Source organism: Brachyistius frenatus, unplaced genomic scaffold, assembly GCF_029030835.1.
Source record: "Brachyistius frenatus isolate BFR_SWC_R1_liver_20210118 unplaced genomic scaffold, ASM2903083v1 Contig_481, whole genome shotgun sequence".
Taxonomy (NCBI): domain Eukaryota; kingdom Metazoa; phylum Chordata; class Actinopteri; family Embiotocidae; genus Brachyistius; species Brachyistius frenatus.
Window position 1 is genome coordinate 6,521 of NW_027211080.1, and position 71,288 is coordinate 77,808.

The 71,288-nt window shown below is 40.8% G+C and overlaps 4 protein-coding genes across 6 annotated transcripts in view; 1 reads left to right on the forward strand and 3 right to left on the reverse strand.

Annotated features, from left to right (window-relative positions):
* Window positions 1-1,370: 1,370 nt before the first annotated feature.
* stac (SH3 and cysteine rich domain) lies at window positions 1,371-32,785 on the reverse strand. 2 transcript variants are annotated; one of them, XM_069687695.1, is made up of 12 exons: window positions 32,287-32,785; window positions 31,107-31,139; window positions 29,205-29,538; window positions 22,219-22,352; window positions 17,763-17,844; window positions 17,465-17,571; window positions 16,625-16,706; window positions 15,797-15,864; window positions 11,960-12,051; window positions 7,430-7,481; window positions 5,032-5,169; window positions 1,371-2,894 (listed from the first exon to the last, which is right to left on the reverse strand). In XM_069687695.1, the coding sequence occupies exons 1-12, from the start codon at window positions 32,398-32,400 to the stop codon at window positions 2,796-2,798; spliced, it is 1,335 nt and encodes a 444-aa protein (XP_069543796.1). In that variant the 5' UTR covers window positions 32,401-32,785; the 3' UTR covers window positions 1,371-2,795. The 2 variants fall into 2 exon arrangements, with proteins under 2 accessions (XP_069543796.1, XP_069543797.1); XM_069687696.1 differs by lacking the exon at window positions 31,107-31,139.
* Window positions 32,786-46,158: 13,373 nt separating this feature from the next.
* mtfr1l (mitochondrial fission regulator 1-like) lies at window positions 46,159-52,035 on the reverse strand. Its single transcript, XM_069687691.1, has 8 exons — window positions 51,949-52,035; window positions 50,881-50,958; window positions 50,596-50,703; window positions 50,407-50,516; window positions 49,741-49,952; window positions 48,882-49,251; window positions 48,615-48,776; window positions 46,159-47,775 (listed from the first exon to the last, which is right to left on the reverse strand). Exons 2-7 carry the CDS (start codon window positions 50,893-50,895, stop codon window positions 48,659-48,661), a joined length of 933 nt encoding a protein of 310 aa, XP_069543792.1. The 5' UTR covers window positions 50,896-50,958; window positions 51,949-52,035; the 3' UTR covers window positions 46,159-47,775; window positions 48,615-48,658.
* Window positions 52,036-53,130: 1,095 nt separating this feature from the next.
* Window positions 53,131-66,153, forward strand: LOC138614317 (nuclear receptor coactivator 7). Of its 2 annotated transcripts, none has more exons than XM_069687685.1 (16): window positions 53,131-53,256; window positions 54,053-54,282; window positions 55,732-55,928; window positions 56,169-56,248; window positions 57,570-57,716; window positions 58,166-58,333; window positions 59,604-59,735; window positions 59,867-60,051; window positions 60,149-60,531; window positions 61,386-61,551; window positions 62,689-62,905; window positions 63,152-63,268; window positions 64,205-64,357; window positions 64,474-64,569; window positions 64,903-64,976; window positions 65,106-66,153. In XM_069687685.1, exons 2-16 carry the CDS (start codon window positions 54,182-54,184, stop codon window positions 65,239-65,241), a joined length of 2,352 nt encoding a protein of 783 aa, XP_069543786.1. In that variant the 5' UTR covers window positions 53,131-53,256; window positions 54,053-54,181; the 3' UTR covers window positions 65,242-66,153. The 2 variants fall into 2 exon arrangements, with proteins under 2 accessions (XP_069543786.1, XP_069543787.1); XM_069687686.1 differs by having other exon boundaries at window positions 58,169-58,333.
* Window positions 66,154-66,209: 56 nt separating this feature from the next.
* selenon (selenoprotein N) overlaps window positions 66,210-71,288 on the reverse strand; it is a 7,197-nt gene continuing 2,118 nt past the window's right edge. The window contains exons 5-12 of the mRNA XM_069687687.1: window positions 71,195-71,288; window positions 70,791-70,928; window positions 70,636-70,717; window positions 69,762-69,950; window positions 69,553-69,658; window positions 68,317-68,429; window positions 68,094-68,195; window positions 66,210-67,730 (exon numbers count right to left, since the gene is read on the reverse strand). The exon at window positions 71,195-71,288 is cut by the window's right edge and continues 31 nt beyond it. Of these exons, the coding sequence (XP_069543788.1) occupies window positions 67,563-67,730; window positions 68,094-68,195; window positions 68,317-68,429; window positions 69,553-69,658; window positions 69,762-69,950; window positions 70,636-70,717; window positions 70,791-70,928; window positions 71,195-71,288 (992 nt within the window). The 3' untranslated portion in view covers window positions 66,210-67,562. The remainder of the gene's footprint in view (window positions 67,731-68,093; window positions 68,196-68,316; window positions 68,430-69,552; window positions 69,659-69,761; window positions 69,951-70,635; window positions 70,718-70,790; window positions 70,929-71,194) is intronic.

Here is a 71,288-nt window from a genome sequence, read left to right on the forward strand (position 1 = left end):
TGACGCTGTTTGATTGTTGGTTGAAGACCAGCTAAAGCCCGTATCAATTCACTGACAGAAATAAACACCATACTCCTGCAAACTATAAGTGTTAACTCTTCCAACGAACACCCTAATTTAGTATAAAGTGGGCTTTACACCACATGTAGAAGTGCTAAAGGTGTGACAAGAGATTGGACAACTTCACATCCCAGTTGTGTCATCCTAATGGTGTGAAATCAAAAAAACTCATGACCCCCCCACTAATATAGAAAATGACACTTAGACCGCACAGAAGTCAGCTAACCTTTCCGTTTAAGACATCATGACACTATATTTACCGCTCACAGTTTGAGTTTACACTCTTTCACGTGCACAACAGGCATGTAAAAAAATAACAGTGCTACAAGTATTTTGTTTGTTCTTAATAGGGTAGATGCCACATTAGCAAAGTGAAATAACAAGGTGAAGAGAAGGAGGTAGAAAAAACTTGAATATTGTTTTTATAAATACATATGTAGTGTGTATCACACTGCATGTTCCTCTTAACTGTTTACACCCTACAGGTGCACCGGGAATGATCATGTTTCTCAACTACTGATTAAAATATCTGATTCTTTCGCAGCTTAATTTTCCACCACATTCATCAGTTACGTCAGTTATCTGTTGTTCACTAGTTCAGTGGCTGTTGCACTGCACCATTACAGAATCAGAGGATTTGTCACTACATGTTGCTATTACTTTAAGGAATCAACAGGGGGTGCTAGACTCAAGCAATGAAGACCTGCTGGCGCCCTGCATAAGTGATATGAAACTATATGACACAATGATGCTGTTCAGTTGTGAGTGAATTGCTTCCTAGTACTTATTACTCATGTTGGTTCTGAAAGCTTTTCTTTGAGCTTGCTTTGTTTTCTGGTTTTTGGATCTTTTGTTTTTGTAACTGATCCAGCGATCAGTTATAAAAGCTCCTCATTTGTTTCAACCTCCTGCCTCTGATTCTGAGCATATGTTACCTTCTCCTTGTTAAACCGTTACTGACATCAACGGAAATACTCACTTTGGAGTTTGGACCTTTTTGAAAACATTAGGAAACGGTCATTGCGTGCAATTTGATGAGTATTTCATTTTGTGAGCATGATTTTATAATTGGAAATGTAACAGCGAACGCATTAAGCTAAAACTCAACAAAGAATCTCGTGGCGTTGTCCGATACTTGGTCAAAACGTTTGCAGGTTGTAATGCCTTTACACAGAATTTTTGATCGTTAAAAAGGTTTTGGATTTTATATTTAAAGTTATTGTGAAAAATAAAACTTTACAGGCATCTATGTGCATTATGGGAAAAGTAACTTTTCTTTTGTGTGAGGAAATGCTGCAGAAACACCACAAAAATCCAACATAATACAGTTTTGATTATTGTGGTAAAGAAGGAATTTTAATCTTGTAAGTACATTATGTACAATAAAGCGTTCTTGGACATTCAATAAAGCCAAGTTTCAGTGCAGAACAACCTTTGACAGATCTACTATATCTACTACGATGTAACACCTTGCCATAAATGCATTTACTCCTGTTCAGAACAGTCTGTGCTGAGAAAGAACAGAACCACAAGTGATCATTTGCAGTGAACACGCTAACTAGAAATGAATCATTTCCCTTCTATGTTCACAGGTCATTCCCAGCAGATAGAAAAAAAATGTGATCATGAAATCATTAAAAGACAAACAGCCTCTCTTCTGTTATATTGAAGCTTTACTGTAAAAAAAAAAAAAAAGAAGATCAAATTAAAGCAAGTAATTAAATGAATGAAGGAACAAATCTCTTTAAGCCTTGGAAGATAAATCTAGCAGAGTCTGCAGCCTGGAGGTAATACAAAATATTAAATTTGGTGAATAAGACGTCAAATTTCTAGACATGAGTTGTGACTGCGTCGATAACAACCTGCCGTGTATTTAACATCATCATTAAGTAAAAGACAGAACCTGGGCAGTGTGAGGACGATCGTTCTGGAAGACCACTGAGGAGTTACGTATAAAGCCTTTGATTGTGTCACACTCCTCTGAAAAAAATCCCTCACACTTTACTGTTTCTTACCTGCTACAAGAGAAACATATGGAAAGCTTTTTTTTTAAACTTTACACAAGTTATATATAAAGTTGTTGGTTTTATTATTTTTACGGATTTTCAGGGCTAATTGGAGGCTTAAATGTTATTATTTCATTGTGTATGTTGTTTGGTCTAATCCATTCCAGGGATTTTGCCGTCCAACATAATCATTACCGAGCTAGCTTTAATTACTTAGTATCAGCTCAACATTTTCTTGGAACATAATATAAAAGCATGAGGAAAACATAAGAAACTAAACTATTTTATTTCATGTATGTACTGAAACCTTGAAACAGAATTATTCTAGCAAGCGTTTGTTTCCTTTTATCAGGCTCAAACAGTCGGTCGGTAGCCCCACTTTCAAAAAATAAACAGCTTGTGGCTGAAAAAAGATAAAGGGGAGAGTAAAAAAAAACCAACACACATATACTCTATAAATTAAATCCAGTGACACAGTGATCTCCTGTCTCCTTGTCGTCTCAGTGTCTCTTTCTCTTTGTGCTGAGAAGGAGACTCTGACCTGCAACAAAGTGGTCCTCGGTGACAAAGCCAGCACCACTCGTACAAGTTCAAACCCCAGTTTCTGCCGAGGGGAGCTCCCTCACTTGTAATTGTTTCCCCCTCCTCTGACCTCCAGGGGGCCCACTGCTGCCTCCCCCTTCCACCTCTCTCTTTCTGTCTCTGTCTTCATTTCTCAGAACGTTTGTCTCAGATGATTTCCAAAACGTCACAGGGCACGAAGCCTCTCTTCTTTCCACTCTCCACTCTGATGAAGCCGTTGTGTTCTTCCTCACTGCTCACACAGATCTGAGATCCAGAAGAGAAATGTTACTTCAACGATTATAAATAGAAAATCCAGAAATCTCACAAAATCGAACGCGACAAAAATACTGTTTTATCATGTGTGTTGGCAAAAAGGCAAAAGCTATTCTACAGAGAGACCCCTGCATTGTAGACTTTAAGATGGTTTGTTTGTGCAGAGACCCAACATGTAATTTATGGGACGCATAAATTACATGTTATAAATACGAACACATACCGAGTTTACCATTAGAAGACATGATGTTGCCTTGACTGAAATAAATATGGCCAAATGTTTGTGAACACATTCTTTTGCGGACTTCTGGAGTCTGGAGCTGTATTTCATGGTTATAGGTCCCTAAGCCTCAATGTATGATACTTTACATTGGCTGCCAGTCAGTTTTTTTAGACTGACCTTTTACTACTACGTAACAGCAGTGCATTCGATTTAAAAATTTGAATTACATTTTTATCATTGTTTCCACTGACTGTATCAATATACAGTATTACCAACAGCAGTGTAGGTTTCACTCAATTTCACTCACAGACCCTCATAACGACTCAGAACACGCTTTGTTTGCATGCTTGCCCTGAACTCTCCACAACGTCTTCCCCTGTGTTTGCGCGATGGGAAAAGAGAGTCAGCGGGTCACTCTCTCATCTTGTGTTTTGCGGCTTCAACTCCACTGGGGGTTGCTTACTTTAAGTCTCCTCAGAGTCCCAACGTGCCCTGGAAAGCATTGTGGGAAAATAAAGGGGGCCTGATCTAAGTGAAGCCATTATGCGAAAATGCTAATTTAATGGTAACTCATAAGAAGAACCCTCCGACTGCCAACTACAGTTGCTTTTCAGTGAATAAGTGTGTGCGAGGGAACAGTCGCTGGAGGTAAGAGCTGACGTGGGAGCTGCAGGAGGGTGATAAGATGACTGAAGTGCTGCTGGGTAAGGTGAATCTGATGTGCTCTAATGGCTGGGGTGTGATCATGAATCAGAATCAGGTGTAATATAGAAATGTGAATGTCCGCGATAACGGTCATTGCTCCGGATGATGTTCTCTGAATCAACCTGTGAATGTTTGGGCGGACTCCTTATACTTAAGGTGAAATTCATGCGGTCTATTTTTCTGGCCGCAAAGACACACAATTAACCCGAACGGCAATCATAGCGCTACTTTTCTCGAGAAGACCTTTCAGCTTGACTTTCAGGCAATTTTAATTTCATTCAGCAGGTTTTTATTCACCACCATGCTGTAGTGTTCTTGTCCTTTCAAATAAACATTCCTCTAAAGTGAAGCCACAGTTGACCGCTGACAGCGGTGCACTAAAAGTCCAACATATTTGACATCCAATCCAAAACTGACCTGAAAAAAACCTTAACCTGACTTACATAAATCAATTTTCCAAAAGAGAGACTGACCAAAAGAGACCCCATAATTACATCCAATACATCAGCAGCAGCAGCATGAAGCAATTAACAAGCAGCTGTTGTTCAATAATGTTAAATTACATTTCTGTTTTGATGACTGTGATGTAGCACTTGTTTAATTGAGTCTGATTGAATCCACTCTGATATGAATCATATTGACACACATCCCTGAGATCTGTGGCAATACAACCCCCCTCCCCACCCCCCGCCCACACCCCCACCCGACCTGATTAGTAAATTATAATTTGGACCCAGCCTCACTGCAGTCATGGTTGGTTCTCATGGTGGTTGACAATGCATCTCCTGAAAGGAACGGGTATTTAACAGCAAATAAATGTCATCTATATTCATAATTTATCAAGATTATCTTCTTTTTTTTTTGTACAAACAAAAGAAAATGAGTTAACCATAATTATTAAAAGATGCTATAATCACACATTAAACATACATTTTACACCGTATCTATTTACTGGGTGTCCTTCTGTTGCGTCTTTTTGTTGAGTGTCTCCATAGCGGAAGGACATGCTCACACACCCTCTGCCAAAAGGCCCAAAATACCCACAGCAACACAACAGCTGTTGCAGATGTGGACACTGACAACCCATAACAACCTAAAACAATTCAGGATACAAGGTTTTCATTGAATAGTAGCAGAAACTGTAGAATAAATGTCACTCATCATCATCAGTCTCATTATAGAGGATAAATTGGACAGTACCTGTCCCTCCTTCAGGGTGATCTGGCCTTGCTCCTTGCAGCCGATGAAGGTCCTGTTACACCTGAACACTTGGTCCCCGGCCCGCAGCTGATGAGCAAAGGCTGCTGGGAAGAAACCGATCCTGTCCTCAATTACCCCCTGAAAAAAATTAAATAATCATTACATATGAAAACAGCCGACACATGGAAGGGCAGGACGTAAGAGGATTACAAGCGCAGTGTTTTCATAAATGATTAGATCAAAGCCTTGAAAAAACAACAGGTGGACATACATCTGTATGATTAAAATAATTCAATGATATACAGTGTATGCCTGGTGCTAATGTACAGTGGTGTGAAAAAGTGTTTGCCCCCTTCCTGATTTCCAATTGTTTTGCATGTCTGTCACACTTAAATGTTTCAGATCATCAAACAAATTTAAATATTAGTCAAAGATAACACAAGTAAACACAAAATGCAGTTTTTAAATAAAGGTTTTTATTATTAAGGGAGAAAAAAGAATCCAAACCCACATGGCCCTGTGTGAAAAAGTGTTTGCCCCCTCCTGTTAGAACATAACTTAACTGTGGTTTATCACACCTGAGTTCAATTTCTCCAGCCACACCCAGGCCTGATTACTGCCACACCTGTTTTCAATCAAGAAATCACTTCAATAGGACCTGCCTGACAAAGTGAAGTAGACCAAAAGGTCCTCAAAAGCTAGACATCATGCCGAGATCCAAAGAAATTCAGGAACAAATGAGAAAGAAAGTAATTGAGATCTATCAGTCTGGAAAAGGTTATAAAGCCATTTCTAAAGCTTTGGGACTCCAGAGAACCACAGTGAGAGCCATTATCCACAAATGGAGAAAACATGGAACAGTGGTGAACCTTCCCAGGAGTGGCCGGCTGACCAAAATTACCCCAAGAGTGCAGCGACGACTCATCCGAGAGGTCACAAAAGACCCCACGACAACATCCAGAGAACTGCAGGCCTCACTTGCCTCAGTTAAGGTCAGTGTTCATAACTCCACCATAAGAAAGAGACTGGGCAAAAATGGCCTGCATGGCAGAGTTCCAAGACGAAAACCACCGCTGAGCAAAAAGAACATTAAGGCTCGTCTCATTTTTGCCAGAAAACATCTTGATGATCCCCAAGACTTTTGGGAAAATACTCTGTGGACTGACGAGACAGAAGTTGAACTTTTTGGAAGGTGTGTGTCCCGTTACATCTGGCGTAAAAGTAACACCGTATTTCAGAAAAAGAACATCACACCAACAGTAAAATATGGTGATGTGGTAGTGTGATGGTCTGGGGCTGTTTTGCTGCTTCAGGACCTGGAAGACTTGCTGTGATAAATGGAACCATGAATTCTACCGTCTACCAACAAATCCTGAAGGAGAATGTCCGGCCATCTGTTCGTGACCTCAAGCTGAAGCCAACTTGGGTTCTGCAGCAGGACAATGATCCAAAACACACCAGAAAGTCCACCTCTGAATGGCTGAAGAAAAACAAAATGAAGACTTTGGAGTGGCCTAGTCAAAGTCCTGAGCTGAATCCTATTGAGATGCTGTGGCATGACTTTAAAAAGGCGGTTTGTGCTAGAAAACCCTCCAATGTGGCTGAATTACAACAACTCTGTAAAGATGAGTCGGCCAACATTCCTCCACAGCTGGAAAAGACTCATTGCAAGTTATCGCAAACGCTTGATTGCAGTTGTTGCTGCTAACGGTGGCCCAACCAGTTATTAGGTTTAGGGGGCAAACACTTTTTCACACAGGGCCATGTGGGTTTGGATTTTCTCTTCTCCCTTAATAATAAAAACCTTCATTTAAAAACTGTATTTTGTGTTTACTTGTTATCTTTGACTAATATTTAAATTTGTTTGATGATCTGAAACATTTAAGTGTGACAAACATGCAAAAAAATAAGAAATCAGGAAGGGGGCTAACACTTTTTCACACCACTGTATGAGTTCACACAGAGCACATATACGCTGCATGCAGGTGTTACATCCGGTGCTAATCTTTGTCTCTTGACTTATTTATCTGTCGTTCAAAGACCGAACAGGCCAGATGTCTCCGTGTATCTACAGCCTGCAGAGAACAACAGCGTTAAAGTGCGTGATGAGTTTCTTCATGGTCTGGTGGCAACAGGCTGTCTGTGCAGTCATGTTTTGGCCCTTTTGTCTCCCTAATTTATCTGTCATGCATTTGTGTCCTGACTTGTTTCCTCGCTCCTATAATTTACAGCTTAACTTCCTGTGATTTATGATATAATTTTCTTTTAAGGGCACTTTTTTTGGGGGGGGGGGGGTACAGGGATTATGCAAATTTATAGAAAAACCAACAACTTGAAAACTGGAAAGTTTATTATGCTCACAAAACATGAACAAAAATCGGTTCGGTTTCATATCTACCTTCCACCAGTCATCATTGGAGTCATCAGCCAATAGGATTCTGTCTCCCGCTCTGCAATAGATAAAAACATAAAACTGTGTAAAAAAAATATGAAAACAAAGTAAAAATTTTTTTTTTTTTTCTCTTCAATCACCATGGTCGGACAAAACAAGTGAGAGGCCATGATGCAATATAGATAAGATAACCGGACCTGCTTAGCCTTGCCTACCAGTTTACCAGCTGTGTTAATGAATTGTTAAAACAGCAGTACATCAAATGTATTTAAATGGAGTCAACAAAATACTTTGACCTCCCTTTTATTCCTATGTTGGCTTATATGAATGGTAAAGAGGCTGTTTCTTACAACAGAAATGGAGCCCACATCTTGGAGGCTGCCATGCTGACTGCTTGCTTCCCAAATTGCTTCCCAAAACTGTCAAAATTCTCGCCCGCCCGAACGAACAATCAGTTTTAAATGACACGTGATACAAGCTAATCCTGTTTGCGGTAATTCCCCCTTATCCAGGAAATGCATGAATCATTGTATCACAGCACCACGTGTGACATAATTACGAACATCTGCTCCGAGCCGTCAGCTACATTTGACCAATAAAAATCAAAAGGATCAGCACAGTTGAGCCAAATGTTGGTTTACGTAATTTCCCCCTTTTTGTTTTTTTCCTTTTGTGGTTAGTTACAAGACTGGCTGGCCTTTGACTGGTAATAATCAAGCTGTTTATTGTGGGTGAGAAAAGCAAAGCACCTGACACTATAAAATCTTGTACGCTGATGAGAACAAAGATAAATGTTCCAGTAAGAGGAAGAGGAAGTTTACTGAGTGAGCTCCAAACAAATACCGTCTTAAAATGAAAGTCATTACAAAAAGGTGAGCTGTGAAAGTGAGAAAAGGATTGGTAAAAATCACTGAAAATTAAAATGATAAAAAAGAGAAGTGGGGTTATCTGAATCTGTTACTTTAAAAATGCAGAACTCATCATCATTATAATCACCACGCAGTCAAAGGTAATCATGTAATCAGAGCATGTGGTGGCAACCGAAACTAATCCCAAACCTGATTTTCTCACTAAAATGAAAATTGAAGCATTTGATGAAGTTTTTTTTAAAAATATTTTTGTCTTATTTTGGCGTCATGTGTTTGTGTTTGATGTATTGATTACAGTCTGCAGTGAGCCGGAGGGTTTCACAAGAGAAGACACTTGAAAAAAAAAAAGTATCAGTGGACAGGGAGTCCTGGAGAATCGATGATTTTCATATGAAGTTTGACGATTTAAGTTTTTCACAACCACATACAGAGGAAGGATCCCTGAGTCTGTGTGTGTGTGTGTGTGTGTGTGTGTGTGTGTGTGTGTGTGTGTGTGTGTGTGTGTGTGTGTGTGTGTGTGTGTGTGTGTGGAGGGGGGGGGGGGGAGACAAGATCACTCTCTCATCCTTAAATCCTCTGAGGATTTCCGCAAGAACCAGAAACAAATGGGCACTTAGGTTGAAGGACTGTTCGTGATGAATGCTCTCTCTTTCCTGAGGGCCTCTTTCAAACTGTTACAAATGATGCCCCATCAATTATGGTGAAGCAGGCAATAAAATCTGTACTCTAGGTTTCAGAATGTAAAAAATCCTCAGATAACAAGACAGAGTAGACATGCAGGGGGCCATGTCTACTTTAAATTACCGTTTCAATATATGTGCATTAAAATCACTGTCAGCTGACAGTCAAATACCTAACATATCCCCCCCCACACCCTCCCACACACGCACACATTTTTTTATTTATTTCTGTAAATCAAGAATATAATTTAGCAAAATTATTGATTTGAGTTTGCACATATGCCTGTTTAAAGGGCAAATGAAAGCAGCGCTGGCCCCAGACCAATCAGTGTCACATCTTGTGATTTCAATTAGTAATTAGTTAATTAAAATTAAAAGCGATTGGGGCGTGGCCAGAAATACAACATGCTTTAACCCCCCCCCCCCGTCCCCCCTCCATAGTCCGTGTTTATTGACTGTATGTGTATCAGCCACAAGGCAGCGCTCAGACTCTTTTACTTTGTATTTTAACTTAACACTAGGAGTGGACTTTTTTTTAATAATTTTTTTGTGCCAATTACAACGTGCTGTTTGTGATCACCTACATTTGGTCAAATATCTGACTGGCTCTATAACAGTTATAGTGTGAAGGACTAACGGAGCGGGAGAAAATGAGACTCATACAGCAGTCTGACAATCATCAACTGCTATGTTTACATAGTGGAGCAAAATAGAACAGTTCTCCCGTCATCAGGATCAGCTGGTCTTATTCCTGTATTGCTCATGGTGTCAGATCAGTGTGTTGGTCTTTATGTTTTACATGATGTCAATACTATATGAAAGTGGGTGCTCAAAACATTTAATACAATATTTCTTCATCTCACCCTAGCCCGAAACACTTAGTGGTTAGCGACACTATTACCCACAGTCCAGATTTCCATCACCTGGGCTAATTTTTTTTTTTTTTTTTGCAACAAGTAGATTATTAAAAAAAAAAAAGTATCAATAAAATATGTCATACTTTATTGGGTAAAAAAAGATGGATTTGAATTCATATAAATAAATATGCCTCCAGACCAGCAAAGTCAAATCAAAAGAAAGCAAATAATAGCACAATGAGTTGAATAGTTAGATATTTTTAGCCACAGAAAAAGCAAGAGCAACTCAAGCACAGCTAGTTGAAGCAGCTGTAAACTAGTTAACTCTGAAAGTAACTTTTAGATTATTTTATTTTTTTAAATGGGCATGGCCTCCCCACCCCTCCCACCCCCGGCTGCTGATCACCAGCTGATTGCCTGCACACCTGTTGTCCATCTACTCGTCAAGCTTCACTGCTTCTACCAAGCTCCTGAATCCGCTGATTGTTGTTTACCCTGCGTGGTAGAATTGTTTTCTTAGCTAATCCCACACCCGCAACGCCTCCCAGCCCAACCTCAGCTCATTCACGCGCTCGTTCACACCTATGGGCAATTTATAGAATCACCAATTGACCTGACGTGCGTGTCTTTGGACGGTGGGAGGAAGCTGGAGTACCCGGAGAGAACCCACACAGGCACAGGTAGGACATGCAAACTCCCCGGCTGAGGTTCGAACCCAGAACCTTCTTGCTGGAAGTCCTGACCTACTTTTATTCATATTTGTGTTCTTTTAATTCAGTCAAATTTGAAATGAAGAGATTTTACTTTTTGTAGTTTACTATCAGTGCTCCAAAAAAAAAAAACTTCTTCCACCATCGGTGACTAATAATTTTACCTTTTCACTGTAAGTGTAACAAGACATTTTGAACAGCTTTAAAGTAGCAGGTTTCTGCTCTGTGATTCAGACTCCATTTGTCTTCGGTCCATCTTCTAAATCATGCAGGTATCTATTTCCGTGCTGGCCAGAAAAAAGCATCTCATCATTTTAACCAAAATAAATGAAATCAGTATTAGCTTTCAATAATAGCATATCCCATCATAGCTACTGACACACTCTAAGAGCCTAATGGGAGCTGTAAATGGAATTTTTAAAGATCCTCCATCTCTTTCAGGATAAATCAAAGACATGTGACCCACTGATATTAATAGACAATCACAGCAGTCACACGGGTGCCATTAACGAGGCCACTCCAGAGAAATAAATCTATGAGGGACAACACCTAAAAAGCAGACACTAATGAGTTTGTTTAAATCTATTCTTGTATATTTCAACCCGTTCTGCTCTGAATAAAGTGATTACATGAGATAAAAGAGAGAAAAAACAAAGATGCATTAATTAGAGATTACTTGATTTCCTGGTACGAAAAAGTAAATGACTACTCTTGAACAGCACTAACACCGCTTGATAAGATATTTAATTGCAGTGCACTGTTTTTTAAGACGGAAATTGTATTTTTTCATTATTATTGTCATTGAAAAATGCATCAGGACAAGCAGCAAGAGTCCATAACACACAGCGGCTCTGTTTTCATCTTAGCTGCTGTGTGTGCATGGCAGGCCTGTGCAGTAATCAAGAAATTATGATTATAGTGTTAATTAAAAATAAGGGAATACAGCCCGTGCTCTGTGGCTGTGCAATTGAAAGAGTCAAACTACTGATTTAAGATGCACAAAGTAGTTCTCTGAATAATTAAGACTAATGATCATAATCAAAAAGTGTATTTGCATTATTGAGAAGCTGGAACAGATTGTTTGGTTCGAAGATTTTTTTTTCCTGGCAGGTGACCTCTGGTGTATGAATTAATAACGGCTGCATTCACTCAGTCATTCAGAAGATTAAAATCAAATTTCACCAGTGAAGTTGAACCGTGCTCATGAGAATGCGAAATTTCAGTGTGCGAGCCTCGGCCAGCTTTGTTTGCCATTTTGGACAACAGAAAAACAGGTCAAAAGAAGCGACTGCGGGCACGTCTGAGTCGATCAGTCAGTCCCTGGACAGGTGTGTGTGTGTGTGTGTGTGTGTGTGTGTGTGTGTGTGTGTGTGTGTGTGTGTGTGTGTGTGTGTGTGTGTGTGTGTGTGTGTGTGCCAACCTCATTTCCAGGTCGTGGCTCTCTTGGGCGGCGAAGCTATACAAGGCCACGTACGTGTTGAGGACATCTTTCTCTAGCTGGCTCTGCTCCAACTACACAACAAATAAACAAACAAACACACACACACACAGAAAAAACCATAAGCTTGCATGCAAACAAATGCAACACTATATTTTCTATTGTCTCTTTTTGCAGTCGCATCTTAAAATAGTCTTTTGGCTTTCACATTATCAGGAGAAGCCCTTGTTTACAACACGCTGATAGAACGAGGAGCTGCTTAAGTTCTTCTGCAATCTGTTTCTTTTGATCCTGCGTCAACATGAGTGGGAGAAGCAGGATCAGGTTTTCATGAAGTTAAAACAGGACAGTACTGTGGGTGGCGAGGAAGTTCTCGGAGAAGTGTTAGCACAATTAGCGGGCCGACGTGGCGCCATTCTGCCGCTCTTCGCACCTGCTCAGAAAAGCGGTGGGTGCATTTTCCTGTTTCACCAGCTAATACCTTGAGCCCCCATTATGCCTGCTGTGTCCCTGAAATCCATCCATGTGATAACTCGTCCTCTTCCTGCATGGCAACAGGAGGGAACCTTGCGTTAAAAGATATGACGGCGGCTGTTTTTGTGGGAGACTTTTCCATCTTTGGGGCGCGGTATAGTAATGAAGAGAAGCGATTGTGGTCCTCTGTGGCTCCCTGAACGTCACCCATGTGGACTGGAAATGTGTGCTGATGGATGAGTGGAGTTAACTGCAGCTATGAGGCAAACTGCCTCTGTGGCCTCGGGGGAGTGGGAGGGGTGGGGAGGGAAGGGTGGGGGAACAACAACAACATCAAGCAGTGGTGATCCATTACAGCCAGAGTTGCTCACTGGCCTTGGGAGGCTTTTGATGCTGCGACAGCCTGGAACGGTGGATGACAAGAACCAGGCTGGCCAAGATAACAAACTCCTTTTTACCGAGTTATCAAACAAAGAGAACTCTCCCTGCATTCCAGTATCCACACTACCATACTATTTAGTATGCCAAAAAAAGATTTGGTATGTCCCAATACTTGGTACGTCAGACAGAAGATGCCAAAAGTACCAGGACGTCCTACTACATCCGGTTGTATTTTTGCAGTATGCAGGCCAGCATGCTACTCGAGCTGTTGTGACCCCCAATCTTTTGCGCAGTGGAAGATGCGTCACATCATCGACTGACCCACCGAGGCAGTTGGTGGCGCTGATGGTCCGCCCGCAAAAGGAAGAGGAGTAGGAAGCAGAAGAGGCATTAAAAGGAAGCCTACTCATTCTAAATCGCAAAGTGGGTCAAAGTTCAAGACCCATTTTTATGATGACGTAGTATGTCCCAATTGTACACATACTACATGCAACAGTAGATACTTTTTAAGGGTGCGCTCGCCTCACCCACACCTGAGCTTCATTCAGCCATCAGTGTTGGGCTGGTGCTGCTGTAGTTTAGCTTCATGCCACTGGTGAGACTCTTTGTGGCTGACTAGTTAGTAGAAGTGCTTGTGTTCAACTCTCCTGTTTTGTGGCTATGGGGAACTCAGTGGTGTCTTTTTCTTGTGGGGCAATTGAGTTTTTTCTTTTCTAGTAACGGTGGGGTTTTTTTTTGTTGTTGTTTATTTTGGCCTTTGAGACCCAGACATTTATATTTGCTTCCATTTCTCCACTTTTAGTTTTGTTGCTGTGAAACACCAACTGCAACCTTCTCTTAGCGTTGTGGGCTCATTTGCTGCAAAGTTGTCAGGTCAATTTGTTTAGTTTCCCCCTTGAAGTTAAATTGAGAGTAACATGCTGGGTCCTATGTTGCATGACCATGTTTCTGCAGAAGCCCAGAAGGGACAGACCGAACCCTGGCTCTAAAGAGGGCCTTTCATGAGTGTCATGACCACCAAAGACTCTCCTTCACGTTTGCAAACACAGGCTGAGGTTATGGGTATTCAACTGTTGCAATCTGCTGCTCACCACTAGCTGCAACTAAATTCTACTCTAAAACTGCTCCTTTTAAAACAGCTGATCTCAGCTGGAAAAAAAAAAAAACAGTAATAAAAAAACCAAAACAAACAATGAGCTGAAAGGGCTCCACAGATCTGGGGATAACTTTGTGTTTTCACAATACACATATTAATTTCAGTCACTATAAATATATAAATATTGATCAGTGTAGCTTTAAGAGACCATTTTCTTTCCAAGAAAATCATTTCGTGATGGGAAGTGATCCATTTCATGTCCCCAGCAGAAGCAAAGTTTGTTTTGAAAGAACACAATCCACCGCAAAGTAATGGAAAAATAAAAGAGTGCCACCTCACAAAATCAAAACTTTCCAAGAAGAAACCAATGTATGAACCAGGCTATTTTACCGTCAATTGATCTCCAGAGAGTTTAACACTAAACCTGAAAAGTGTGAACAGATGGCAATCCTGTGTGTGCGTGTTCCCATTTGTGCGTATGAGTCCCTCTCATCTTAATTTGGAGGCTCCTTCTCTGGTGAAGAAGCAGTTTTCTCTGCTCATTACCCTGCAGAGCCTCCATCTGTCTGTCTGCCAGCCTCAGCTAATGGACCTGTCGGCTGACAGACAAACAGCCCGCTGCCAGCTGTGCTCGGTCCAGCCTGATAACACTGCTCAACGCACTTCAACTCTCTTCCCTGAAATGGATGACTGGACTGCTAGATTGTTTTGGAGTACATGTGCGTGTTCGCCTTGTATGGTTATTTGTTTATTTTTGTGTTTGTCTCAAGTATCTGTGGTCTTTTTCCATTGTTGACAACGGAGATAAACATGTTAAACGATAAAAGTAAACGGGCAAGATGGCTGCACATAGGAAAATAAAGAACAGTGATACCGAGAGCACCACAAAACCCATCATGGAAGGAGGAGATGGAGAGGAAGGGAACAGTTTTGAAATCTGGCCATGAAATATTCATTGTTGCTCCGCGGGGGGTGATAAGATATTCACAGAGGTTTAACCTTTTTCTTTCTCTGGCATGAATTTTGCACCATCAGCACTGCATCTGCACTGTAGAGGATAAATACAGCAGCTCGGACCCAAGAGCTGCTGAGCCAAACGCGAAGATCAAGACTTGCCCATATCAGTGCAGGCCTGTGGTGTCAGTTCAGGTTTGATTTGTTACATCAGGAAGAAGAAAAAGACAGTTTTCTCCCCAAAGTCCTGGGGAATTCAGTGGCAACGACGGGGATGGGGTGGGGTCAGAGTGCTTAATGGACGCAGAACAGGCTGGCTGGGTATCAGTTCTCAGATGAACTGTGCAGAGTTCAGGCGCTGGTCAGAGAACAAAGTTGGTTCTCAGAAGTTTTGGAAATAATGCGTGTGACAGTAAGACTGAGCTGCAGAATAACTAAAACTGCAAAGGGGGAAAAGAAGGAAACTAAAAAGCGCTGACTTGTGAAACTGCTGAAAATACAGCTGAAACTTGCAGTTCCTCTAAAATAGTGCATTTAATTTACTTCCTGTGCCTCCCTATAATTACCAGTTTATCACTTTGCTGCTAAAATGTTTGTTTTTTTATTTACAAAAGTGGCAGCAATTATCTGTAGAGGTGAAAATGTTTGTGTTTTAGGCTGAATTGAAGACTCGCATTTTGTCTGAGGAACAAAAGAATTGTGACTTTCTCTACAAGTTTTGGATCAACTATTGTTTGCCAAATATATTTCACTGACATTTGATTTTTGTCCAACGGGGGTTTTTTTTGGCAGCATGGTTGCCTTAAAAATCTATTCAAGTACATGTGGGAAGCAAAAACACACAAGGTAAAAATTGAAACACAATGCTGCAAATACACACACAAAAAGTTTTGCATAATGAATTAGTTTCTCACCGGCAAGTCGTCAGGTTTTCTCTCTGGCTGGTGGTAAAGCTCGGTCCCGTTCTCGATGACTGTGAAGACTGAGAAAACAAACCGTCTGAATGAATCTAAAGTCATGTTTTTGGAGCCCTTTTTGTTCTCTGTGGAAAGATCATAAAGTTCAGTAGTTTAATTAAAAGATGTCTTTTCTTCAGTGGAAAACATTGGCCTGATGGTGGCACGAGATCAAAAGTGTCATCATCATTATGACTCTTCTTCTGGGTAGTACATACTGTATCAATACATAGTTTTTATTCAACATAGCTGTCTTTTTCCCCCCATTCACCCAAGAACTATCTGGAGCAGTTTCAAGGCCAGCACATGGCACGGGCTAAAAATTTAATTTTTTTTTTTTTTTTTTTTTTAATTTTTTGTAGGGTCAGCTTCTTTTGTCTGAAGGGAATCGTTTAGTGATTTCTAATGGACTTCGGTGTGTTCCACTATTTTCCTTGTTGTTCTGCCTTCACTGTTCGGAGTGTAAAGGGTCAGTACCGTGCCCTTTTACCATGGAGACTTTTGTACAACTGAAAACCGCAGTCACCGCTTCATCAAGAGCTACACACAATTCAGGTCAGGAAGAAAGAGGTGCTCAAATGTTTCTTTTTGTCCAGTGTCCATCGCAGAGTCAGTAACATAGTAAAGAGTTCAGCTTAGTGGAAAACTGGGTATCTTTGATGGGGAATTCGATGCTGCAAACTTCTCTGACTCTTTTGTGGGTAGAGCATCAGCAATGTGTTGTTCCCCTGTGTCACTACATGGCTTTAATCCAGATGCACACAGTGTACTGCAGTGGATACTCACCGTCATCGCTGTGTTTTCGTGACAGCTCCTGCCTACTGCTATGAGCCACAACTTCCTCTGGAACCTTGTCCAAGTCACTGGTCTGTGGAGATTTAGATAGACCGGATGGAAATGATTGGATAGAAAAACGTGGATGTAGATAAACGAATAAAGAAATAGACGGGTAGACAAATACTAGATGGACAAGTCCATTTTCTTTGCACAAAAATAGCTAAAAATCCACCTCCTTTCACAGACTAACCAGCTATCTGGAAATCTAGAGTGCAGTAAACATGCTGTTTCATTGGTTGCATTTGGAAACTATTATCAGAACCCCTGTTGAGATCACATTGTCTCTGCAAACCTCCACTGACAAACACACCCACTCACTAACAGCTGCACAGGACAGGATGGCCCAAACCCAGCCGCTCTTAGATGTCCTCATACATACAAAGGCCCCTATCCACACTGCACAAACAGTTTAGCTTATATTAGGAGATTTTCTCTGAGTGCTACACATGCAGACGGGAAGGAGGCTGAAGCACGACAGCTCTACAATCACACTAGTTCATCTTCAGAGCTGTAACATGAGCAGTTACTCGGACATCTCCAATGATGACTGCCTGGACCAGACTACCTTTATTGGTAGTGTTTACAGCCCTGCAGAGGCAGTATCTATTAAGACCATCAGTTTCATAATGTCTGAGGGGCAATGGGACAAAATACAAGGTAGAAAACCTGAACTGAGGTCCTTATGTGTCTGCGTGTGGTTTGACAATGAGGAGACATGAAACACAAAATGGGACAAATAAAAAAAAATGCAACACGTTTCTGCATTCGAATTTAAACAGCGACTCTTACCGAGTTTCTGTGTGGAGACTCGGAGCCGCTGGCCCTCTTGGCCTTTTGTGCCAGTGAGGTCCCAAACCTCAGGGCTTCATACACGGGGTCCACCTTATTGCCACAGGCTTCAGAAAAGAACAATACCAAGCATTTAAAAAAAATTTTTTAAAAAGCTCGCAACAAATAAATGTTAAGCTTTTATCATAGTCATGTATGCACGTCTTGTAAAACGGCTCAAGTGGAAAAGTGGGCCAAGAGGACTGGACTTAAGGTTTTGCTTGAGACTGCAATCATTTCGGATATGTAAGCTACTCACCAATGGGCATGACTTCTTTGATGCAGCCATACTGTTCCTGGATCAGTAATGGAGAACTGTAGTATCGCCGAAAGCCTTTTGGCTGAAAAGGGAGAGAGGGGGGAGGGTGAGGGGAGAGAGAGGCCACAGACATTAGAGGCAAATCGATATGCAGCGGCGCAGGCAGAGCAGGACCCCGACACCAAAGCACTGCACATAACTCTACGAATCTGGAGAACAGATGACCTCAGAGATAAAGTGATCAGATGAAGTTACGTCACACCAGATGTCAGGCTGTTAGGACAGATCAGTACATCCCGGCAAAACAAAGTTATTCTGTACCAGGCGGAAAAATATAGAATAAAGTTTATACAGAATGGGAGTCACAAGTGCCAAAAGAAATTGGGGCAATAAAAAAACAATAACTATTTTAAGTTGTTAATCATACAAAAGATAAACTAATCAACAACTCGTGTAATATCTGTGTTTTATGTAACATTTTATGTAATATTATGCATTAGGTTTTAAGTTAGGAAGTTAAGAAAAAAAAAAAAATTTGCTTGGTCTGTTACCACTGCACCCCGATCCCGGCTAAGTGGAAGAAAATGGATGGAAATAGATAGATGGTTTTAAGAGACTAATGATTTAATATTGGATACAACACAAACTTGCTGTGTATCACCTTTAAAAGCTATTAGTTAATACATTATCCCTTCACTACTATCATTAGTGAATTAATCGTTATAAATGGTACAATAACTTGGGTTGCAAAGAGCATGGCTGTAAAGGCTTCTGAGAAAACAAAAACTGAGCTTTGCACATTCTGCCAATAATGTACTACTATGTTGTGGATATAATGTAAACATGGCAACACAGAACTGAATGCACCTATCTGAGCTGAGTGTCTCATTTGTTTGAGGGTGGGTGAGAAATGTATTTATAGAAACATCGATAAGTTGTTTCATGCTCGTGTGTGTCTCAACAATAAGACCGAGATGTTACAAGATCATTTTGCCATGAATAGTGGTTTTCTGCATCTGCAATGCATTTTAGCAACCTGCGAGAGGAAAATAAAACTACAAAGCTATTCAAGTGCGAATAAAACGTTTTTTTTTCCTACAACGAACAAAATGATTCGATCCAGGACAGAAGAGAAACATGTTGACGACATCCATCACACAACATAACTATAGAGTAACTAACTATCAGTTGCACCCATTTTTACCCTCGGCACATTATTCCCTGAATGAAAAAATATTGATGTTTACAGTTTTAAATTGAGCATGACCAACATAAATGAATAGCTGATTTATTACAGAGCTGAAATCCCAACCTGCATGGGCAGAAACTGATCTAATACAACACTGACTCTGACTGAAGTAGTTCACCAACCAACTAGAAAAACTTTGTCTCAAAGTTCCTATCTTAATTTGTCTGCCTGTCGTGTGCTCCTCCGATCTCCAAAGGCCCTCAAACATTCAGCATTTATATATCTATTACCGCCTCCCATCAAATCAATAGTTCCCCATCAGGTCTGAATCCTTAGTACACAGAAGATTGAAACTCTCCTTGATCCCTGGAGACATTGTCATCTGCAGTAATGATTAATGTATGTCATTTATTTCCTGTAAACATCCACATACTGTTCAGATGCTGTTTTTGACAAGATTAATATTCCTTGATTAAAGCAATCTGTTCTTAACTGGATGTGTGTCTCAGGTCTGGAGACCTACTCTACTACTGCCTCCCCCCCCCCCCACACACACATTGTTTACATTTCATGTATGTAAGTCGCGGGTGGTCAAATCTGCATCGCTAATCAGTCCTGATTAATTCTTTTGTTCGACCCTTCTCATGATGAGACGGCTGAAATAAGCAACCCATTTCAACCAGTGAGATGTGTCAGATGGGGCAAACTAATTAGAGGAAAGGTTGAAAGAACCCACTTGTTGGAGCCCACCTGCTTCTTGTGGCTACAAATAAAAGACACGACTCACTATCGCTGTCAGTGACTTCATTTACTACACTGATGGTGTGACAGCAGTATTTGCAGGCAGTTTGGCTTTTGGGACATGGCAAAATTCTGAAATAACTTTTCTTATTTGTCTTTTAAACCTATACAAATATGATGTTGTTTTAAAATGTTTTCATGCAGGATGTTTAGTGCACACACTATAACTCCAAACTGCAGTGTGTGTTTGACTCCATTGGAGTAACAATAGTTCACTTAAAACTATTCCTTTTCCTATCAAAAAAAAAAAAACGGTAATATCAACTGATTGTCAACAACATTGGAAATCACAGATTTGAGCTTCCTGCTGGTGTCCAGCTGAGCTGAAGTAAAACGTTCAAGTGAAGCACTATTATGTAACCAAATATGTGCACTACAAAGCCCTACATGTTTAATATAACTTTTTTTTTTTTTTTTTTTTTTTTAAAGTCATTATTGTTGTTTCATTTAAGTTCAGAAACCATGAAAATACACTGGTTTCATGCTTAAAAAGACTCAAACATGAGGTAACTTGCTGTCTTTCTGAGGGTTTCTCAAGCCAAGAGAAACAAGCATGGCAGCAGAAGTGTCCAAGTTTAGAGTTGGTTGAATTTAGAGCTGTACTCCACTGGGGAAACTTCCCTTTTTATGCTTGACCTCTCAACCTCATTTTCCACTCCTGAGAGCCGGTCATATCTTCAAGCTTCATCCTCCTGGCATCCAGTGGAAAGACGTCACAGAGGAAAAGGAGAAAGACGGCCTATCCTGTTGCTTCCACATTTCCAGACAAGCTTCACTCAACTTATTCCATATTTCTTTTATGAATTCCTGCCAAATTTCCTCAATGCAGGTGTCGCCACATACTGCGAAAGAAAAATCATGCATTATGACCTCACAGTGCTACAGTCTCTCTTTGTTTTCAGTGTGGGACGTGCACACATGACTAAAGAGTCCCACTTCAGTCCTTTTCTGCCAGTTTGCTGGACTCCTGTGGAAATGAAAATGCTTCTTGGCAGTGGCTTTTGCTAGTGTGGCCGAACCCTCCCCAATAAAAACACCCAGACCACCGTGGTGGAGGTCGGTCCACAGATGATGAGGGGTAATAACGCTTGTGAATCACACTCTAGCCTCCGATCGCAGTTGTTATCACCTAAAAATGAGGACAGAGTCCAAGGAAGTGTGTTTCATGGAGATATACAGTCACAACAACATTGGTTGAGCTCTTAGTCTCTGGTCATTACCTCTGATCTGGGAAGTAATAACACTAAAATGCTGACTTATTGACCATATCAACCATCAGACAAGCACCACTGCTCAATAAGGCAGTTTTTTTTTTTAAATCGGCCAATCAGCTATAGTTTTGACTCTTTTTTTTTTTGCCTCCGTTATGGCTCTCATTTAGAGCGCATAAGCAGAGAAACTGCTCCATATGAAACATCAGAGGTGCTGACATTAAAGTAACTCATGGATTTTTTTTTAAAAATTTTTTTGCAGAAAATGAGTCTCAAATGCGTTTCACTCCTGGCTTTTCTCAAACTAAAGAAAACACGATTGAGACGAGAGGTCAAAATCTTGTCTGAACCTTTTTAAAGGAAGCATGTTTCAAACAAAATAGTTTGTGCAAAGTGCTCCCTGCCACATCTAAAGGCAGAAGTGAAGATGGGCTGAAAAACCTGTTGTTATAAAGACAGATGAGACCTGATGGGGTTTCACATTTTCTCGCTGTCTCTATTCTGGCTTTGCACAATTTTGAAAAGAGGTTCAAATCCTACCTGTCGCTTTGTGAAGTTTTCGTGCTTACACAATGCCTGATGCCTCGAGAGCAAGGCTGGTATCAATAGAATATGTCAGAGACATAATGTTTTTCACAGTGTAATTATCACCAATAAGTATCGCCAACTTTCCCGCTTTTGTGACACTGAAAACTTTTCACAATCTTACTACCTCTATTGAGGCTGTAATTTATCTCATTTATTCACAATGTGATAATTAATCTACACCCTGTAACTCTACAAAAGACCAAGCCCTGAATGTAAGCTGTCAAACGCCTAATAAAACTGCCACACGTGACTTCTTCAGTAGGGGTCATAAAGTTACCTCGGGGCGAACATATTTGTATGTAATGATTTATGCCGACGGCAGCGCGGGCAGAACTTGACGGAGGTGAGGAGGTCAGCATCAGAGCTGCTTTACTATTATCTAACACAGACACAGTGATGATATAACGATGATGAGGACGATGACGAGGACGGACGGTAATCACAGATGTACCGGCACACTCACACATAGAGTGTGAATTCTGAATAAGCACATTCTGGTGGGAAACGCTCAGACAGCCAACTCTGATGTCTGTTTTGGTTGCTATCATAAGGACATCAGTAATCGTACTCCTGAGGCTCAGATTCTCCCAAACTGTTTACAACGAAGTGAGGAGTCTGTCTATATCGTGTTCTGGTGCCTTGTGTTGTGCCGTGTCATGTGTCTTACCAGTTTTCCCATGCAGCGCTGCTGCCCAACTCCGTTCTCGCATTTGTGGTGGAGGCTCATCTTGCAGGCTTTGCAGCGGAGGCCGTGCTTCGCAGTGTTGCCTGCCAGGAACACCACGTGCTTGGCTGTTGTACCTGATACGCACACACACACACACACACACACGCGCGGAGAAAAAGAGACAACAGGTTCAAGTCCGACATGTCAGGAATCTGGAAACAAATGATGTTCCTGAGTGAACAGCAAATTACACACAAGAAAGCAGAGGAAATGGAAAATATTGTTCATTTATGCATTGTCTCTACACGCCTATTCCAAGCCAGAGTTTCTGGAGCGCTTCCCAGCACGCACTGGGAAAAAAAACTGTGAAATGACATGTGGAACATTTTAACAGGGACAAAATTTACCAACTCCAAGTCATGATGTTCACTTCTGCAAAACAGTTTTGACCAAACCGAGCCAGTGCTATCTCTTACTTTAACAATCCAAAGTGCTGCCTGTGTGCGGTTCGCTCTCACTTGTTAATACATGACTCACAGGTGATGAAATAAATGAAGATGAATCGGCCTTCTCTGGGCCAAAGTTATGCAACATTGCAAGTGCAATCATTTAGCATGTGTGCATTTTGTGCATAGAGGTGTGTGAATGAGCAACAAATTAATAACCACTAAGACAGAGGAGAGAGAAAAACAAGAACGATAACCTTGTTTAGGATGAAGTCGAGACACCGTAACGAGAAAAGTGTCAGATAATGTGCAGCAATAACGGACTGTTTCACTGCAGCTCAGTATTTAATAAAGATCACCGCGCTGTGTGTTTGGAAGAGATAAAGAAAGACAACAAAAGTTCCGAGATGAACAGACAGGTACGCATTGTGCAGTAGTAAGTGGGTAATACTGGCATGTTTTGGGAGTTAAAGGGGGGAATATTAGAGATGATTTTAATTTAGTAAATGTGTGCTTGATAACCGAGAAGGAAGATTTAACACGACTCAATCTCACCTTATGGTAAAAAAGTCAGCTTCCTTAACTTCCTCAACTAAAAGATTTACAAGATCCTGATATTACTGTCTGGACCTCTGCAGTGTCACAGACTATATTCCTGCTGAGGGCAAGAAAAAGTCAGTTTGGCTGAGGAAAATATTACATTTCATTTCATAAACCCCGATATTCACCCGTAGGGTCAGAGTCTAAATTCCCCTGAGGGATCTTATCGTCCCCCAATCTCTGCTCCATTGAGATTGTGTGAGATGTGAGGTGGCCGAAGCCTTGATGTCAAATATTACCGCTCTACGTATTCTGCAATAAATATAATAATCAGTCTCGCTGTAATTGCTGATGGAGCTAAATTTGAATTCTTAAAATAACATCTTGCCGTTACTCACTTTTGAGCAATCTGGTGATAAAATGCCAAATGTAATAAAATGTGAAAGTTCAGTCAAGTGAACATGGAAAGGAGACAAATTATCTCTAAACCATTGTGAGTTATACTTGGCATGACAAAAAACAGCACACCCGAGCGCCATTCCACATTAACAAGAGAGGGAAATGTTATCATGTCTCCGTGCTGTTATTAGTTATAGTCTGGCCACTATGCACCTCCGGCTCTTTACTGATTAATCAATAAGCACGTGCCCTGCTCAGGCCCACACTCCCCGTGTGCGCGTATGAAAATATGGACATGCAAAGGAACCATCAATCTACTTGGAAAGCAGAGAGGACATAAGATGATTCATCCAATCCGAGTTTTGTCTCTGAAAAATTGTCAGTGTGTGTGTAGTTTTAGTTTATTGCGGAGGTCTACGGTGACAAGCCAACGATTTCAGTCCAGATTATCATCATAAATGCAGCATGTTCAGCTTGATGAGCAGGTTGACGAGGGTCAGCGGGCAGATGTAATCCTGCACTGTTAAATGTGAAACCAAGCAGAACACCTGATCCCCGAACAAGACAGGAAATAGAAGATGGTGTTTACTTCAGGTACAAAGCCCCTCATGTCTAGTTTACTTAGCCAACAAGGGGAAGAAAAAAATAAAAAAATCTCTGCTGGCTCTTCTCGTGCTGTAACGTAAACTGGTGTCAAGGCTATGTGGGTCTGGGCAGCAGTGACGGGATCTTGAAACTCATTTATGGGTGGAAAACTGGATCTGTAGTCCCCATTTAAAGCGGTTGTGTTGCTTGGCTGGAGCTGCGGGGAGTTAGCCATGCTGAGACGGAAACGGCGAGAAAGGTGATCCCGGCCTGATCACCGCCACAACAATGGCAGCAGTGGAGCACGACCTGCGCCGATGTTTAGGTCACTCTGAATCAGATCACTTGATTCTGTTGCTTAATGAGCACTTTGAGTTTCATTCCCCCCTTCAGGTCAGAAAACTGTGGTTAGACTAATTGTGCATCTCTGCGGATGCACTGGGACAGGAAGCAATTGAAGCTCTTGTCAAGCTGTTGCTGATCAGCTTGTTTTGAGCCGACTCATTCCAACATTGGGAATAATGTTAATTTAGAAGGAAACAATTAAACAACTGTGTTTCAGCAGGCACATATAAGAAGCAGACATTGTCATACTCCTTTGATAACGGTTGGGTAATAATTTTTGAGTGTGTGTGTGTTGAGGTGCTTTTTCCTGGAGGGCATAAAAGCATTACAGCCGTTACAGCTGTGCTGCTCTCTTGTGTATTTGCTCCTCCGCCAATAAAGCCTGTTATTCACTTGCATTGAAGGACAAGACTCCTGCCAGATTTTCTATACTGTCTTCATCTCGCCTCTTATTTTTCCCACAGTCTTTCTCCTTCCATTTCCTCCTCCGTCCTCCCCTACGGTATCTCTCACGCTCACTCGCTCCATACAATAGCCATACATTGATCCATTAAGCTGGCGTTCTTAATTCACGCCTCCGGGTTTCCTGAGCAAATAACCTTTATTGTGACAACAACCCCTCCACCTCCTCTTCATCTTAAGCTCCTCCAAAACACTCACCTAAGTAGCTTCCTTTTGTGTACTTGCAGAGGTTTGTTAATTTCTCCCACAGCCTTTTTAACACTAAAAAGCCCATTTCATATGATTTAGAAGGCTTAGTGCCAGACAGTAAGTGGAGAATAGCTGTTTTTTAATGTATTCATCTGTAATCAGGGGTCTTCTGAAAGTAAAGATGTCCCATTTTTAGATATTAAATTTACTTGGAGCAATGAGGAAGCCTTCAGAAATGTCTGTTTGTATGAGGATCAATTTATTTTCAAGACCTTTCTAAATATGAGAGGCACCAAAGTCTGCACAATTCATCCTCTGGGAACATGACTGTGTCTACAAAATGTCATGTTAATCCATCCAATAGACATTTGCGTTTGGACCAAAGTAGTGGATCAACCATCGCTTGTACCACACTGCAAAATAAAAAATATCAGTTTGAGTCGAGGCTCAAACTCGATTACATCAGCCTGCCTCCTCTTTAAACTTTTTATAAACTCACTTTCTTTAGTTGACATTTTCCCCGGCAGCACCCGTGCAGTTTGACATTTTAAAAGGCTTTTTTATTTTTGTACGTCTACTGGCATGAGAGACATTTTGAAGAGACAATGTCAGCTGTCAAATTTAACACCAATGGATAAATGCAGGATCGATGGAAGTGCAATGTCATCAATGACACACTATACGCCTCTCGCATAGTAAGAGTGTGTCTGCCTGACCTGGGTGATGTTAGTTTATTGCAGGGAGGGTTGTAAAACGTCATACTGCAACTGTCCACTGGCTGACCTTGACGTCTGACCCCCCCCCCCCCCCCCGATTAATTTCCATGTTGCTTCAACCAAACCTGTCATGTGTATTTAAGGGATTTCATCACACAGATTAGTGCCTGGTAATCAGGTGACATTACTCTCTTAACTCGTCTTGTTAATCCCAGCACATTGGATGCTTTGATTTGAGTCTTTTCCGGGATTTTAAAAGTAAATTACCGTTCAATCCTTTTGATTGACAGTGATCATTTGTAATAGCAACTTCATTTTCTGCACATTTCATCTGCATTTATCCTATTACAGAAAAAAATAACAAGTGTTTGACACATGTTTACCGCATGTTGCAACATATGATCAAATGGAAAATATGTGGAAAGGTTTTCTCCATGGGAATCTATGTGGGCTTCACACATTACGCCATGAAAATGGTCCAAAACCAAATGTTTCCCATGGGCAAAATACATGTTTCACATGTGCAATGTGGTCACATGTGATTACGAGTTTTTATATACATGTGAAATTTATGTTGTTTTTCTGTAACGCAAATGCTCTTACCAGGAGGTTACAAGATCATAACATTTCAAGCTCTTTGGTTCAAATTTGTGACCTAAAAGCTGTGGATTATTTATTTTTATCTAAATTTAACATGTAAATTATAATTCAGTCTGAAATAGATCTGCAATCAACATATTAACATCAGTCTGCATTCAGTAGGACCATTCTTATGTGCCAGTGAAACTAGTTTACTGCATGCCTCATAACCATCACCATCATCATAAACTTGTTTCATGACCAACATTAAAGTACTGCACACACCATTTAGACTGTAATGAATAGAAAAAAAAAAATAAAGAGATTGAGAAAAATAGTTTTCTTGAAAGATTCTTGCTTATCACTAAAATTACAGGTAAAATCATTTTTAACCAGCGAATAATGCTTGTTGAAACATACTATGTTAAAAAGACAGACAATCATGTTGTTGTTGTGAAACAGTTCTTGGTTGTTTTTGTGACTAATTATGTAATGCAGTTAATAATTTATGTGTTCGTGAATGTTCCAAATTTCACTACATGAAAAAAAATGAGCTGTCATTTCATACAGGTCATTTAAAAAACAAATGAACAGCAACAGAAAATTTGTAATATGTTTATGACTTCATTAAATATTTACTAATGTATTTTACAGTGCCTTCATAGTAAACCTAATAAATGAGTCCGTGTGTGCTGTAATATAATTCAGCCTTTTTTTTTCTTATAGATGATACATTAAATCTGAACAGGCGTTTATATAATAAAGGACCCTTCTGAAAGAGGAAGGTGGGTGTTTAATATTTTCTGTCTGCCTTTTGCTCTGTTATCATACAGGTATTGATTTAGGGAGAGTTTAATAGTGTAGGGTGGATCATAAATATACTAGTTTTGGCGGTTTAAACACATTTTTACAGGAATAATGATTGAGAATAAAGATTGAGTCGAATGAGTGCATTTTTCAGTTCGATCACCTCGTATATCATTAAGTGGTCTATTTCTATCACGTCTGATTATGAAGTTACAAAGTTGAATTCAACTCCAGTTTTCTATTTGAGAGATCCAACACACTGGAAATATGAGCACAGAAATGGGAATTTAGTTGTCATCAATCAACGTTCAGATAAATGCGTCTTTTACTTTACAAAAATGTACTAATGTGTCAAGTTTAAAAAAAAAAAAAAAAGTATAAATAATTTCTGTACTGTTTAGACTCTGTGAATTAGGATTAAATAATCACAACATACTTGTACTATTAGTTTGAGTCCAGCCTCCTCCTCCTCCACTATCTCTCATTCTGTCTCCTTTGTGCTGCTCATTGAACCTGAAACAGTCTGATTTTGACAGTACCATTGCATTAAACACACACACACACACACACACACACACACACACACACACACACACACACACACACACACACACACACACACACACACACACACACACACACAACCCCACACATGAAGAAAACCATCCTCAACTCTCTCTTTCTTCCTCTCTGTCCCCCAACCACACTGTGTTCTCATTAAAGCAGAACAAATGAAGAAGAGGGCTGCATCTTTTTTTCATGACTGTGGACCAGAGGGCACAGCAACTATCACAGGGCCAGGCACGGCTGACATCACACTTTCATCACCCAACGTATCTTCTGAGGTCCAGTCAAACCTGCGGCCACTGGACGCGCCTCACTGACCACGCCACATAAACCAGGCCAGTGTAAATGATCATAACCACGTACCACCATGTCTTACGGTGTAATGAGCCTACGACAAGTCTTTATTCTGTGGTTTTCCATTTAAAACAGTTTTCCTTTTGTGACGAACAATGCAGATAGTCTTCATGTTCACATTGCTGATGGTGAGTTATTTTGTTGTGTATATAAAATATTGGTAATTCCAGTTTTGACTTTCTTATATTTACAATAGTTCAATGTGTGAAGTCATGTTTGTTTCATTTCAGTTTTGCCAGGGAGTTTTTTTTTAGTTGATCTCCCAACGAACACGAATGTTTGGACACTTCTAATTTCTTTCATTTGCACCATCGCAAAAGAAGTTGATGACATTTGCATGCACGTCACCTTCCCTTTACAGCCTCACGTCTTCTATTTGCTACTAGATGTGATATCGGGGGCTTGTTGAGCAGATGGTCTGGGGAGCCCCGGTCATTATCATGCTGCTGAGGCCCTGAGACACAAAGACTTAGGGGTCCCTCAGTACTGACGGTTAACAAGGCAGCCAGAGAAACGGGAACATCTGGCAAGGGGAGAACAGGTAGAGGAGCCAGCACGGCTGTTGTTGGCTATCTCACATCTCCAGCAGACAGATGGAGGGACTGGGTTTTAGTGTGTGAATGGTGATCCTTCCGTCACATGTCAGCAGGTCGAGGCGGCTGCTCAGTGTCCCCTGATTGTCTTTCAGTGTTTCGATACAAGAAGTGTGCGTTACAGTGCTCTCAAACTATTCCTACACCGCTTATTTAAGTGTTAAGAGAGGGGCTACAAATTTCTCATGTGGTGCTCTGCCTTATACGCATGTTTATGACTCTCGTTTTAATTTTGGTGACGGAAAACGTGGTGGAGGTCTCCATTACTGAAAGGTGTTTCTCAATGCAAAGTTCATTGGATTTTCTTTGCTTTCGCCTGTAATCGTGTCGGTGTGCTTTTTTTTTTTTTTTCTTTTTTGATGTTCCGATCACACTAATGAGTGAGAGCGGTGTTTCAACCGTACCTACAATCATGTGGTTGCAGACGTCGCAGAACGTGGGCTTCTTGAAGATGTGCTCCATGAAGCAGTGTCCTGCCGAGTCTACCTGCAGCGGGTTGCGCGACTGGGAGCGTGACGTGGGAGGAGGAGCGCAGGGGATGGCCGGAGGCACCGGAGGAATGGGGAGGTTGGTGGTGTGCGGCGGGGCCATCCCGATGTTGCAGAGATGGCCCGTGCTGCTGCTCACGTCGGAGAGCAGCTCCGTCTTGTTTTCGTTGCTGGTTCGGAAGAAGTTGTCGGCGCTCTTGCTGCGGATGCTCTTGGTCTTGAAGGACAGGGAGCGTTTGAGTTTCTGCAGCTGAGAAGAGAGAAGAAGAGTTGAAGAGAAATGAGGCAAAGGGGAGAAAAAGACAGTGAGGAGAAAAATTTAGAGCCACGGAGTCAGATATGAAGCAGATCAATTTGTGTAAAGAGAAAAATAAATCACAAGTGTAGTCTCTAAAACCTTCAGGCGATTCTCTCAGTGTCCGGCGGTCGATAAAAAGACTATTACTGAGGCCGACGTATCACTGCTCGGTGTGAAATCTTCAAGGTTCCCTACCTGGGAAAGTAATATGATTTCCAGGTTGGGCCGATGCATCACATTAACACTATTTCTCACACACTGTGCTGCTGTTTCTGGCTACAGCTTCTATCAATCTCATTAGGCCTCTCTTTTACAGTAACACTATTCATAACGCTCCACACTGACAACTCCTCATTTAACCCCTCAGTGTGTACCTGCTCCCCTGTGAAACCCACTTAAATCTAGTCTCAAACACGTAATGAAGGATCTCTAAGCTACTGTAATGTGATTTTTAGGGCTCTGGTACGTCTGCAGGTGTCTGATTGAAGAAATAAATTATGTTTTTGATTGGCAGGGAAGGACTTTCAATGATTCATTAGACCCTATAGGCTTGTCTTTACAATCGTAAACAGATAAACACCTTTTATTTCCTCTTCTGGGTTTATTACAAAGTACACAGACACAGTTCACATCAACAGATTTTTGAATGCTCGACTTAAACTACAGCACTATCAGGTTAAAAAAAAAAAACATGCATATTTTGTTTGCGAATGTCACTTTGATTAACATCCCAAATTGTTCAGAGAGCTTTTCACTGTCGCTTTGGGTTGGTGAAGATGGATCAATTCCACGGGTCACTCTGGAAACAATCAATTTGGACCCTTTCTCTGCCATTACCGCCCACACGCATGGACACACACTTTCACACAGAAACCGAACATGAACATACTGTACAGCACAAATGCATTCTCCTGCAACCTATTAGAGTTATTCATCTGCATGGCTTTTACACATCCTGAAAAGAAGAAAAGTGGTTGGACAAAATTATGCTATAGATTCCAGATAATTGAATTCTTTTATTCAATAATTTCTTTGTGTGTTGCACATATTTCCAGAGGCTGTAACAATAAGGGACACTGCCATCTTTTCCTGTATTGTGGTTTTAAGTGCATAGAAGAAAAAAGAAACTTAATAAATAAAGCACAGTGGGGGAACGTGTGCATGCATCGAGGAGCTCATGCTGTGTTTGATGGCGCCAAATCTATAGGAGCTATTTTCTCTCTCAAAGCGGGGAGCGTTAATGGGTGGACCGGGAGCAGCACTGCAAAACAAACTGCAAAAGCCAGTTATTGCATGAGATTCTTGGATGATATTCTTGAATGGAGCAAAGAGTGCCCTCTAGAAACATGGGTGATGATGGATTTAACTTAGTTTGGGACTGACGTTGTGAAGTTATCTACAGTATCTTAACAAGCAGTAAAAGATGTAATGTAAAACTACTTTTATCTTTTATGTACATGCAGTTATGCTATTACTGAAATCAGCAGTAGGCTCCAGTCAGCACATAAGTGGAGGCTCACCTTGCGCTTGTGATGTTCAGGCCTCACAGTATTCTTAAAGGAGGAATCAAAACACAAACATAACTTTACTTGAACTTGTTCACCCTACTGAGGAAATTCTCCTGTCTGTAAGAATGATCAAACACTTTCTTTAATGGCTTTTTTTTTTTTTTTTGCTCGTTGACTTGTTGCCTGACATATTGTAAGTGGGTGTGGTTGTTTGACAGAAGCTTTGAAATTATGGAAAGTCAGCCAGAACAGGAGCCTCTTGAAATACCGAGTGATACGAAGTAAGAGATCGCATGCACATGTGTTCTCTGACACCTCAGCTGCAACTCAGAAAAAAATGACTGATGTTACAAAAGCCTCACACCTAACAAAGTGTAATTTCAAATATGTCAGAAGGAGAGCTGTGAGCCTCATCTGGGAGTTTTTTGGGGACATAAGAGGAGAGCTGCTGCAGCCATCCACTACCATGATGATTAGTCAGATATTGGACTGCTAATTGTAGTAATCTGGGCAACATGTGACCCACATAGTTGGTGAAACGCCTGAGGCAGCAGTGGATCAGCGTCAACATCAGCCACAAGTAGAAAGTACAAAACCATCTGCCACTTGTTTAGGAAAGCACGCGTATTATTAGCACCATATTGTCTCTTTTGCCATACCGTGAACCTGTTTTTAGAGGAATCAAGGTCTTTAGCCTTTCCGTAGAAGTTATTCTAGCAACAATGCAGCTGAAAAGAGTCAAGAGTTTAAACATGAGCTGGACTTGCACAGGAGATTCTACATCGTCTTTACGTAAAGAGTACAATTTCTCTATATGGCCAATGCTGTGTATGTGTGGTGCTCTGGTTTGAGGTTAAACTTCTCTCATCTTCACATAAAGGTTGTTTAACCATGTTATGTTAATGTTTTTTATATCCCATTTGTAGCCTGTAGCTGGTGATATTCCTGAAATCAATCAGGATCAACCAGGTTGTTGAAACTGTTTTAAAACGTAAATCAGTGCGAAAGTCAGTTGTAAAAAAAATAATTTCAATGTGTGTTTTTGGGGGGGAACTGATCCCTTGAGTCCTTTTTTTAAATTTAATTTTGATTGAAGTTCGTTTACCCTGCTATGTATTTCTAAGAGTTGGACTGATGTCTAGTGCAATCCCGCAGTAAATCCGTCAAAGACATAAAAAGAGAACAGTCCTACCTTGGTTTCCTGCTGGCTGACGTTCGCCGTTGGGGATGTGGGAGTCTCATTCTGGTCCCGGTCGTCCTCTTTGCCCCCACTTTCGTCCTGAATCATGTTGGCCGGCGGGATCATCGTCCCTTTCTGTGATCTCGCCAAAAAAAAAAAAAAAAACTGTTTCTCTACAGAGTTTGTTTCCGCCTCTAGCTTTTTACATCGTTTCCATTCCTCGAATAGTCACCGTGACCCGATGATAAGAGGAGAAGTCATCCAGACTCGCTGTTGCTGCTGTGAAGAGAAGTACCGAGATGGAAAGATGAGAAAACCGTCTTGAGGAAGCTGGAAAGAAGTATTTTCCGAATCAAAACTTGAAAGTCATCCCAGTTCGGCTTGAAAAGGTCCTGTCCGTCTAGAGTAGCTTTTCGCGTTTATCGTAGCGTCGTGCGTAACGCTACCAAGACATCTCCAAGTCCACGCTGTGCACAGTGCGCTTCACATTGCCAATACTGTGATGGGCGGAGAGCTGCGAGCGATGAAGGGAGGGAAGGACCGGGAAAGATGGGGAAGGGGGGGGGGATACGAAGCAATGACGCTGTCTTGCCTAAATTGAGATGCAAGACGCACTCATAGAGAAACGCCCACAAATGTTAATCACACTTTTCTGAAAAGAAGTAAAACGATATCTTGTCGTAAAATTACATGTGATTCTCGAAGTTATTATTAATTCTTATTTAGCCTATTTAAATGGATTTCTGGTATTATAATGGCTTCAACTTCCTTGTTTTGACTAATTGATTTTGTCAGAAAATGTTCCTTTTAAACAAAACAACTCTCTGGACACCGGATGTATCTCACTTCACTGACTTCACCTTAGTAGGCCTCATGTTTAAAGATTCCCACCAGTCATGTTTGAAGATGAGATTAAAAATGCCCCGCTATTAATAAAAAAAATCTGATATGGGTTTTCCATAATAAAGTTAAATTGAGATCCTTGAAATAGTTTTCCTCTTTCACTGAAAAATCCAGAGTCTGTGAATATGTAAATACTTTTCAGATTTCAGCTTTCCACTTTCAGCTGAGGGGATTTTAAACAAGTCTTCCAGTGTCAATATGAACACACAATATTCAGTACAGTGAAGGTCAAACACAATTAAAAACACATTTTTGAGTGGGAAGGAGGGGACTTGAAAATATTATATCTAAAAAATAAAAGGTACTTTTTTTGACAAATGTGATACTGAAATGTTAAAGGAATAATGCAACATCTCATGTGGCCATTAAATGAAAAGATTGGTAACTATTCTATGTTTGTTTGTTACATCAAGCAGCCCGAATTAGCGCGACAAGACTTTTGTTAACCTGGTTCTTTCCTGAGGTAATCTGTTTACCAGCCCCTGTAAATCTCACTCGTAAACACTACATATAATGATTGCTCCATTTCAGTTTAACATCTACAAAATCCAAAGTGTAAATCAAAGAAGAAAGTTCCAGTTTCATAGAACTTGTCAGAGTCCAACAAATTAAGCCTCATAACCCCCAAATCAAAGAGAATGGTTTTAACACTTTTGTTATTGTACGAGTTAAACACTGCTTATTAATGAAATGTAAAGGTGCTGGCAGGCAGATTTTGCTGCTTTTCAACAGAGGCAGGTGAACTGTTTTCAGTCCTAATTGTAGACTAAGCTAGTAATCAACTGCTAGATGTTTGCTGTCATGCAGCTGTGTCAGTCTTCTTCTAACTCTCAGCAGAAGAGAGTGAATGAGTCTATCTCCTTAAATGTCAGGCTATTATTCAGAGTAAATATGCATAAAGCTCCATCTGTTGAAATCAACTTTTCAGAGAGAATGTACTCAAGACGACACCGACACTATCCATCTCTGCTTACACATTATTATAAACAGCATTATGACATTTCAACTTTTTGCTGTACAATACGAGGCATCTCATCTGCCTCAGTCGGGATAGGTGTGATGCTCGCCATAGTGATGCATCATGCTGCCTCCCTCCAGGCTCCCTTGTGATGTGATGTCCTTGAAGTTATATTATAGGACGAAGGAGGCAGGCGCTAGACTGCAGCCTCCTCTCTCTGACAGGAATGCAAACACCAACACAGTTCCGAGGAGCGGGTCCACACAAGCAGCTCAATTTTCTCCTGGAGATCTGAAGGGATTCCCTCCCTAAAAACTCAGCTGCAGCACATTGTCAAACTGAGCCTCTGAAGGGTTTCAAATATCAAGAAAAATCCTATTTGTGACAATGTCCAGTATACTTACAAAGCATATTCAGCCATTGAGAAGGCATCCAGTGTTAAAGAGATATGCATCCAAAAAAAGCACTGCAGAATGAAAGACGGGCAGAGATGTACGAGTGGTAATAACTGCCTGGGCAATGGCCTATATATACCTGCAGTAAATCACTGATTGAGTTGAGGCTTCAGGTTGTTTACGTTGTGTTTGTTCAGTTTAGAAAGTGTGAAGGTGTTATTTGTACGCAGCTTGCCTTGAGTTGTGAACCACTGCCAAAGAAGCAGTGAAAGCCCCCAAAAGTCTCCGCAAAAAGACTCATCCTGGTATTTTTGATATGTGACAGGGTACAACTTTGGAATTTTCTCAGTATAACGGCGTTAAGATTAAACCTCAGCTCACTGGAGACCACAAATGAGTGGAAATCTCTCATTGGAGACCACAAATGAGATGAGGTCTTGCGCTTTCACACGATAGCCCACCACCTGGGGAGAGCACAAGACGGTCCTCTCGGAGTTAGTCAACCAGACCACGAGTCAATGTTATGCCCATGTGCTCATGAATCATGTCGGCACAAAGAACCAAATGCATGACCAGTTGTGCCTGGCGGCAGCTGCCGGACCATCATAGTGGAAGGAGGGCGTGAAAAGATGAGAGAGGAAGACGGAGTGGAGGAGGATAGGAAGGACTGGAGCCAGAGGGGTTAATTATTCCAAATGAAAGGTGTCATTAAGGCAATGTAGAGAGCCAAGTTATACAATTTCATGGCTCACTGTTGCTGCCTCTATTTTTTCTGATAAACTTCTATTTTTCTTTCTTAGAATTACTGTATGATTCCTTTTTTTATATATATATAAGAAGTCTAAGTGCTTTCATGTGTATTATAAAATAAATAAATATGACTATTAAAGATGCCAGAGTGAACTCTTTGATTTGTACTACCGCTTGTCTACCTGTAACCAGATGAGACCGCATATAAAACAATATTTGAATTGTTTAGTAGATGACATCAGAAAGTACATTCCCTCCAGTTTGTGGTCAAACTTTCCAGAAATAATTCTGAGTTTTGTTTTCGGAGCTTGTGCCGGTCATTATTTATCCATTTCACTGGCTTCTTTTCACTTCCTCAGGGAATGTACCTATTTGACATTTAAATACAGAAAACATCTGGTTAAAGTCGCATGATACTCCAAAAATGTGATCTCATTGCCACTAAGACTTTATTTCAGTGCACTCCGCTTTTTAAGACGCATAACATATCTACAGATTTCTTTATTTGAAGCTTGTTATTATTCTCATATTAATGCAGAAACTGATTTTGATGATCAAAATGATAATATAGTGCACAAATGTCACATCATACAAATACAAGTTCAGTTCTCTTCAGTGAACCATTACTTTATCACACTTGGCTTTGAACGTGTGTGGCAGACTCGTTGATGAGGGAGTGTATTTTAGGATTTGCTGAAAGTGTGTGTGCATCTGGGTGTGGTGTAACTGCCTCACCAGCGTTCTCCAGGTGGCAGCCAGTTGTAAATTAAACTGTTATAGGACCTCACTGCATATTTAATGATTTCACACATAAATGTGTTGTATTTGTTTAAAAAAAAGAACTGTCACTGCAGCTTTGGAAGATCATGAGGATGGACAGATGTCTGAACTGTTTCTGATTGAACTGACTGAACCTGCTGCATCAAACATCTAACCGAGAAAATGAGTCGTTTGTTTTCAGGTAATGTCACTGAAAAACATAACTACAATTGTTTAAGCAAAGATGCACCACAAATCATTATCCTGGCAAAATATTTCAACTCCCCATTTCCACAAAGACTGAAAGTTGTAACAAGTTGCAAATACCTTCCATATTCAGTGTCCTCAGTGGTAGTTACTGTGACCCTACTATCCTAAAATAAACAAACACATAAAAACAACTTAAATTGATAATAATGGTAATAATACAGATTACTTGTTGTTAAATCAGGATAATTTCCATTTACATATGTCTTAAAAAGGTTACTTTTCCCTGTCTGATCCACTGATGCAGTTAAGACTCAGACTTTTTTACCTTTACATATAGCAAACTCCACATTTTGCCTCTTTCTTGAGAGTTCTCAGCTTCTCTGGGAGACTCTACGTGACACTAACACGGCGTTTGCATCTGTTTTTGGTGCTAAGAAGACATGATCAGTGTTGAATCCTGTCATCAGTGTTATCACATTCAGGGCTGAGGTAAAGGGTTGTTAGAAGCAGCATATCGATGTATCATAAGTTATCATGATGATCCATTTATTTTATCATTACTGCTCTTCTCAAGATTTATTACAACTCTTACTTTCTAAGTACACGCTGGGAAATTGATGAGAAGGTGGCTCTCGAGATGGGAGGTTATTATCATCATTGTATCAATGGAGCTTCTTCTGTACAATGAGTGCTTTCTAATTTAACACTACAGCAGTCCTATTATTTATATGGATCATAAGGCAAAGCTTTTCTGTAGACGTCTGCAAATGAAATAATTTCAGTACAAACAGCAAATATGTGAAGCACAGCACTGAAAGTTCTAATTAGAGCTGTATTCACTGCAAGGCCAGCATACAATCACATTATGTGATTGGATTATCAATAATGGTTGAAATGGCCCTTTAACACCTGTCATATAAAAACGAACACCCTCAATTCATTATCTATGTCCTCAGCTCAAAGCAAAACTGAAAATGTTGGCAATTACCAGTGTCTCACATTATACAACACACACGCATACATGCAGACACACACATATGCCGCAGTATGTGATACAGTAATGGGCAAATGGATTCCCAAAGAGCCAAGGCTAATTAGTCTATCTTATTATGACCCACCCAAGGAGCAGTCTCTGTAGGGTACAGCAACGTGATGAGAGACAGGAGACAGGAGCCGAACGTGTGTGTGTGTGTGTGTGTGTGTGTGTGTGTGTGTGTGTGTGTGTGTGTGTGTGTGTGTGTGTGTGTGTGTGTGTGTGTGTGTGTGTGTGTGTGTGTGTGTGTGTGTGTGTGTGTGTGTGTGTGTGTGTGTGTGTGTGTGTGTGTGTGTGTGTGAGAGAGAGAGAGAGATTTCAGTTTAGAGAAATATAACTGCTTTATGGTGTTCAGAGACTTGACAATAATGACTAATGGCTAAAAAGACAAATTATGACGTGCGTGATGATTTATGGCAACAGAACCATTTTGATTGAAGCCATAATATTTCACTCTTTGATTTTGTGTCCTCATCCACACAATAAATTGAAAAAGACTAAATTCAGTTGAAAAGTTGAATTCCATCATGACACCCCTCCCACCCCTACACATACACACACACACACACACACACACACACACACACACACACACACACACACACACACACACACACACACACACACACACACACACACACACACACACAATGACAGTTACTGTATTGACAAACTGACTATTACATTAGTTCAATCCGCACTGAGATCCACATAACTTTAGAGATGTTTAACCCACCGTAATACCCCAAATGTTGTTTTTACATTTATTTCTTGCACAAACAAGAGGCTAGCGTGTTTGTTTTTGACCTTTTAGAGCTGGTATCTTTGTATGTGTATGCCAAAAGAAAGAGCAGGAAGTGACCTGCTTCGCCTAAAGGCCAAAGTTGACCAAACTTAAAATGATCGCATCTTAAGCTCACTCATTATTGCTTTTGGATACTTTTTAAAAAAAGGTCAAATCAGTTTGTTGTGGCTCTATGAAAAGTAATATGCTGCTATTGCTTCGTCAAACTTAAAAGACTTCCTGGAGACTCAGCTGGTTGCCTGGCAACCTCATGATGACGACAAAACTCTGCTAAGACCTCAGAAGGAATGCAGGAGCAGTGTGTGTGTGTGTGTGTGTGTGTGTGTGTGTGTGTGTGTGTGTGTGCGCGCGCATGTGTGTGCGCGCACGTGTGTGTGTGTGTGTGTGTGTGTGTGTGCGCGTGTGTGCGTGCATGTGATTGTAAGCATGCATACACGTTTTTTTGAACATAGCAGGTTGATGTTTCAATGCCAGTTTTTAAAGAAACGCCAACTTTGCCTCATCTGTCTGCTGTCTGTCAGCACCTCACAGGATCTCACACTTCAGAGGTGTAAAATTTGGCCGATTGAGATATTGAACATTCTGTTCGTTTTCCTCACTGATTGAAGTGAGAGTGCTGCTGTTCAGTTTGAGACATATATCTTTCCTCACTGTATTTGATCCAGTGACGTGCTACTGACCCCCTATGAGCTTATAACGGGTCTCCAGCTGGTTATTTCTGAGTCTGGGTATGTGCCATTCAGAGCTAATGAGACAACACAGGCTAAAAGCAGCTCAGAACAGCACCTGATCCTCTGCCTCACTGCGAGTATCACATCTCTGTGAGAGGAAGAGGGAAGCAGGTTCAACTACCGTCGGAGTCACAATATGTAAGTGTTTAACATCATTCAGAAATTTTTCACATTAAAAAATGAACTTACATCACTATTTTTTTTCCTCTGCGTCTCTGCATCCCAGGTTCATTTGTTCCTACAGAAGACATCATTTTATTTATTTTTTTTTAAATGGCTCACAAAATAGAAAGTACAATGTTTCCAAAATGGCTAAGTCATTTCTTCAAACAGCAGGACCCCATAGTAACAATGCATTGATTGGGAACTATTTTCAGCTGTGGATTGATACATATTTAAAAGTGCCAGTGAGTACTGGTGTATGAAGGCAAGACAAAATAATATTTGCCATGTTAAATGCGAGTAAAGGAGTATGTCACTCAGTGCAACAGTGTGGCACATTTATCTCTTTGGACAACAAAAGAGAATAGACATAAATCTTTAGCGACAGAAATAATATTTATGAGTTGGATTTTGTCTTGTTTTTGTCCTGTCTTTGTTGTAATAAAAATACAGAATATAGCCACAGTGTTCTTCTTCAGGTTTCATAGAAATCTTGAAAGACAGAGGACCACCCACAGAAAAGGGAGTTTCTGAGATAATGTTTGTCGATTAATGTGGTATGAATATGACGCTCTAGGATTTAAATGCTGGCGATATCCCTCAAAGACATTTTCTGGCTTGTTGACAGAGTGGTGCGTTTGGATTACTGGACCATAAATTGTTATCTGACTGTTGTATTTTCACTAAAATTGTATCCCTGGGTGCACACTTCCTTATACATGCCAGCAGAATCACTAGTCTTTTATTTACACAGTTGGCCTGAAGTGAGATGTTTTATTTATACTCTGGGAACTTAGTTCAGCCAAGCAATCTGATTTGTAAAAGACGGGTTCCAACCGTGCTGTTAATCCCTGTAAAACATGGCTATCTGGGCTTTATTGGTTGCTATGGCAATTCCTGTGGTAATAAGGGACCTAGTTAGCTGTCTCCGGTTCTCTTCTGCCTTTGATCTGTTTCTGAGGATATTTCAGCTTGGGGACATTCCCTGATGAACACTTCAGCACTGCTAGTCAGATGCAACATGGATGCAATACCCATCACCTCAGTTTTTTTTTTTTTTTTTTTTTTTTTTTAAAGAGAACTGTGTTAATGATGTTGACACGCTCTGAGATGAGCACATACTCAAGTCGTGTCTTTTAATGATTTTCCAGTTTTTAACGATTTCTTTTGTAGCAGTCGATTCATCTCTGGTTGTAGCCATTCAAGCGCCACGTTTCACATTTGGTTAATGTCAGAACGTGAGATGCTGAGGATCGGTGTTTCGATAGACCGCAAATATGAACTACGTTAACTTTTAAAATGGTTTATTAGAGTTAAGACATTCAAGGCTGGACTACCAGCCAGGCAAAGTAGGCAGCCGCAGGCCCCAGGTTGTCTTTGGGGTGGGTATTTGATTATTGTTTGGTAATCACAACTAAAGCACAATAAAAACTGAACTGTGTAAGTGGGGACTTAATAAGGGATCAAAGACCAGGTTAATCTGAGTGCTCACAGTTTGTTGCTCATATGTGTGTAATTTGGTCTAAATGGGACAGGTAAAGAGATCTGAACAAAACCTTAGAAAAAAAGCTTACAGTTTAAAAATCAGCCATATTATCTCATTAACAAAATTGACCTAAATGTAGTGACCCATACTTTTGTATTTATTTATTTTTTTTGGTATTTTTTTTTATTTTTTATTCTATTCAATGAATTCCCCAGGAACAAGACAATTCAAGAAAACTCTTGTTTAATGCCAATCATTCTTGTCATGTGAGTTAATTTAACGTATATAGACGTTTAGTTTTAACCAAAGTGTTAAGTAGACATCCTCATCGTTGTGTCACCCGTGGCACAGAAATATAACCGTATTTGGAAATCAACATGTGATACAACCACTGTGAATATAGTTGATCATAAATACTGTATATGTACAGAGCTTGGAGAGATCTATGAATTTCTTTTTTCTACAGATATCTCGTTATTTATAAATGACTGCCACGCAGGCCATGATACTGGGGTACCATCTGGGACTCACAAACTGGCCCTCATCAATTCCTTATCAAAACGTGACTCAGAGTTGTGGGGCAAGAGGATGAGGAAGACAGACGGGAGAGAAGGATGAGCATAGTTTCCACCCCACACCTACTGTCTGTTTCCAACAGTCTTTGGCCAATTTCTTTATTTGATTTAGCAAGTGTGGTTGTATATATATATATATTAGAACCCAATTAAATAAATAAGACTAAATGTTGCGCTTCATCATTGATTTATTATCTGTCAGTATGTGAATCTCTGGGGTTTGCGATTAATTTTGAATGTTAAATTAGATACAGGTGTTTTCAATCAATGGGATGACAATCAGGTGTGAGCGGGCGCCCTGTTTTTTTTTTTTTTTTTTAAAAACAGGCATCGATCGATCGTCACAACACACTTTTTTTTGAAAGTGTATTTTTGTATAAACAAAGGGGATTTTTGAGATTTCATTTGTTTTTCTTTATTTACTTTTAAGACTTTTGTGAAATTCTGGTGATGTTTTAGGTTCTAGCTATGCAGAAATACAGACAATTTGAATCTTTCAAGCGCTGCTTTTTATGCCGAGTCATATTTGACAACTATATAAATGTGGGGAGACTTTTTTTTTTTTTTTTTAGATAATTGGATTTAGGTAAGAAAAAAATGTCAACTCTAAGGAGTGATATATTAATACACTGTTAAAACAGCTTGGTGAGCTGACGCAGTCTTAGAGATGTTTTCAAGATATTTGCCTACAAAGTTAGCTGATGAATGCCAGTTGTCATCCACGAGGAGCTGGCGTGCTGAAACAAGGCCATGATGATGAGTTACTCCAATTAACGATGTAAAGTGATGGATTTAAACATATCGCAGATATCTGGGTGCTCTGCTGTCCTCAAACAGATCCAATCAGCCTCGCCTGCAATCCTGCCCCATTACACTGCTCACTTCTTTTAAAATGTTATAACTTTAGGTGGCACCTTGGACTTTTGGAGTTACGAGTTGACATTTTTCACCATTTTCCAGCATTTTAAAGACCAAATGAAGAAAATAATTGACAGGTTAATTGATAATGATGATAACTTTTTGTTGCTATGCTAACCAGCTGCTGGTTACAGCTATTGGATTTAATTTTACACCCCACAGATATTTTAGTTTGCCGTTATGGGAGGACAATGGACTTCAACACGGCACTGAAAAAGCAGCAACAGGTTCACCACGGTGTTGAAGCGGGAGGCAACGCCGCTCTTAAGGGCCATCACCAGTCCTACTTATAGACAAAATTTACTTTGCATCACAATGCAATCATGTCCAGAGGGTAAACCCCTCTAATAAGATAGAAACACTACAAAGGCCCAAAAATAGAAACAATGGAGTGAACTCGATGGCGCTGCAGATGCTCTTGTTGAGCTGTTGCTGTTCTGAGTCATAAGTGTTAGTTTTGTGTCTTGATGACGCGGGCGGATGCGTGGGTGACAGTCGGGGAGGGTGGACGGGTGGGAGCAGAAGATGCAAGCGCTCCAGTTACCCCAGACCCCCTTGTCATCCACTCAGTCCCCGCTTCATTCAGACGGTTGTTGCTACGATACAACACGGAAGATGACACTCGAACTCGCAGACAAACACAAAAGCTGTTACGTTCTTGCATATTCTGGGATTTGTTTTCTATTTCAGACGGAGACATTTGAAACGTCTTGCCCACATCAAGTCGGTGTGAAGCCAGACCAAGATTGATTTGCATATTGCTGCCACAGTTAACATCAATACCACATCAACTATGTTTGACGTGCTTGATGGGATTCCAGTGTTATTTTCAGCCAATTGAAAGCCCACTCTGAGAGCATTTGGATGAAACACTGAAACACTCGTGTTCCCACAGGTTATACTTTCTCTCTTGTGTGGATCTGTTTTGATCATCAGGAAGCTCAGTACACTGCCTCTGGTATTTCCTCTCTCATTTCCAAAGTTGAATGCCATTTAGTCTAAGAAAACCAGGCTTTATATGCAGAATAGAGAACAGCTTCAAAACCACAAGGAAGGGAGTATTTTCTAAATTCCTTAGATTTAAAAAAAAAAAAAAAACTTTTACCCAGATGCAAAAATGTGTGAATTCAGTATTGAGATATGGTCACAAACAGTGCTGTGTGGTTGAGGTTGATGAATCTCGTGATTAACTGTCATCCTGCTTTATATATTTTTTTTAAATTGATCAAATCATAATCAAGGTCATGTGCTCAACATTAAAATGCATTTAGTCAATATCGTTTCATAGCACACAACACTGCTGATCTCCCCAAAATATTCTCATTGTATGTCATAAATTGAAGAACATAAAGTCTGTTTTGGAGGGAAAATGGCAAATGTTTTACAAATTTTGTAGTAAAGAAAAAGTCCTTATAGTTTGATTACTGTAACTTTGTTTAAACGTATCAAAATCGATTGAAATTCAATTGCAGCCACCCTTTTAAAGAGACTGGGGGAGTCCACATCTGTTCCTTGTCAGTGACAACTCATATTCAACAATAAACATAAAGACCACTTTAAATAATCTCATGTCTCACTACAAAACCATTTTCTTTCAACCTCAGCACTTTACTTTACATATTTATTCTACCTGGCATTTCCAGATTGGGCCCTGGTTTTAGATTTATTTCTATTGTCATTATTGTTTACTGCTCATATCAACATATGTTTGGCTAAAAATATATACATTTATAACATTTTGAAAAAAAAATTGTTTTATTGTTAAATTTATTTTCTTGATGGCTTAATTGTTTCATATATATTTTTTTATTCTGTTGTGCAGCATTTTGGTCAATATATGTTGTGCATAAACATGCTACAAATAAACAGACTTACTTTGAAACCGAAACTCAGCATTTCAAAGCGTGAAACGTGGAAAGCGTCGCTTCCGAGTCCCAGAAAGGTGCCGTGCCAGTAAAATGCGTCTCGTTCTCCGTTACACCTGAGCTATGTGAGCGATTGGTTGTTGAACTCATCAGTCTTCCCATTGCTTTTCTACAATTCAGCTGTCTACAAATGTTTTCTGCAAAGTCAAACTTCAATTCTCTCACCACGAAGGGGCACAAAAAGCAATTCCTCCAATCATCTTGTGCTTGAAAGTAACAAATGCCTCCGTGCAGCATGAGAGAACATCTGGTACATTGGAGGGATGTTTCTTGTTTCCAGTGACAGGCCTCCTTATGAAGAGGTTCCAGCAACGTAAGGAGACATTGACAAAAAGCTCTGAGGCTCAGGGAGACGGAGGAGCCGTGCTGACCCGTCAGGATGACTGATTCTCTCTACCTGTTGGCACGACTGGTGCTTGGCTGCAGAGTGGGAACTCTGCTGGAGCTACAGCTCTGTGTGTCGGATGGGAGCTCTCCAAACTACAGTCACTGCTGAACACATCCCCTTATGGGTTGCCGTTTAATCAAGTCAAGACGAAGTCCTTAAATTTGTGTTTCAGGTCACCGTGAGGCCTTCGCTAAAATTTTAATAAACGCATTAGAATGTATTGGAAAAGTACAGAAATAATTATTTTCTGCTAAAGGCAATGATGGTTTAACAGTTGGTTTGCCAGAATGGTGAAGGCTCTTTATTTACGTTCCTCTGACTGGTTTGTAATTTCTGGACCAAATGTTCTGCGTAAAGCCTCCAAATGTGATCGTATGAGGTATTGCCTGTTTGTCTGATAAGCTGCTGCGCTGTCGAAGTAAATTTGATGACAGAAATACACTATAACGAGTTAAGACAAGGACTTTTAATTTAATTTTGGGGAGGTAATCAAGTCATTGTAAGTCATAAAACCAAAGTCTAAATAAAGACATTCAGTGGTGTGAAATTTTAAGTTGGATTGCAAGTCCTTTTTTAAAAAAAAATTATTTTGTGAAGTGTAAAGTTATGAGATTCATGACTTGAAACAGTTGCAGGGAACATCCGGCATCTGCTCATTCAAGAGTTCACTAGCCTGCTTTGAAATTCTTCTCACAAGTAGTGACGAAAATGTGTCAATGTCACTTTGAACTAAAGGACTGTATTTATAGGTTTAACAGCGCCTCATTTTGACACTGAGCCCTATTAATTGAGCTCTCCACAGACATCTCCCTGTATCTAAAATAGGTAGGAAGTCCACCGTGGAGGTGAAGAGGGACAAAGTAGGCCAAGGACTCTCACAGAAAATAGACTGTGACTCACAGAGGGGGCGGGGGTGGGTGGGGGGGAATCATCCTGAGAACGAACAGGAAATGGGAAAGAATGTGGGTTAACAATAATCCTGGAAATTACAGGCGTATGAGTGCAGACACACGTGGAGTAATCACGTTAAGAGGTTCTGCGCGTTAGGACTGTCTGTCAGCTTTTATTCGGCTGGAAATATGGGAGGTATAATATTCCAGGGACATCGATATGAGGGCAGAGTTAAACTGTACTTACTATTTCCTGTGGAGGATTTTACATAATAAAAAACAGACCTATGAAGCAGTACACATTTTTTTTACAGATTTGAAAACCCACCAGCTTTTTAAGATAAAACTAGCCCCATTAAAGTCCTGCTTAGATGCGAATGAATGAATAATAACGTTCCAACAATAAGTCTTGTTGATAGTAAATATAGTAGTTGCACTGGAATACTTTTGTATTGAGTAAATCTCATTTTATCTGCGTAAAAGATCCGAGTACTGACACTACTGATTTATAATGTAAATAAATACCTCCAGCCTTCTTTCTTTGTAACTCCTCATCAGTGTTGGAGGTATAATTCAGATAATTTACTTTAGTTAAAGTATCTAAAGTCAGTTTGTACATTTGGGTGGATTCATCTATAATGAATCGTATTTTATAAACATATATATTTTTGTATGTAAAAAAGGCTGAAAAATGTCAAATGGAAAATACAATATTTCCATATGAAGTGGAGTAAAAGTTTAAAGCAGTGAACAATTTAGATATTCAAGTACAGGAAGCTCAAACTAACTTTCCACCACTACTACTCATCCATACTGATCGTAGATGACCTCCTTCTTTAAGTGATGTCTGGTAAATTGTGTCTGTAAGAGAATTAAGACGATCACCTTCACATAGAAAAAATTAAAACAAATCCCTACTTTTGTTCACCTGCACTGCCTCCATGTGGTAACATTTGTCACTGCATGGTAATCACGTGAAAAAAGAAAAAAAATTAATTAGTTTCAAAACATCAGCACATTCTTTATTTACATTTACAAGTTCTTAAATGACAAAAAAAAACATAGACGTGGTAGTTATGGTGACAGACAAAAGCAGAAATTCAAAACAAGGACTCTAAATTAAAACGTCCCCTCCACGGATCATCAGGACTTACGATGCAGATGGTGGTGAATGCGGTGTAAAGGTTCACCATCTCAAGCACAGAGTTACAGTCGCTGACATTTACACTTGCATATAGTATTTACCTCTGCATTTTGCCACTTTGACCAACGAGGGAATGAATTACAAGTTGTGGGCCAGTTCCAGCAAAACAAAACAAAACAAAACAAAACAAAAAAAACACTTCACTGCATACAACAACACAGACATGGGCACATTCTTGTTCAGTTCAAACAGCTTAGCAGTAACTTTTCACACAGCAAAACTACACTACAGGATTCCCACTCAAGGACGCATACGCATGGCGGTTAACAAAAGAGTAGCAGTGAGATATATAGAAGTAAAAGTATTTTCTTGTGAGGGCTTATTGTTAATCAAACAGTCAGGATCACGCGCATAGTGACTGTATGTTTGGGGGTATTGTTATTATTAAAGTAAAGAATGGAGGACAAACGGAGGGCAGGCAATGAGGGACGGGCTGATTTAAACAAAACCCATAGCACTTTAAACTAATATGGGAATGAAATTAGGCATTAAAACAGGGAATAGATCGGCGGTAAGGCGTCAATGACAATATGCATCATTACAATCTGGACTCCTAAAGAGTTTACCTATAGTTTTGTCAAAAGTCTGCATACAGAATGATGTAAAAGCTCTTTTATACACACACACACACACGCACGCTCAGCTGTATCTGCCCAGAGTAAAGTCGCTGCTTTATACAGGTGGTGTCCTCCACCAGGTAGCTCACAGAAATGTGCATCTAAGAAGACCTGCAGACGCTTGTATGTGTTGCGACGGCTGCAGACTTCACTCTCGTGTCCTTCTGATTTACACATCAAACAGTTCACTCTTCAGACTGGATTATTTATGCACTGTGACTCCTTTCAGTTTGAGTTTCAAAACCGGTGTCCTGTGGCTCAGTGGCTATCAATCTATATGTTAATCACACACAGAAGGACGGGCATAGAGGTGCAGCGGAGCAGGCAACATTGCAGTATTTGATGCCGTGCACATTTGCAAATTGTAATGCAAATATGAACAGCAAAAGTTATATCCCCCCCCCCCCATACACAATGTGCTACAGCAAATCTCTGCATGTACACTGGAGTCGTTTCACCTGTACATTAAAATATCTTCAAGTATGTCAGAGGACTTCTTTACACAACTGTAAAGAAACGTGCATTTATGGAATCAAGTCTGTTGTGTCCTCATTGAAAGAAATTTAAACAAAGGAGGGAGAAAAATCACTGAATGTAAAATGGGATGCAGTGCTTAAACTGATTATTGTTACCAAGAGCTGGTTGTTCCCCCTCAAACTGCATCAGCACGGTGAAGTTCACATTTGTGTTCTGAACTGTTTATTTGTTTGAACTCGGGCAGACAGCTATTGCCTCGGGTCTGAGGAGGAGAAAGGTTGTGGATCCATGGGTACATATTCCACAGGCCGAGGCCTAAAAACAATAAGAGAAAGAAAAAAAAAAATAACTAAGCAAAAACATTTTGCCACTGAAAATATTAAGGGTGCAATATGGAAGATTTTTGTCCCGTCTTGTAATGGAGGCGATGGTGAGATCCAGGCTGCCCTCAGTCCAGCACACACTTCTCGCATATTCATGCTCTGCGTTTCTTTTTATAACTATTGATTGTAAAGTGAAATTGTATAGACCCAGCAGTGGACTGACTTAAAAAAAAAAATGGCCAAGAGTTTACTTAATAGCTTTCTTAACAGCCACCGCGAAGCCGCATATTGACGGCATTTGCAATGTTTTTCCATTCGGTTTGTGTTCCTGAAGAAACGCGAGTTCAACATTAACATCTCCAGCGGTGGAGATCAAAGCCGATGTTTACTCTTGCGTTGCTTCTAATTTGCAGTTTTAGCCATCGATCGTGAAGGGTTCACCGTTTCATTCATTCTAACAAGAGGTTATCAATACGCAGTACTTTTCTTGTCAAACCGAGGGCCGACAAGACGCTGGCGTGACAGTTAGAAGAGCGGGGTGGTATTGTGAAACAGGAAGGACCAGAGCTGGCTGGTTAGGATGCTAACTTCGGTATTTCGGTGTAACACAATAAGTAAATGTCTGACATCACGTCAAAATGGTTGTTTTTTTTTCCCGCTTTCTGTTGTTCATTTTTGAATGTTTTGAACCAACAATCTTCGGATGTTGTACCTTTAACCTACTACTTGCCATCAAAGGTTTATGATATAAAATGCTTTAAAAAAAACAAAAACAAAAAACAACCAAGACAACAAGAACGACAAAAACTGTATTCCTCTCTCCTGACTTACATGGAGCAGCAGGATCGGGTTTTGATGTTGAACACGAGATCGGGCTACTTCCTTTTCACAGTGGCAGTATCTTCATCCTTCAAGACAAACTTTTTCCTCAGAGCTTCTGAAATCAGTGTGGCCGAGTCCTCCTCTCTGAGGGACGTACAGCCTCTGTTGTACCTGTAATGATACGTGGCAAAAAAACAAAAAAAACATAGAAGCAATCACTACAAATGACAAACATAGAGCAAACTTTGAGGCTTTTAGTACTCTAACATGTCTGACCTATCTTTGCTCATCTTCATGCGGTTCATGTCCTTCAAGATGTCCATGACATCAGCGAAACTGGTGGACTTCGATAGTGACACTGTATCCTCCTCTGCCTCCCGGAAGTCCATGCTGGGCCTGTCCAGGTCAAAGGTCGCGGACGCCGTCATGGAAATAGGCGGCAGAGGGTCGGGGACCAACTCTGACACCACAGAGACAACATCCTTCTCGTCTTCCTCCTCCTCTTCCTCCTCCGTGACATCGCTGATGACGAAGGAGGCGGCGGCCGTGGCGGCCGGCTGGTAGGACGCCGTCTCGAAAGGCGCCATGGAAAAGCTCATGCTTGTGTCGTCGGGGGAGAGCAGGTCGGGAGTCAGCGGGTTGGAGCCTGGAAGCACGAATGAAAGCAGTGTAGAGAAATGAGCTGGTCTGCACAGTGGTTTTAGTTAAAGGAGGTTTGTTTGTCTGAACACTGTCCAATTAACCACGGCATATTTACCGATTTGTGACGTTGTGTATTTTTTGTTTGTTTGTTAAATTAACAGGAACACAATACAAGTGTATACAAGACACTTCCCCACAGCATCCCTGTTGAATTGTTTAAAAGGGTGACGCCCATCTGCCACAGAACAGCAGAGATTATCTTTAGCCGCTGACCTACAATCCGACGCCAAGACATTTTAGTACCAAAGAGATTTAGGAGAATCAGGGCAGCCGACTTGGCGACGAAAGAATCACAGTCACATCAAGACAGTAACTCTGTGGTGAAAACGCTGAATGTCGGGTCAACAGAGCGATCTTAAAAATCGACAGGGCCGCAATGTTCACGTTTCAAAACAAAGATGCACGGTGGTCCATCTCTGGCTGGGTTACCCACCGGAATCACTGGACACAATCTTGGCGATCTGAGCGCGGAGTCTGCTGAGCTCGTCCTGCAGGGCGGTGGTCCGGTTCATTGCCGTCACGCCAGGCTTCCTTAGCCCCTCCATCCTCTTGCCCTCGCGGCGAAAGTTGGGCACAGATGAGTTCCTGTGGAGCACCAGGAGTGGTGTGGGCCGCCATTCATGTTTCAGAGGACGTGCGTCACTCCTAAAAAAAAACACACGAGAGGGGATGATTGCCGTCACCAAACAGCAGCATTTATCATGTAAATTTGAACGGGCTCGAGTTTCTCTTTTACCGTGTGCTGGCACATTATCTGATATCTTTCTTTTCCTTTACCTACTGGCCAGAAAATGTCCTATAACTGATCTATGCATGAGTTTAATAGGCACAACTGTCCAATCTGATGCAATCCAGTACAATAGAAACTTCATAAATCCTGCTTTGTCAAGTTTATAAATGCAATACAAATATAAAGCAAAAACCACCACAGACGTATACCAACACCTCTCTGACGGGACACGGTTGTTATAGGACCGTACAGCAGTCCTTTAGGCTGCATGTGTGCATCTATTAAGCTGCAAAATCAGTCTGGTGTAATGGACTTAAAGAGCACCGACTAGTTGACTAATAGTCTCTCGGGGCTTAAATGCAGATTTACCTCACTCTGGCATATGTCTCCTCTTCATCTGCAACAATCCAGGCTATGTCTGCCAAGGTAGGAACCATGGGGCCGTCCATAGGGCGAAGAGTGGGCATGCCCGGTAGCTCCTAATCCACAAGGACAAAAGTCAATGCTGTGTGAAGGGGTATTTTATATGTAGGGATGTCATAAGGATATTGCATGTACCTGGAAACATGCCCTTTGTGGAGGTTTGAGTGGGAGAGTGGAACCTATTCTTCTGACCACGCTGCGGGTGGATCCATGAGGCTTATTCTGCCAGATGGGTATAACTTCCTGCAAAACATTTAAAAAAAAAAAAAAAAAAACAAACCCTCAGGCTCTCCAGAGGAATAATACGAGTGGTCTCTGCAACAATTTGCACTCCCGAACAATCCTGGAGGGTAAAAGACCGTGTTGAGTAAACCGTACGGTAACAGCACGGACCCGTGAACAGCAAGAGAGCAAACTTACCGTTTCCGTGTCCATGGTGACGGTGGGTCTGTCTCATTCGTTGGGAAGTTACACACCAATGCTTGGTGCTAGCGCTGTCTGAAAACGGAGCAGTTCAGTAAACAGATGCCATGTTAGTGCGACTGCCAATTCTCTGGATATAAATTAGTGATTAGTGAGAGCATCTGTTGAGAGAAACGAGCAGGAGGACAACTTAAGCAAAACTTTTACTTCACCAACAACTTCAGGCAAGTTGTTACTTAAATAATTAGAAGAGGGATCAATCTAAAGCTGCAACGATAAATTGATTGACAATCAAAAAAAAATTGTTGAATAATGCTGAAATTGTCTGATTCCAGCTTGAATATTTTCTGTTTCCTTTCGTCTTCTTTGATAAAATAATCCGAATATTTCTGTCTGATTTTACAGATGCATTAATCCAGAAAATAATTGACGGATTAACCGTTATTAAAAAATAACTTGCAGCCTGAAACCAATCATAATTTTTTTTTTCATTTTAAAACGAGACTAAGATATTTGTTTTAGTCATTTCTAAAGTAAATATGATGACGACAGCTTCTGAATTTATAAAAAAAAATAGCTCGAGTTTTCGGATTTTTTTTTTTAATGCTTAGTGATGTTAATTTGTACCGATAATTGATTATTAGAGGAACAGTGAGATCAATAAGATCTTGTTTTGGACAAACACCGCCTGTCACATGCAAACACGTACTTTCAAAAAGCATCGAAAACAATCAAATATTTAAAAATTAAAAATTAAAATTAAAAAAAAAATCAGAAGATGGCTATTCTTAGTAATCTGCACTTCTTTGGCGAAACAATCTAAAAAATAATAATAATAATAAAACTATGAATTTATGGGCATTAAAAAAAAAACAGTTTGAACAACTTTGTCATCGCAGCTCTGTATGTCATTAGCGGGTAGCTAACTAGCTTTAGCGGCAGCTCACAAAAGCCCCCCCTCCTCCTTTGGTTGACCCTCAAACGCATTACTTGACCGACATTTTTTCTATAATGTTTCACTCATCTCCGTAGAAAGTCAATGAACGCGGCAGAAGAGTAACTTACAAAGCTTGAACGACGGAGAGCTCAAATGTGACGGCGTCAACGAGCCGCAGCTTCCACGTTACGTGTGAGGTTGTTGTGTAGTCGATCGCTAAGGCCGGAAACTTGTGCCTCCGAGTCCTGTGATCTCATTGGCTGGAGCCTTCGATGTTCCTTTATCAGAACCGGTACGAGACCGCCTCCTACCGGCGGGGATGAGCACTGGCAGCTCTATTTATTAAACTGGCACGATTTATTGCTGACTAATATCTTCCCCTTCTTTGAAAATAAATTATGTGGACCTACGCAATACGACAGACATTCCTACAAGATTTTTTTGTTTTGTTGTTGTTGTTGTTGTTGTTGTTGTTATCTATCTTTATTTTATATCTACAAAGCAAATCTTACAAGCAGGAAGCCAAGCTTATCCATGTTGATTATTTTTGTCATGCAGCCTGAATTAACCAATAAAAATGGTGTTGAAACTACAGTCTACGGTTGAAACGTACACGCCTTAGATTTTACGTGGATGCCTAATAGATAGATAGATAGATAGATAGATAGATAGATAGATAGATAGATAGATAGATAGATAGATAGATAGATAGAACATTTAATTTAAAAAAAATTAAAAACCAGTGCATTTAAAAAAAATAATACTAAAAAGGCCACTGAGTAGCCTATAATACCTTTTATGTTATTGTAATATCCCTGCCATGTCTATGCACATCAGCTGTACACACATTTTTATTGTTGGCTGCTTGCATTATGTATTGTTAGATAAAGTCCATAAAATTGTTTTTATGAAAAATCACCACGGCTCCATCAGAAAAACAGCGACAGAGATTGTTTGTTTATCAAACAGCATCATATTTTATTGAAATTTTAAGCACTAAAATGTCGGTTATTGCCCTGCCGCAAAATGGAATTTTTATGTTTTGCTTGAAGGATCTATTGTTTTAATGATAAAAAAATAAAAATAAAAAATAATAATAAATGTTATATAGATAAACAACTCTAGGATAGTTAAATAAATGAAAGGGAAATGTCTCGCTGGCAAATAATTCTTCTGGACCTGTGGCAAATACACTTTTTTTTCTTTGCAGAGCGCAGAGATGTGTGAAAACTCAAGATATATATCTGTCACCTACTTCCGCCTTTGCGAGTTGTCTGCCGGCAGGGAAGGAACTATCTTGACAGGTAGCTCTGAAAGCTCAGGGCGGAGCATGAATATTGAACTTGCTACTGTTGTCTGCAGTGATATCATAACACTGCAATATGAAGACACGCTCGTATAACCGCCACCCGTCTCCATTTCCGGACAAGACACAGGTCAGTAGCAGTAATACTCACCTGCAGATCCTCCAAATTCCTCCATCTCTTGTTACATTTGCTGCTGAAAGTCATTTTATTTCTGCCATAGCTGCTGTCTCCGTCATTCTGGCATGTCGTCTGAAATGCTTACTTCCCCCATGATGATGATGATGATGATGATGATGATAGCACCCTGAGCAACGAGCAAGAAGCAAATTTGTTGTGTTTTCTTTACCGTTTCCTCAAGAAATGTTAGGAGCTCCTGAAGTGTGCAGGACAAAGCTGAGCTAACCCTGTTGTTCCTGCTAATTCAGACATGACAGACATATATCACCACCCAGAGGGATGTGAGCCCTGGGAATGCCGTATGAGTTGCAGAAATGGGGCTCCTGCAGGATGGATGCAGGATGCATTCCTGTGATATTGAAGGGAGTTTTTTTTTAAATTTTATTTATTTATTTTTTTGGTCATTTCTAAATGCAGCTGTGTACTGTTAAGATATGCCACTTAACGTGATGACAGAAATGAGTTCAAAATGTACCTAATTCGTCCCACCTGGTCAGCACCCTGGCGTCACAACCTCATTGATCTCAAGTGCTTCTGACACACTAATGATATGGGTTTATTGACAGTTTTATCGAATTAGAAACCAGACTCCATTATTCTGCGGGGGGTCTGGCTCCTTATGGGGGTCATGTAGCTGCAGATACAGTGTGTTTCTCCACCCTCTCCCCCCCTTCCTATGTCTAGTGGATGGTTTTTAAAAAAAAAAAATCAGCCCACATGTTATGACTTTAGTTGCTGTCCTGTGTAGGTGCTGTAACTGGGGCAGAAAGTAGGCATGGGAAGTAAAAGGAGGAGGAAGGATGCCAGCTGAGCCCCTCATGTCTCTGCATCTGCCACCGCTGCCAACATCAGAATAAAGAAAAACAGAAAACCGAAAATGGCTCAGTCTGTGAGGAGGCCCGGGACTTTAGGAGCCATGGACCACGAGCCCCAGAGGGACAAGACCAGGACGAGCTACTTTGGCAACGTGAAGACCAGGTCAGGCCCCTAAATATGTGGATTACTGTGAAAACAGCATAGGAGAAGTGTGACACATTTGGCTGGTGCTTTTGCCTCTCAGATTTCAGCTACAATCCAGTGTTTCTCCAGAAGGTGATATCATTTTAGATTAAATGTGGTGATTTCATACACCATCACTGAAGGATTCCACACTGACAGCATCATGTAGGGGAGAACCGCAGCATCTTGCCAGCCACTCCGGCTCTCTCTCCAGCAGATGCACAGACAACACCTACTCCCCTATAAATATCTCAGCAGTGACTGTGAACACTGCTTGGTTCTGTTATTCACACTTCAAATTCTATGAACTACAAAATCCTCTTATCCCAGTTTTTAAAGGGAAAGTCCACCCTGAAACACTATTTATATTTAGGTGTGGACTTGGATCCTTGGCCTGTGAGTGCCGCATATATAACAAAAAAAAATCTCATGTTGATGGTTGAAGTCTAAATTAAGACTGAATAAGATGCCAAAGATTAGGAAGTGGACACTTGAACCTAAACTACTGATTGGTGGAATGACAGAAAATTATAAGAAGTCATTCATCTTTTTTCAAGCAAAACATAAAAATAATATTTTTTTTAAATGTGTGCATCTGCTTCTCTGTCTTTTATGATACTAAATTGTATATCTTTGCATTTTTCACTTTATTAGTTAGAATTAGCACAAAAACATAAGCAAATCATCAGTATCGTCCATTAACAACTTTAAATGTTTCTGCTGATATTGCAGGCCAATAATATGATTCTTTAAGTTTACCTAGATGCTCAAGGCCATATCCCCCCCGGCGCAATGGGTGCTCTTGCATTAAGTGTCAAAGAGGGCGCAACAATACTACGCTGGGGTGTGGAGGTTTATTTTTTTTCAGTGTTGTAATTGGATCGAAAGGGGCTATTTGCAATGTGTGCTCAGCGTTGGTCATACGAGGACGAGCTACATAATACGCAAACGTAAACATACGCATAAAATGAAATGACTATCTTGATAATTGAAATAATCTCTTCTATCTTTCATATGTGTGAACTTCTCTCTACTGCGTCATCGGCTTTACAGATAGCAAATAAAGGAATAATTCCTATGATACTGTTACCATAAGTCAAACTTAACGGGATAAAGATATTTTTTGATTCAGTCACTAATTCTGTGTCGAGGAGCAAAAGGTCAGCACATGACATTCGTAACTTACAGCAAGTCTTCAGATTTTGCTTTCCATTTGTGTGTTTATAGTTATTGATTTTTTTTATGACAACACAATGTGAGTTCTGTTGTCAAGCGGATTTTTCCTTTTTAAAGCCGCACTAATCAATATTTTTTTTATTAGCAGTGGATCAAGGGGCCTGATATTGTTCTCATGAGCTTTTGTGTGTAAATATTGCCTTGTGATAATGTAATAGTATCCGCTCTGTTTTTTGCCGCTTCATCTGTCAGGCTGGGATCCAAGCTGCCTGCCGGTGTCTCTCAGCCTCCACAGTTTGCGAAGCGGCCCTCGGAGACGCAACCGCAAACCCGAGGGATGCAAGAGGCCACAGCCGGCAGCCAGCGCCGGCACCAGCCCGTTGAGGGCCGGCCTCTCAACCACATCCCTCACATCAGAAACCCCAAGCTGCGGCAGTACTACCTTCAAGGTACTCCTCAAACTGCTTGCATCATGCAAAATAGCTGAGTGAGAAAATGCGGCCGGTTGGCAATTTAATGTCTATGCATGAAGTTATTTCCATAGTGACAGGAGTGGCAGTGACTTGCAGTGATCGTGTAAGGGGGTCGCGATGAGGCACCGCTTCCCGATACTTCGTGCTGTGCTCAGTGTGTTTTTGCCATAAGGCATGACAGAAATGGTTTTTTTTTTTTTTTTTTCTTCCTCACAGGGACTTCATCGGATCTAAACAATACTGCAGTGATAAAAGAGCATGTGGGTGGACTTTCTGATGACAGCACAAGCAGCAGGGTGAGTCACATTGTTCTGTTTGTGACTTTCTACGCTTCAGTGAGGAGCACAGCTGTGGGAAAAGGTATGGCTGCATTTCTGTATTGTCTGATTAGGTAAGCAAGAGAAAGAGCTGTGCGGCCGGTAATTGGTGTCACAATTTATGGTCTTGAAAGAGTTTGATAAAGAGCATCCAAAGTTCAGCGATGAGTTGTCGGAGCTGTTTCGGCTGTTCTCCGACATCATGGGGAAACAGAGTTTGTTTCAGAGACTCTGCAGCAAATACAGACAAAGGAATGTATTTTCAGACATTTATTCTAAGGTATTTGTTAGCTGGGATTTTAATTTAATAGTAAGCTTGTAATTACAGGCTAAAAAGAGAACAATTGTTGATTTTCTGTCCGCTGTGATCGGCTCTGTGTTATCACGCATCAGGGAAGGGCATTAGTGCTTATTAGTTCGTACATGTACTTTTGCTTTGCTTTATATTTCACTGTATAATCCATGCTCATCCTAATCGATTTCTGATTCTTTTTTTCTTCCTCTATATGTATACACCTTTGTTGTTTTATTGGAAAAAATCAGATGTAGTGTATGTATATGTTATATCGGAGGGTGAATTACAACCATTTAAGATGCCATTGAATTATATTCGACTGTATTTCAGATGTTTTCACATCTAAATATTGGAAACACATTATAGTGGATGTTAAAATTTAACAAAAAAGCTATTTTTCATCCTGCTACTGCTAAAAAAAAAAGACATGTACTTGTACACAAATATAATTAATGCCTTAAAATGTGGATATGCACCCGTCCCCCCACACATCTACAGGCTCTCACCCACACGAGTGATTTTCTGCAGTCATATCATCTGTCAGGCGCCAGTAATCTAATTTAGGTCAATGGATCCATCTGTCGGTGGATGACAGTTATGATGCTTCGACTCCCACAGTTTTAAATAGATGCGCTTACTTGCAGACAATCATATATACATTTTATATTCAGGTTCACATCAAACTGCACTGAACTGAACTGTTTTAGAGAGAAAGCAGGGGGTATTTGAGTCTGTAATTATATTAAACTCGTGGTGAGTTGAGCTCTATGACAATACATTTAATGCCCTTTGCTGCGGGGTTTTTCCTCCTTCATATTTTTCCCACTGGAATGACAGACAAATTGGAGTTTTGAAGATGGATGCACAATATTTTCCTTCATCCCTAAACAAACTCGGTTATCTCACGCATGAATAAAGAATATCGCTGGTGTGTGATCAGCTTTGAACTTCTTCTGAAAAAGGCCATTCAGCCATTTTCTTGTGTTGCCGTGTTTCCCTTTATAGGGTCTCCCCGGGGACACGGTGTTCAGCGTCTCTTCTAAGTTCAACGGTAACGGTGCATCCTCAGCAGAGAAGAGCAAAATGAGCCAACGCCCCTCCCATACCTCCACGCAACCATTCTCCTCGTCTGCTGCCCTCATCCCCAGAGAGGTAAGAGTCAACTGTGAGCACACGAGAGCTCCTGACATGTGACTCGCACACTCATTGCGTGAGTGCGTGTAAAAAGAAGGAAATGACACGACTGCTGCTGTTGATTTGAAATGCAAAACAAGGCCTTGTCTGCCTTATGACCTCAAGCATGACAGGTCAAGGCAGGAACTGTGTTGCTTAAACCCATTCATGTAATCAATACCGCACCCAAAACCTCTTTTCTGGTGAAGAGCAGGCGGTTAGATTTTTCTCTTTAGTCATTTTAATGTTATAAACTGGGGTATTGTAGCTGTTAAACTACAACCCTCATAAGTCCTGTGGGACTAAGTTGTGACTACAAACAGAGAGGAGGGGAAGTGCAGGCCTGTAGAAAGAGGAAGTGATCACTCTTGTGCGAATGTGTCCATATCAATGTCAGAGCTATTCTTATAATGGCTTCTCTTCTGAAGCAGCTGGTCATCCCGAAGGGAAAAAACACATCCCTAAGTCAAGGATCAGCTCACTCACAACTGGATCCTAAAGAGAAACCAGAGGTGGAAGCGGATCGGGAGCATTTGGATCGACTCGTTGCTCAGCCTCAGTCCCCCTCACCAGAGGCAGAATATGACAAACTGCTGGTAAGCAGAAAAAAACAACTGCGTGCATTGTGTGTGTCAGGAATTTAAAAAGCACACATTTTACGGTGTTAAAAAAAAAATGCCTGTCATTGAACTGAAGGACAGTTGTGGAAAATAACCAAGTACATGCACTGTACTTATGTACAGTAAAAAAATATATATATTATTGAGCATATTGCCCAGCCATATATACAAATAATTTATTACTCACAGGGGAAATTTTCTGCATAAAGAGTAAGTTTTACACTAATTAATAAGGTACATTTTGCTGCTAATAATTTTGTATTTTTACGTTTTACAGATTTTCAATCCTGTTATTTTCAATGGAATACTTTTGAAAATGTTGAAAATATACAGTGCTATAGCCACAACCAATACAACAAATTAGTGTATGAAAAGAAGGTAGATTTATTGCAAAGTGGCAGAAGATAATGCAATTATAATAAATCCAATTTAATGACATTGCTAGCTCTTTATCTTAATTGGATCACCATGCATTTTTCCAGCTGTTAGCTGTGGTGAGAATAATATGAGGCGAGGAGGTTTTATAATGGATCGAATGAACATGTTACCATGGAAACGAGCAACAACACACACACACACACAACAGCACTGAGCACAGACAGAATTTAGGAAGAGAGACAAAAATACGATTCTTTGTTTTTTTTTTTATGTCTGAAAGGCTTTTTGTTTCCAAAATTATGCGGGCAGCAAGCAAACATCAAATTCGGACTCTTGAAAATTATGTTAAGAACTTCAATCCCAGAAATAAAATGCACCGACTTCAGCTGTGTTTTCAAGTCTTTTCTGCACACATGCATGGAATTAGAGGTCTTTACAAACTGAGGCAAGTGTTTTCAACGCACAGAAAATCTGGCACAAAAAAAACACCCACAAACATATTGTAAAAGATTTTAGAAAATTAGATATTTTACTTTGTTTCTGGGCTTTAGTTGGTTGACTCGCTTGAGTTGTGCACTGCAGTTGTATCCAGGACCAAAATGCCAGTCTATAAAATGTCAAAAATTAGGAAAAGAAAATGTCAGTTAAAATTAAAAAAAAAAAAAAAATCCAAGATACATATTTAAATGTCATGTTTTGTCTGAGCCAACAGGTCAAAACCCAGTTATGTCCAGTTTATTACCATATAAACAGAGAAAAGCGGGAAATGTTTACATTTGTAAAGCTAGAGTCTGTACGTCTTTGTAATTTTTGTTGTGCTCGTTGTCTTTTTAAAGCCATATTTTGTTGTTAACACGGATGCTAACAGGATGTGGAGGCGGTGCCGATGCCTGACGGACAGCTCTGCTTATTGGCTCTACCACCAGAGTGCTGTCAGGGGGAGGGACCAGAGGCCATGCCCTACCTTAAACTGTTCTGCCGCTACATCACTGACCGCAAGGTGGGGTCGAAGAGCACTGATTTAATCTCAGTTATGCAAACATTAGTCGGCAAACATCAAGAATTTCTCTCTCTCTCTCTCTCTCTCTCTCTCTCTCTCTCTCTCTCTCTCTCTCTCTCTCTCTCTATCAGGGTGTGGTTTCAGGCATCCTGCTGGTGACTTCTAATAAGATCTTCTTTGATCCGTGCAAGACGCATCCTCTGGTGAAGGAACATGGCTGCGAGGAATACCTTCTGTCTTGTTCTGTTGACAATCTGGCATCCGTCTCCTTCTTCTCTGACATCTCACATGTTCACTTCAACACCTCCCAGCAGAGGTCAGCAGTCATTAACTGTCACTAAATGCACAACACAGACTCAGATTACATGAAATGCAAGTACAGCAACTTTTTTTTTTGTCCTTATTAATTTTAGGAGAAAAGGTAAGAACCTTTTCCAGAAGTTGAAAACCACTAAAACCCGAGCAGGCAGCCTCCCAAACCACAAGGGGGAGTCAGTTCCAGCTCTGGTGTCCGCTGCTCCATCAGATTTGTCCAGTGTGGCTCTGAGCCTGACCAAAGAGGTTTCTGAAAACGAGGAGGTGGAGAGCAGAGACATGGCGGCGGTTGAGCGGGAGCTGGACGGCAGCCCTCTGGAGGTGCTGTCGGAGGAGTCTGTGGGCGGCCTGGGAGTGGCTGTGCTGAGCAGTGCTGCCACCTTCTGCTGTGGAGGTCAAGAGGCGCCAGGGAAAGTGAAGACAGACCTGCTGCACGGTGATGGGACAGAGACAAAGTCTTCTGTGAAGAGTCAGACTGCAGGTATGAATGCAATTTATGATCTGTGTGATGGGGTTCAACCTCAGATAACACAAAACATGGCGTAGTCGTAGGTAGAGTGATGTTGCAACTTATTGTGCTCGTCTCCCAGAAGTGGAGACTGGTGGCAAAAATATATTTGCAAGTAGAAAACCGGTATCAACAAACAACAAAAATGTTTGCAAAAATGAATCTAAACCAAAGAGTTACAAAAGTCACCAGTGTCTCAATCAAAGTTGCCGTTAACTTCTCTGTAACTTGGCCCACGTTGACCCTCCATCCTGAGGATGCCCCTTTAAACGCAGTAAGCCCCTCCCATCAGGCTAATCGATTATAAGAAAACATACAAAAAAGCAATTATCTTAACCTGGAGGTTATTATTCTACTGCTTACTGCAGAAAACAAAACAACGGGAAAAAAAAAAAAAAAAAAAAATCCTTCACTGAGCCCAACAAATAGCTCACAGATAAACCTGTCTTTTATGATTAAAAAAAAAACCAAACTGTGACATATACCGATGACATCACACAACTGCGCGTCGCTACAGGCGTATTAAACAGCTGATTCGCCTCCGCCTCAGTTTGAACTGGACGCCCCGGGAACAGGCTGAGAGGAGAGCCGACCTACAGTAAGTGACCAGCGGTGTAAAGTTATGATGGAACTAATACGTGTGCACCCTTGATAATCTACTGACAGGCCAATTAACGGTGAAGTTTCCCCGGGTCCGATGTAGTTAATCTGTATGGAGTGCAGGTGTGTGTACGCGCTCCGTCAGACTCTGTCTGACAGATGTGTTATTTTCTTTTCAGCATTTCCTTTACCTTAAATCCATTGTTGTCCTCTTGTTTATCTCCCAGTGCCCCGGAGGGCCTCGGCAGGCAGTCCTGGCGGTTTGATGTTTGTGCGGCTGCGGGCTCGTCCATCGGCAGGAAAGAAAAAGGGTGTCGGCGTTCAGCTGGGAACAGCCAAAACTTTGGCCAAACGGCATGCCTGGCTTGCCTGGCTTGCCCTCTCCCAAGAAAGGTAACTAATGGCAGAGTAACGTGTCTCCTGTACAAAGATCAGAGATTTAAAGGGACACTCCAACAGTTAAGTACCCAGATGAAACAGAAAAATTGTTCTGTGTAGCAGAAGCTTAAATATTTGTTGACCTTTAGATTGGTCAAACTGTAATATAACTTTAGAAAGCTCCTCCAGGTCTACGGGAGACATTACTTTTTTCAAATTCACCATCTTAGTTTTGCACAAAAAGAACGAGTTCAACTTAATATTAACATATCCATCTCGGTGTGATGCTCAAACTAGTCACTTTGGTTGATCGTTTACTTTTTCTGTCTCCTCTGTACTTGTCAGTCAGTAACCGTTATCAACACACAAACACTGACCTCAGTAAAACTGCAAAAGAATTCAGTAGGTTTGTAGTTAGTTGCAGATGAATGATTGCTGTGAAAGGGCCAGTAGGATGCAAACAATTCATGTTTAACAGTGGTGGGAGACTACGAATGCTAAAGTACTCAAAGTCAAAATTGTAGGTACTATGGAGATACTTAAAATTCAATGCTATACTACACTATAATATACAGCACTAGTATTAAGTATTTATATGTTATGCAACTTTAGACTTTGTATTTGCACTTTTAATTCAATGAAAACATTTTGTGTCTACTTGCCCAGGAACAGCAGAGGCAAATTAGCTGTTAGATAACTCTGCTGCAATGACTTTTAATCGTGCACTGTCCCTTAAAAAAAATATATCTCTACTTCTCTATCTCTATTTCTAGTGTGCTATTGTTACTTTTACCACCAATACTTAAATATGACATCCATCCATCCATCTGTCCCAAGAAGGAGTTACTCTTTAACTCCGTTAACATGGGTGACCAAAAACAAAGAAGCCTTTCTTTTGAGGTTAAAGATTTTCAAGAAACTTGTGTGCAATATCTGGGACCTGCTGCTCTACAGCTCTCAACTATTCCACACAAATACTGTTTAGCGCAACATGTCATCAAAAATCCGTCTCCAGTAAAAGGTGAGTTGACAATATATTATATGACAACAAAAGTGCCTCAGTTTGCTCACGGTTGTGTTTCTCACCATGTTGACGCAGCTGCTGGTGTCATTTCAACATTTGTGTGGGACTGCGTTCTCCTCCCACTGCAGCGCCGACGAGCTGCACGCCTACTTACAACAGTCTCGGCCAGACGTGTGCATAGTCGAAGCAGGAGAGGAGGAGGAGGGGGAGGCGGACCGTGACGAAGAGGAATTTGTACTCATTGAGGACAAGGGGGAGGAAGAAGAAGAAGAAGAGGAGGAGGAGGATGATGATGATGAAGAAGAGATGTTCCAGAGGCACCGCAGCTCAGGGGACGACTGGGAGGTGAGTGGGTTCTTTTCGGTCTCACAGAAGTGCAGACAACAAGCGACTGGTGTCACACAGACTCAGTAATAGAGAGTGTAATAAATAATAGAGAATAAATGGCGTGTTCATTTGTGAACAGTCACTGCAGACTGAAATGTTCGATGCCCGATGAAGACCAAATTCTATTATTGTGTTTCTGGATGTTCTAGAACAAACAGGTTTGTTTGTTTGTTTTTTTTTTTCAAAGCTTATATATTGTTGCAGATGGTGTTGATGGAGGAGAGCAGGGACAAGCCGACCCCGGTCACCGACAGGGACCCTGATGGACTCGGCAATATTGTACAGAACAGCCAGATTTTAGAGGCCTCGCATGTCAGAGAGGTGAGTGACACACGGATGGCAAACACAACCTCCTCATACCCAGCGTCAATAACCTGCATGCTGTGGATCAGGTTACTCCAGCTGCTTGTTAAATCTAATAGTTGGTAAGTGAAGTCCTTCTGACAAATTTCAAAATGGTGATTTCCATTAACACAACCAAGACCGAGGGACACGTTTAGTTTGAGACAGAGAGGCAAAACAAAGTGCAAAAAATGACAACTACACCGCTTCCTGGTGACCTGACAGCAGCTGGACGGTCAGAAGACGCTGTTTAGAGATTTTGTGAGAAAATCACTGCAAAAGTAAGTGGCTACTTAACTGAGACACTTAAGTAATGTCTCAACCAGTAAGGCCCTTCAAAATGAACCCATTGGTTGCGAGGAAACATCTGAAGTGCTGTGCAGCGGTAACATCAGCGGGTTTTACGCTACGCTACATAGACTTGCTGTATTAGTAACTCCAACTTCTTAGTGTCTAACATTAAAGATACATCTTAATATAATCGATAAATAATATAATCAATAATGGTTAATTAAAGCTAAGTTTGATAATTGTTTTCATACACATGAACTTATATTTGACCTTAAAAACAATTGACATGATTATTAAACTGCATCTGAACACGGTGATATGTCAAATACGTGGACCATATTCATTATTCCCTCTTCTCTTTACAATAAATGGGTCATTTATGAACACGCTGGTTGCATCACTTGGTTTAGTTACACAGCTGTCACACCTGGGAGTAGCTGCATGTAAATATTTAACAACTAAACTCTACAATTGAACAAGTTTGCATGGTGCAGCTTACCCCGAGTAACCTTTTAATGTGCACCCAGATGGCTCCTACTGTGTGTGCCAAGCATTCAGATGTCACGCTTCCTTTGTTCATTTCCATTTCATTTGTTTTCCTCCCCTCCTTTTATCTTCCTCCAGCTGTGCAAGGAGCTTCCCCCCAGGACAGTTGGCTACATGTGGCAGCTGGCTTACAGCACATCCCGTCACGGCGCCAGCCTCAAGTCTCTGTACAGAAAACTCAGAGCCACAGACTCCCCTGTGCTTATTGTCATTAAAGATGCACTGGATGAGGTAAAGACACTGTATGCCAGTTTTGTTTTTTAATATATAAATCATAGATGTATCTTTTATTCTTAATTGCTTTGCTTTGTTGTTGTGGCCGTCTGTTGTGACCTTTTTTTCACCAGATATTCGGGGCCTTCCTCTCTCACCCTCTGAGGCCCAGTGAGACGTTCTACGGCACAGGAGAAACATTTCTCTTCATGTTGCATCCTCGCTTCAAGGTAAGAAGACCAATAACCACCCGGAGTGTGCTGCTGTTCCTCTGTTCGTTCAGCCAATGTGTTAAATAACTCTAAAACTTTGCAAATTCTGCATTTTGTTTGAAAATGATAAATAATTGAACTACACTAAAGAATGAAAGTATGGATACGCATGTCATGTGACAAAATTTCCACAACTTCAGTATTTGTCATGCTTCCTTAAAAAAAAAAAAAAAAAAAAAAAGAACACTGAATTGATAAAAGAGGATTAACCCTGTATTTGTGAATATGAAGAGATGAAAATTTGAGAATTGTCTTTACTTCAGTTTTGTGGTGACTGTATCTTCTCCTCAGTGTTTCAGATGGACTGGAGAGAACTCCTTTTTTATTAAAGGAGACTTGGACTGCTTTGCTATTGGTGGAGGCAGGTAATGCTTTCTTAACTGCCTTTTCTTGCATATTTTATACGAGCATGTGATGTAAAAAAATGATATTCCTTTTAAACCGCACTGAACCGATCAGTTTCCTCTTCCTAACTGCCGTTTGTTTTTGCACAGCGGTCACTTCGGTCTATGGGTGGATGAGAACCTGTATCTGGGCCGCAGCAGCCCCTGCTACACTTTTAATAACTGCTGCCTCGCAGAGACCGACGACTTCCGGGTCATGGAGCTGGAGGTGTGGACGTTCAGCTGAAGAGATGACTTCGGAGTTTCACCTTGATTCACCTCGTCGCTGCTTCATTAAAGACAGCATTTGTCACCGAGCGAAAACATGCAGCTGCTCCTTCATTTAACGGTAACATCCATATAAAAGAATTACCCACAAACTGCTGGATTTATCCGTGCGATTCAGTGCTGCGGGTTTTAGTGAACTGAAAAAAGCTGACCTTGAACAACTCGCTGTCCCAGAGCACGTTCGGTTTTGCGGACCGTCTCGTGGTCGACTCATTCCTGTGGGTTTGGCAGCCAAGCTGCCATCTGCTGTAGTGAGCTTAGCTGAACTGTTACGAAACTGGATTCTTTGAATCCTCACTTTTGAATGGAGTGCATTACAAGTCTCAGACACCGGACTTTGCTCTTTTAATGTGAATTGGCAACCTCATGATACTTCATTATTTATCCTGATAAATGATGGTACACCTGTCTTCATTAGATAATGCATGTCCCTGCTCTTATGTAACTGTTCCGTTGATGCTGGAAGACCTTTGAATGGATTTCTAAACTGCACGTGTACAGCCACCAGGCTCACAAATACTTGCTTCCTTTTCTTAACCACACATTTTTATGGTTTTGTTTTCTCCACCAGAGTCACAGACAGTTTAAATTAATGGTGAACGCTTGGAGCTCCACTTTGAGAAAAGCTTCTCAATCCAAGAACATTTGTACTCACTACTGTTCTTAAGAGCATCATTAATGACTCTTGTATTTGATTCGTTTCAAGTGCCGACTCTTTCACCACTGTGGTTTTTCAACAGGAAAGTAAAACATGACAATTACTTCAGATTAATGCAGTTTCCTCATTCGGCTGTATCAGGAACATGCTCTCACTCTTTGCTTACATTGTACAATATTGTAGAATAGTTAATAAAAATCAGCACAATGTGAATTCAAACTTTTGTATGACTTATTGTTACACGTTACTGAGATTTGTCAGGCAGAATAGACTTTTGTAAAAAAACCAAAACGGTTTTATTTCACCTTGTGAAAAAATGGCACTGGTAGGTTACAGAATAACAGTGTTTTTCCTCTAAAGGCTCCAAGCAGGCGGCGGATATTTCCCATGGACAAGTTACTGTTTACCTTCAAAGTGCAAAACTCAAGAGTTACCAATTTACATCAGTTTTCGTGATCGCTGGGTTCTTGCGTTTCATAATCAAGATACAAACATGTCTCGGTATAACTGGAAAGGGGGAGAGTGACACATAAGGGGAAAAATATCTCATGGCAGGTCCAGATTGTTGTCCTTTTTGGTTAAAACCTCAAAGACTGTCTTTTCTAGCTAAAGACACAAGCAAATACATTATTTTGTCTGGAGCCTAAAAGATGATAAACATAGTAGATGGCATCGTGTGTCTTTCAGTTCAGGAATAATAAAAAAAATCCTCAGATCTACATAAATATGAACCAATCTAGTGAATTTATCTGTGCACATAATAAAAACTGTTCTTTGGTGTGGTGACATCTTCCTCTGAACAGAAAAAAAAAAAAAAAAAAAAAAAATATTTCGAACATTTGGTTTCAAACTTAAACGATAAGAAAACAACTGAATTAAACACTTTATGTGCTGTGGTCCAGTTTAGTTCTTCCTGCTGCCGTTGTCCCCCGAGTCAGAGAAGGGTGTTGCCTCCAGCGGCCCTCGGCACGAATCATCAGGCGTTACCCAGCTCGGAGAGAGCTTTCAGGCAAAGTCTTCACTAACTGCTGAAGCACCACTGGAGGCGACAGCTGCCCCCACCCTGTCTCTGGGTACACTCAGCAGCAGGAAAACTCACCCAGCTGTTAAATACTGCACATGCAAAACCACGACGTAAAGTAAAAAATATTGACTATTATACTGCGTTGTTATGCACTTAGGCTTCGTCTAAGGAGCGATTTGGCAGGCCTCCGTCTACATTTTATATCAGCAGCTACAAGCAGAGAGAGCAGGACTACATGTGTATTAGTTTCTGCTCAGTGTGCAAGGTCTTTGTATTTCATTAAAATATGCACAAGACGACTATATTCCCTGTGGCTCATTTACATTCCCAATACAAACACTATATAAAAAAGAGAGACATCCAAATAAATAGTTACAAAGAGGATAGAAGTCAAAAATGTTTTTCAGCTGCCAACACTGATGAAAAAGCTTCTCGACATAATCGTTGGGTTGTTGTTGTTTTTTTTTGTTATCTTGGATCATTACCCAGACGAATGATGCCATTTCCTCCAGTTTAATTTCTCAGGCTCCATCGCACAAGCGCACACACACACACACACACACACACACACACACACACACACACTCTCTCTCTCTCTCTAGTGTGCCAGGTACTCCTTGCCCTTCTCCAACCCCTCTTTCAGGAAGTTGATATAAGTGGATGTGGAGGGGTCCTCGAACCCGGCGGAGAAGCTGAAAGTTGCTCCTTCCTCTTCTGGTTTCATGGATGTTTGGTCCAAGAAGAAGTTGGCATTTATGTGGTGGACCTAAAACCATCAAACAAGAGATAGATGAAAGCTTTTTATGGGACTTCTGTCACTGCTTGTTCAAGTCAGGGTTAATAGGTGATTTTGAATCCTTTAGATTGACACAGTTAAGTTGTTTTTCTGCTGATTTACAGTCTGTAATTATGTCTCTATAAAATAGTAGTCATGGATTGTTAAGGAGTCTGCCACACCCATGCCGATGTACTAGGCACTCATAGGGAAGGGATGACTGCATATACATGATTCTATTTGATTGATATCAGCCTCACAATTCACTTTTCACCGCTAATGTAAAATTCATAATACTGCATATTACTAGTTCACATTGCATTTTTTCTTAATACTGATTATCAACGTGCTTACAATGGTTCCATTGGGCAGGGCCACCATCATCTCCACAGGGAAATTGTACTTTTCAAGGTGTAAGCGGGCCTTTTTGCTCAACGCAAGGTTCTGCTCATCAGCCTGATAAAAGAGGAAACAGAACGTATGCCACAAAATAATACACAGCTTTACTTCTAGGAATGTTTCCCTTAACTGGTAACTGCATGCATCTCTTGGGCTTTTGACTGTAGTGACCTCTCACCTGCATGGTTTCCAGCTCTTTGACCAGAGACCAGCTGCTTATGAAGCTCTGGTTGAGCAGGGCCAGGACGGGCGAACTTTCCAGGACTGTCTCCCGAAGAGTTCGCCCTGAACCTGCGGAGTAGTGGTGAGGAGAAAATAATGAAAAAAATTAAAAATTAAAAAAACGATGAGTCATAAAAATACACCACTTTATACACCATAAAATACACTCCCAACACTTATTAAATAGTGAACAAAGGGGCTATAATCCACAGTAACGGAACGATGCTACATGCTAAACAATAAGTTTGCTAAAATGCAAAGAGTGATTTTGCCTACTAAATGTCACACATCCCACCTGCTCATCAGGAGCTGTTTGTTGCACCTGAGATGTTCAACTGGTGGATATCAGCCTGATTGGGAGATTACATGTAGAGGTTGGTTCGGTGCCCAGTTGTTTGTGTGTGTGTGTGTGTGTGTGTGTGTGTGTGTGTGTGTGTGTGTGTGTGTGTGTGTGTGTGTGTGTGTGTGTGTGTGTGTGTGTGTGTGTGTTTCTCCAGAGTGTCAACACCTTCAGTTGGCTGTCTAGTTTGCTGTGTTTTTTTTTTTTTTTGGATCGATTGTGTGTTTGAAGTATTGATTTTTTTTTTTTTTTTAATTTAAATGTAATTATTGCAGTGCTGTGGAAGGTTGCTATCTTCAACCTACCTCATTCATATTCTGTTCCCTTTCCCAGTGAGTCCCGATTTGTGTTAGTTTGGGTCCAGTTCTTTTGTTTTTCTGTCATTTTGATAGACTTAGCAGGCTGTGGGGGGGATGTACTTCCACCGTCTCCTTTCCAGTAGCCAAAGGGGCCTCCTTTATTGCTTTGTAGCTTTTTTTTTTCATGTCACCTGCAGTACTTCTTGTTAGTTTCCTAACTAGCAACCCCCTGTTTAGCAGGTTTTATGTTTTTAGGAAAAGTAATCACCACAATTGTAAATGCATCCAGATATATAACTATAGTAGATGAGGTTACATTTCAGAAAAGAGTGGACTGCTAGTGTTGGCAGAGAGCTGTGCTCTCCAAATGCACTCAACTTTTAATATGAAAGAGGAATATTGTGTTATTTCTTCTTTTCAAAGGTAAATTGTATTTCTTTGAAGTATCCGAGGTCTGTGCTCCAATACAAATCCACTGGCTTGAAACTTGAATTTATTGCCTTTTGAAAGGAAAGAATTCCATGCCAAATTAGCCAATTGTTCATGACCTCACCTCAGCAGGACTGGTCGTCTAAAGCTCCCCAAAGCAGAATGGAATGCACCAGCTTCTTCTCTGCTTCAGCTCGCTCAAAAGCCTCTGAAAAAGACAGGTAGGACACCTGTGCCCAGGGACAGCAGTGAAACATTTGTGAAACCACTGCGGATCGCACCAATGGTGTGTTGGACAGCACAGGGATGATTTATTCATTCATGAATGGTTACCTTCTTAAAAGGGTAGAGGGTGACCTCCAGGCGCAGAGCGGCTTCATGCCGACTGATCTCTGAGGCCCAGTGGATCTCCTCAAAGATGAATTGTATCGGCTCAATGCTGCCGTCTCGGCTGTCGATGATGTTGCCCTCCTCATCCACGATGATGGAGGGGGTGGATGGGCCTGTCGACTGCAGCTCTAACTGTAAACACAGTTTCTCATTAGACACATGACGTACCTTATTTGTTGTTTTGTTTTTTTTATTGCTGGAAAATCCATTGACATTTACCAAATTCATGAAAAACTTTAGGGCTTAATGAGTGAAATTTGATCGGTTTTAGGTAATAGTGCACTGACAAAAAGCCCTAACGTGAAATGCTTAAATTCTTGAAAGTACTTAATGCCTGAAAATACAATCAAGTGTATTTTAGATATGTAAAGGACTTAAGTAAAAATGGGAGTTTAACATTACAATGATGTAGCTTGAACATTACATGGAAATTGAATAACTAAATTAAAAACAGATATTGATTTCTAGCAGCAGGAGGCTCTTATAAGAAAATGCTGTTCAAGTCCATGAACCATCATTTTTAAAATAAGAGGAACAAAACCAGACTGATATTAAATTAATATCAGTCACAGTCCAATATCAAAACATACTGTGTAACAACAAACATTTAACAACACAAAAATCCTGAACCAAAAAACCCAATTAGAGAGTAATGGTTAGTTTAATGTGACTTGAACTGCCTACAACTAAATGAGTGTGAAATAAAAACCTATTACCAAAGATACACCTTCTTGTTGGTGCAAATATCACAGACGGTAAACACAATAATCAAGACACTTGTCCTTTCCAAAGTGTAACTGCGTCACTGCAGCTGTACCTGCGGCAGGTATCCGATGTCCACCTCCATGTTGCTGCTCTCACTGGCTCCGTAGAGCCACTCCATGTCCACATTCAGAGACCTGCGACACAGCAGAACGAGTCACGCTGGAACTTTACTAGCTGACAACACGGCACACTCTGAGGGGGAATTACCTGTCATTGGGCACATAGAAGTGGAAGTGGCGGACGTGCGATGCGTCTTTAGAGAGGACGATGTTGCCAGTGAACTGACCCGGGGTGAACCAGAAGGGAAAGTCCGGGACGTCATTGAGCTGGAACTCTGCATGAATCCTGAGGGGTGAGCAGAATGAGGAGCTGAGTTTGTAGCGCGAAAGTCTCAGTAGAAGACACTTAGAAGACATAGCCAGTGCTTAAAGGTCTTTATACAAGTCCTGCCTTCTTCACCTTACTGCTGAACAAAGCAAATTAAGATCTGGACCCAGATCAAATTAGCAACATTGCCACTTAAGGACACCTAATTTTTTAAAGTTTGATATGCTAAAAGATGAAAAAGCACGACTATGGTATATTATGTCTTTTCATGACTCGCTGCTCACCTGAAGACAATGTCATAATAAAAGTCGTTGCTGGCACGAATGCAGGCGACGGCGCCTTGCGGAGCAAAACGGGATTTGATGAAGGGCCGAGGGT

Bases quoted from the DNA above. Each gene is read 5' to 3' on its own strand.
- stac (XM_069687695.1), bottom strand. From the start codon at position 32,400: ATGATCCCGCCGGCCAACATGATTCAGGACGAAAGTGGGGGCAAAGAG. The intron at 31,140-32,286 runs GTAGGACTGTTC...TCCTCCTTTAAG, and splicing joins TCAGCCAGCAGGAAACCAAG to AATACTGTGAGGCCTGAACA. The intron at 16,707-17,464 runs GTAAGAGTCGCT...AAATCTCCACAG, and splicing joins AGTCTCCACACAGAAACTCG to ACCAGTGACTTGGACAAGGT.
- LOC138614317 (XM_069687685.1), top strand. From the start codon at position 54,182: ATGGCTCAGTCTGTGAGGAGGCCCGGGACTTTAGGAGCCATGGACCAC. The intron at 62,906-63,151 runs GTGAGTGGGTTC...ATATTGTTGCAG, and splicing joins GCTCAGGGGACGACTGGGAG to ATGGTGTTGATGGAGGAGAG. The intron at 64,570-64,902 runs GTAAGAAGACCA...TCTTCTCCTCAG, and splicing joins TGTTGCATCCTCGCTTCAAG to TGTTTCAGATGGACTGGAGA.
- mtfr1l (XM_069687691.1), bottom strand. The intron at 49,953-50,406 runs GTAAATCTGCAT...GTTTTTTTTTAG, and splicing joins GAGACATATGCCAGAGTGAG to GAGTGACGCACGTCCTCTGA. The intron at 49,252-49,740 runs GTGGGTAACCCA...TCGTGCTTCCAG, and splicing joins GATTGTGTCCAGTGATTCCG to GCTCCAACCCGCTGACTCCC.